At 36.5% G+C, this 58,552-nt stretch overlaps 2 protein-coding genes across 2 annotated transcripts; both read left to right on the plus strand.

Annotated features, from left to right (window-relative positions):
• Window positions 1-7,515: 7,515 nt before the first annotated feature.
• Window positions 7,516-22,582, plus strand: LOC116421003 (bactericidal permeability-increasing protein-like). The gene is made up of 5 exons (XM_031949318.1): window positions 7,516-7,549; window positions 16,383-16,473; window positions 20,429-20,551; window positions 21,777-21,932; window positions 22,552-22,582. Exons 2-5 carry the CDS (start codon window positions 16,421-16,423, stop codon window positions 22,580-22,582), a joined length of 363 nt encoding a protein of 120 aa, XP_031805178.1. The 5' UTR covers window positions 7,516-7,549; window positions 16,383-16,420.
• Window positions 22,583-29,202: 6,620 nt separating this feature from the next.
• On the plus strand, window positions 29,203-50,047 carry LOC111718869 (bactericidal permeability-increasing protein-like). The gene is made up of 10 exons (XM_031954073.1): window positions 29,203-29,257; window positions 31,438-31,529; window positions 36,597-36,773; window positions 37,747-37,806; window positions 39,986-40,156; window positions 43,030-43,097; window positions 44,952-44,994; window positions 46,740-46,803; window positions 47,710-47,786; window positions 49,661-50,047. The coding sequence occupies exons 1-10, from the start codon at window positions 29,230-29,232 to the stop codon at window positions 49,697-49,699; spliced, it is 819 nt and encodes a 272-aa protein (XP_031809933.1). The 5' UTR covers window positions 29,203-29,229; the 3' UTR covers window positions 49,700-50,047.
• Window positions 50,048-58,552: the final 8,505 nt, after the last annotated feature.

The raw sequence follows: 58,552 nt of genomic DNA on the forward strand, positions 1-58,552 counted from the left end.
GAGGCTTCACAGTTGTGCCTCTGGCACACTGAGCCAGGACTGAGGAACCTTAGCCCTGTGTTGTGGCTAAAAGCCTCCTGCTGACTTGCCTGGACATAGGCTTCTCTGGGCTGTATTCCCCTTTTACTCAAGTGAGACATCTTTCCTGAAGTAGTTTTGAATTATCATAAGCTGGAAAATTGTTTCATTCCATCTTTTGTGAGCTCTATCACATCAGAATCCATTTAGAGTTCTGATTTAATTTATTTCTGAGGAAAACTGGGGAGAGCTCAGGCAACTTCCTGACTTCTCTCCACCATCTTGGCTTTACCTCTGAGAACTTTGGCAGTTAGTATCTGAGCTGGAATTTATATGCCAATATTTTTTGAATCCAATTCATTACCGCATTTTGAAGCCCTGGACCTATGTGTAATATTATTTTAATCTTATTTTATTTCAATAATATAAAAATAATTACAGTCTATCTATCCACATAGAAAAGATCAAAGGAATTTAAAAAATCTGTTTCCCAGATTTAACCATGAAGTACTATAGGCTTGTCCAATAATAAATATATCTAGGATAGGCAGAACAGATAGACATGGAGCTGGGCCCAGAACTGAAAAGGAGAGTAGGTTGGATTGCTTTCTTGGAAAGTGCAAAGTACTTTCACTTAACTTAGTCGTCTCATTGAAGCATAAACCCATTTCTTCTTTCCCTTTTTTTTGAACTTTTTAAAAAAAATTCTGAGCTTAATAAACATAAAATAAAATGAGCATTTATACATATACAGCAAAATAGAAAATAAGAATTGTATATGTAACTGTGAATATTTAGTACATATGCAAGTTTGTTTTTCCTTTTGAGTATGTAATAAATTAAACATGTGACTTTCAAAGATCTCCCTATTTTGTTTCTTTTGGCCATTCCTTTTGTTTTCTTTTGTGCATTTAAAAATATTCCTATGACTTCTTATTTTTTTTCTAGTGGGAAACAAAAAATTCTATTACTAGCTTCTTTTTTTCCCAAATTTCTCCTTCCCAATGGGGAAAAAAAGAAAATTAAAACCACTGTAACATCTATGTTACAATAGTTAGAACTGCTATGTGGTAGAGAGACCCTGTAGCCTCTAAAGAGCATCTAAAGATAAGTATCTCACAAAAGACAAAAGAAAGATACCTGGTGAGAATGTAACATAAAGTCTTAAAAACACATATCAAATTCCATCCCCCCAACCAAAAACCCTCTGAAGATGAATAAGAAGAAAGATGTCATCAAAGAAGAGGATGACAGAAAAAAGATGGACTTTTTGGTGAGATGGAGACATGGTGAGTAAACAGCCAGGCTGATCCACTGGTAGGTACCTTGTGATGTTAAGAGAAAGCTTGAGAGCCTTCTGGCATAGTGGGGAAAGGACTCCTTTTAGTGAACTTTTGTGGACGTGGGTGAATTTTACAATATAATCAGACATGGAAGGGATATAGTCTCGATTATCTGAGAGAACTCCTGATTAGATGAGATGATAGATTCAGTTGAACATTTGTATTGATTCCTTTTATTTTTTTTAACATGACATTATCTAACAAACATGTTTAAACAACCCTCCTCCCCTATTCCCACGAACATTTCCCAAGGTCAATAAAGCAAATAAAACTAATAGAGTTATACTATACAACAACACTTACAGCTTTTGAAAATGGAGGTCCATAGATGACAGCAACAAGAATCTGGACAGTGTGGACTTAAAAGAATAAAAGGTCATTGCTGAGAAATGCTGGCAGAAGGAGAATCTGAAAGTGACAAAGGAAGGAGTTTAACAATTTCTCTTCCTGGTATTGGATGTAGAAAAGATGTATACAAAGAGAAATAATTTTTGGAAAGGACACTGGCCAAAGTGGTGCCTTCAGAAGAAAACTAGATTTCAGTTCCCACCAAAAAGGAGAAGGAACATGAGAAGAAGCAATCTAGGTAGATAGGTGTCCTGCAGCGAAGAAAGCATGCTCTTCAAGGTGATGCTGGGAAGGGAAAGGGAAGAGAAGGCAGGATCAGTTATTGGTTCAGAATCCACCATCAGGAAGATATTTAACTATCAGGCTACTTTTTGACTCATTCCCTCCCTTGCTATTAAGGAGAGTGGCTCTCTTACTGGCTTTCATGAGAGTTGATCTAGGCCTATTGTCCAGGTATTCCTGTTTCTCAATATGATCTCTTTCCATATTCTAAAACTCTCTATTCTAAAGGGACCTCTATACCTTCTCCAGTCACAAAATCTTACATGTCTTTTATATTTCCCAATGTTTAATGAAACATTTTTTTTTGCTTGCTTACTTTTTTTTTTTAATTTAATACCCTTTAATTTACAGGATATATGCATGGGTAACTTTACAGCATTAACAATTGCCAAACCTCTTGTTCCATTTTTTCACCTCTTATCCCCCACCCACTCCCCCAGATGGCAGGATGACCAGTAGATGTTAAATACATTAAAATATAAATTAGATACACAATAAGTATACATGACCAAAACGTTATTTTGCTGTACAAAAATAATCAGACTCTGAAATATTGTACAATTAGCTTGTGAAGGAAATAAAAAATGCATGTGGGCATAAATATAGGGATTGGGAATTCAATGTAATGGTTTTTAGTCATCTCCCAGAGTTCTTTTTCTGGGCATAGCTAGTTCAGTTCATTACTGCTCCATTAGAAATGATTTGGTTGATCTCGTTGCTGAGGATGGCCTGGTCCATCAGAACTGGTCATCATATAGTATTGTTGTTGAAGTATATAATGATCTCCTGGTCCTCATTTCACTCAGCATCAGTTCATGTAAGTCCCTCCAGGCCTTTCTGAAATCATCCTGTTGGTCATTTCTTACAGAACAGTAATATTCCATAATATTCATATACCACAATTTATTCAGCCATTCTCCAACTGATGGACATCCATTCAGTTTCCAGTTTCTAGCCACTACAAAAAGGGCTGCCACAAACATTCGTGCACATACAGGTCCCTTTCCCTTCTTTATAATCTCTTTGGGATATAAGCCCAGTAGTAACACTGCTGGATCAAAGGGTATGCACAGTTTGATAACTTTTTGAGCATAGTTCCAAACTACTCTCCAAAATGGTTGGATTCGTTCACAACTCCACCAACAATGCATCAATGTCCCAGTTTTCCCGCATCCCCTCCAACAATCATCATTATTTTTTCCTGTCATCTTAGCCAATCTGACAGATGTGTAGTGGTATCTTAGAGTTGCCTTAATTTGCATTTCTCTGATTAATAATGACTTGGAGCATCTTTTCATATGACTAGAAATAGTTTCAATTTCTTCATCTGAGAATTGTCTGTTCATATCCTTTGACCATTTTTCAATTGGAGAATGGCTTGATTTTTTATAAATTAGAGTTAATTCTCTATATATTTTGGAAATGAGGCCTTTATCAGAACCTTTGACTGTAAAAATATTTTCCCAGTTTATTGCTTCCCTTCTAATCTTGTCTGCATTAGTTTTGTTTGTACAAAAACTTTTCAGTTTGGTATAATCGAAATTTTCTATTTTGTGATCAGTAATGATCTCTAGCTCTTCTTTGGTCACAAAGACCTTCCCCTTCCACAGGTCTGAGAGGTAAACTATCCTGTGTTCCTCTAATTTATTAATAATTTCATTCTTTATGCCTAGGTCATGAACCCATTTTGACCTTATCTTGGTGTACGGTGTTAAGTATGGATCAATGCCTAGTTTTAATGAAACATTTTTTGAAAGAAAATGTGATAGAATGGAGGAAAAACTAAAAAACCTTCTGATAGAGAGTCAGGTGTAATGTTGTCCCTGACACTCTCTTGCTGTGTTACTTTAAGCAAGTCATTACTCAATTCTGGATCTCAGTTTTTTCTTCTCTAATATGAATAAATATTGAATAGATCAGATTCCAGATTCCAGATTTGACAGTTCATGATTTCAGGTCCTTTCTAGCTCTAACATTCTGTTATAAGCTCCCTGTCAGTTCTGATATGCTTTGAATCTTAATTTTGAAGACGTCCCAGATTGAAGAAACTATGGCTTTTCTTCAAGTGCTGATATGTGGGAGAAATCATTTGCCTTTGGCTTCTGTCAGGACACCATTATCCTCATGCTTAGGGTGTACTATTGTATTATTTTCTGCTGGCCCAAGTCTTGTTGGGAATAGTGGTGAGATGGTCCTGAGGAAGATAAAAAGAGGAGTGATGATTAGAGGAGAATGGGAGAAAGGATAGCTTGCCCTCTTTTCCTTCATGGAACTATACCTACATCCCTTCTTTGCTGGGCTATTTGTCCCAGGCCTATTTGGGCTTCCCCTACTTTAAAGCATTTTTCTCCTACTAGACCTTAATACTTTTCTGTAATTCTGTAATTTCCACCTCGGCTCCATCCCTTCCCAAGTCCTCTCCCTTTTTCTCCTCCCTTTTTAGTTATCCTCCAGAATGCTTTCTCTAGTGTTTGTTAACCATCCACTAAAAAAAAAATCCAGATTTTCCCTATGCATAGAAGTCAAACTCATTGACCTATAGTTTACAGATTCTACTCTTCTTACTTTTTGATAATCAAAAAAAATTGTGTTATCTCTGCTTTGATTCTCCCATTTTCCATGATCTTTCAGAGATCACTGCCAGTGGTCAGTTCTTTCAGCAATCTAGGTTGTAGTTAATCTGGACCAGGTGATTTGAATTCATTAAGGGTAGCTAAGAACTCTCTTTATTATTTCTTTTTTTTCTTGGGTTTAGGCTCCTTTTAGTCATTTTATTCTTTCCATCCTAATCCAAAGATCTTCCCGGCAGAGAAGGCAAACAAAACAAAAGCTAAGCAATTTTGCTTTCTCTTCACCACTTATTATTAGTTCCATCTGATAACCCTGAGCAGAAAGTTTATCCTTTCTTCAGCCTTCATCTTTTCTGAAATATGGCAAACAAACAAACAACCAAAACAAACTAAACCAAAAATACCCCCAACCCAAATAAAATAAAAACCACTGCCACTTTTTTTGTCCTTTTTGTCCAAAGCATTCCTTTTCTCCCCTAATACTGCTGGTGTACTCTCCCCCATACTACCTCAGTCTCAGGGGAAGAATGGATTTAAATTTAAAGTAATTGTGATAGAGCAGCCACCCCAGAAAGTTCACTTCTCAATATGGCATAGAAGTTGGATGAAGTCTTTACTTGCTGTTATGACCTGGAAACTTGACTGTGAAGTCAATTTACTGCTGGGCTAGGTCCAAGTTGCCACTGATGATAGTGGAAGAATGGATTCACTTGTCTACAAAATCTGAATTGATCTTCCATACCTGAACCCCTGGTATTATTCTTCATGACCTTTTAAAAATCGCTAGTTCTTCAAATACCTTCAATTAAGGCAGAAAAGAACACATACAACAAGAACATAAGCCCTGGTGGAACAGTGTGCTTCGAGTTTTATATGCTACTGGGGTTAGTTCTCTCCCTCCCCTGGAAGCTACTGCAGTTCAAGCTCAAACACCCACAGGCAGGAAAGACAAAGAAAGGCAGCTTCACCACAGCCAGTTAGTGCTTTTTACATGTATACCTAGTTCTGGCTCAGCAGTTAATTCAAAGTAGTTTCTTCCTCACATAGTTAGTGGACCAGCAATATTTATGTAATCCTCTGATGAAAAGAAGGGTTCCATTCCACATCATTAGACATTTCCAAAAGAAGGTTCAACAAACACATATGCTTCTAGGTCTAAGCTCTAATTAGCATGTCTTTTATCACAATTCTACACAATCTTGTCTTCTCGAATCTAAAATGCATGATAGATTATGCCTGACTTTCTTTTCTTCCCCTATCATAAATTCTAATTTGGACTGGTCACTTCTCTTCAGAGTTTCCATCATTTCTATGATCAGTGCTTCCTTGTCAGTATAAATCACCAGTTACAAAATATCAATTCCCTTTGTTGGTTTTTCTGTCTTTTGAAGGATGAAGTTATTATTCAGACAGAGGGAGGGAGAAATAAAGGGAGGAAGAGAGAGAGAAAGAAGGAGAGATAGAAAAAGATACATATATAGAGTGAATACAGAGACAGAGAGAGACACACACAAAGATAGACAGAAAAAGACAGAGACAGAGACAGAGAATTAGAGACAGAGACACAGAGAGAGATAAAGAGAGATGGAGACTGAAAGAGGGAGACAGAGGAGGATTGGAGGGGCACAGGGACAGAGAGCAAACAAGTATCCCTTATAACTATCATATCATGTCCTCTTCCAGCCTTAAGATCTGCTCTTCATGTCCTCTATTTATCCAGGTGGTCTGCAGTATTCTTTGATGAAGAAATTGCCTCTGCTTCTGCTTCCTCTAATCTTTACCCCTACTCTTTCTCCTGGTGTTTGGATTTCCTTCTCTAAATACATAAGACTAATTAATTAGTCTTAATTTCATTAAGACTAATCTACCTATCTCTCTTCCTGACATTCTTTCTTTTGAAGTAAGAAAGTCATAATCCAGATAGAATTGCATATCTCCAAGTCTCTGATGTAAAATTTGCCTCCTTACTTTATGATCTCTAATTCACTGTGCTCACTATCCAAACTTTGTGCATCCATAGAAATATATCTGAGGCCATAAACTTTGGTACTACTACCACTTTTTATTTTTTAAATTTTATATTTTGTGAATTATCAGGTATCTCTACAACTATTCTTTCTACATTGAAACTACTTAAAATTTCTTACTTCCTATGCTGAAGTTTAGTTAGATCAGTGGATATATGTAGACAGTTTTCTCCTTCCTTCTTCCTTTTCAGATATTGTCTGTGTGATCTTATGCAAACTACCACTCCTCTGTATTTATTAAATGAGGGGGAATGACTGAGATCCCTTGCACCTTGAATATTTCACATGCCTATTAGATAGGCTTTCTCCCTTTACTTCCCTATTTTGTGCCTCTCAGATTAATCCTTCTCTTACTCCTTCACTAGCTCCTCTTCCTCTTTCTTCAGTGTTTCTTGTATTCTTCCTTCCAATTGATAGTCTGGAGATAGTTTGGGCTGTTGCAAGAGGTTAAGCATGAGTGTGAAAAAGTCCGAATTAATATGGTAGTAGTAGAAATGGAGAAGAACAACAAAATGTTACAAATGGTGAACTGGAAAGATATGGTAGAGGGAGAAGAATTACAGCTAATAATGGGGTTGGTTGCAGGCTCACTTTTCTTTAGGCTTTTAAAGTTTACCAAGCACTTTCCTTAAAGCACCTGGGAGCCAGGGGTTATATTCACAGAGGAAGAGATTTAGAATCTGAGAGGTTAAGTGCCTCACCCACAGTTACATAATCAGTGATGATCAAAAGCCAGGGCTTGACAACCCTGGCCCTTGGACTCCAAGTCATATGGTTTTTCCATGACACTAAGCTTAATCTGAGTGACAAAGAGAGTAAGGAAGAAAATGAAATTCAATCAGTTGGAAAGACATTGATATTGAGGTGGAAGGAAGGAAATAAGCATGCCTACTATGTGCCAGGCACTGTTAAGCACTTCAGCAAATATTATTTCATTTGATTCTCACAACAACTCTGAAAGGTATGTACTACTATTATTCGCATTTTTAGCTGAAGAAATTGAAGCTGATAGTGATTAAATGACTTTCCCAGAGTCATGTAGCTGGTAAATATCTAAGACTGGATTTGAACTTTGTTCTTATTGACTCCAGGCCCCGCTCTATCCATTGGGTCACTTAGCTGCCTCTGGAATTGGGGAAGAAAAAAAAACTTCAAGGACAAAACAATTGAAAATTGAATGAATTGAAATTATAAGGATCAAGAAAAGAGCTACAAGAAGGGACCTCCTTGTCTTGGTTGTGGAGCTGAGGGAATTATGGGTGAAGAACATTGCATAAGATATTTGCTTGGATTGTTGGTTAGTTTTGATGATTTTCCCCTTTTTGTATAAAAAAGTTGGCTCTCTGGAAGAGAAAGAAGAATACTTGGGAAATGTAGGTAATGTAAAAACATCACGATTAATATTTTTAGCTGTGACAGCTTAAGAAGATTGTTACTGAGGTATGCAAAAGCTGCAATCTGTATCAGGAGGAGATATATCTCTATTAAAAAAATTAAGGCATGAATCCTGAAGTACTGAAAATATCATGAATGAAACAGAAACCACTGAAATCTCTGGTGTGATATAAGGAGAACCTTAAGGAGCAATTCAATAAAAAAAAAGCCTGAATTTTTGAAGTCTTAATACAAATGAAATTACCAGTACTTTTCAGCTCACCTTATCATGATGTATGTGACACATAGACCTCATTTTGTATGATTCTAGAAGTTGAATCAAGTTAATGTTCTTCTTAAATTATATGAAAAATAGGGCCAGTTTGTTCATGCTTTTGATGATTCTTCATGCTTTGGTGTCTTCATATAATGATTTTACTTGATTACAATGATTTTTTCATTGACAGTTTAAAATCTCAACAATTTCATATATTTATAGATTCACAGAATTTAAGAGCTGGAAGGAAATTGGTCAAATCCTATCAGATGAATGGTGCAATGAAAAGGGTAGTAGATTGGGAGTCTTGAGGACCTGGGTTCAAATAACAGCTTTGTCACTTATATGATATGTGAAAATGACATTAGACAAGTAAGTTTCTTTAACTCTTGGTACCTCCTTTTCTCCATTTGTAAAATGAATGTGCTGGACTAGATCAGTGGAATCAAACTCAGAAAACAAGGGCTACTAATCTTTATGTAGAGATCCACACATGGCTACATATTGATTTAATTTTCCCTTCCTTCCTTCCTTCCTTCCTTCCTTCCTTCCTTCCTTCCTTCCTTCCTTCCTTCCTTCCTTCCTTCCTTCCTTCCTTCCTTCCTTCCTTCCTTCCTTCTTTCCTTCCTTCCTTCCTTCCTTCCCTTCGGAAATTGGATTGAAGTGACTTGCCTAGGGTCACACGACTAGGAAGTGCTAAATATCTGAAGCTGGATTTTAATTCAGGTGATTATAATTTCAAGTTTGGTGTACTAGCCATCTAGCTGCCCCAACTTAAGTTTTAAATGTAACATTGTCTATGTTATACTGTATTTTTATTGATTTTGTTGATTTATTTTTATTGACTTAAATATTTCCTAATTACATTTTAATTTTGTTAGGCACTCTAGCATGCCAGGGCCTGAATTTGGCCAGACTCAGGATATTTCACATCTACCAATTAGTTGATCTCAAAGGTCTTTTTCAACTTTGAATCCATGATGTGTTGTTCTCTTGATTTTATAGAGAGAAGTCTAGAGAGATTATTTTCTATAATTTTCTCTTAGTATAATTCTTGCACAGACTCATGCCTTATTTTTAGCTCTTTTCTCTTCTCTTTCTAATTTGAAAATATGTGCACAAAACATTTTATTTGAAACATAATATTTACATGCATGTAGCATTCCACAACCTCATATCTCTCTAAGCCTTTTAAAAAATTTACTAAAATATGTTTTTTTACCCTCACATTCCTCACCCTATTGGAAAAAAAAAGAGAGAGAAAAGCAAACTCCTTGTAACAAACACAATTGAGCAAAAAAGTTTCTCTCATTGACTGAATTTAAAAATACATGTACCTGTATGTATATATATATGTATGTATATATAAATATATGTATGCACATATGTATATACACACATGTCTTATTCTGGATCCTAAATCCATTACTTCTCTTTCATAGAGGAGATAGCATATTAAACTGAACAGTTCATAAGTGAACTCCCAAAGAAAAACTATCCAGACCAGATGGGTTTATAAGAGAATTCCATCAAACATTGAAGTAATTATTAAATAGCATATAGTCTTGATATAGAAACCAGGTAGAGTCAAAAAAGAAAAAAAGAAAATTGTAGACTAATTTATGAATTCATCGAGTGGCCTTGAGTAAGTAATTTCCTTTCTTTCTTCCTAATTTTTTTGTCACTTGTAAATAAAAATATGATTTTAATCAATCAATCAACAAGCATTTATTCTATTTGCTAGGCATTCTGTAGACAAAAGTAGAATTATTTTGGCCCTCAGAAAGTAATGTTCCATATTGTTTTATAAGAAATGATCAGCAGGATGATTTCAAAGAGGCCTGGAGAGACTTACGTGAACTGATGCTAAGTAAAATGAGCAGAACCAGGAAATCATTGTACATAGCAATAAGAAGATTATATGAAAATCAATTCTGATAGATATGGCTCTTCCCAACAATGAGATAATTCAGACCAGTTCCAATGATCTTGTGATGAAGAGAACCATGAAGAGGACTGGGGGAACTGAGGGTGGATCTTACAACATAGCATTTTCACTCTTTTTCTTGTTGTTTATTTACATTTTGTTTTCTTTTTCATCTGATTTTTCTTGTGCAGCACTATAATTATATAAATATGTATATATATAACGGATGGATATATAATGGATGATACAAATAAAAAGCATGATACATAGGGTAAGAAAATTAACAGGAAGAACTGAGAAATTCTCTATCTCTTTGAGAAAGTAGCACTTGTGCCCCAAAGCCTTGGAAGAAGTCTTGAGTTTTTGAGAGGTTTATCATTTCAGTCATAAGAGTCAGTTTGGGCTAAGGCAGAGTGGAAAGATGTAATGTCAGGTAGAGAGACAGTAAAATAGGTCAATTTGGTTGAAACAGAGTGTGAGACAATAATATAAAATCAGCCTAAAAAGATAGACTGAAACCAAATTATGAAGGGCCATCAATTTTAAACTGAGGAAGTTGTAGTTTATCCTAAAGGCAAAATAGCATCCTTGAAGTTTCTTTGATGGGGGACCTGTATGTTAGGAATATCACTTTGTCAGCTGAATAACAAATATATGGAGAGGAGGAAAAACTAAATGCAAAATGATTGATTAGGAGACTATCACAACAGTCTAGGAGGGAGGTGATTTCTAAATTTTCAGCTTTGGCATTTAATGTTCTGTATTATAAGATTCCTTTCAATTTGGAGATTTTATGTTCCATTATGGGGGTTAAGCACAGGACCAGGGATGCTCTGTGCAAAAGATGGAGGTGGGGATCAGGTAATACTAGGTTTTGTGAGGAGAGAAGAATAAATTCATTTCTCTAATCACTTATTTAGTTCATAATACTGGTGTTGAGGAGGGCAGAAATAGGACCTTGACATTGCTCCCAGACCTCTTAGATTAAACTATTAGAAGGTGATCTCAAACTATCAGTCTACTATTCAGACTCTAAGAAATCGAAATCTGGCTGGTAACTTCCCCAAATTTTGTGTTAATGATTAAACCTTTCTCTTAAATGAGAGACTTGGAGCAATTTTCAAGTCTTGTCCTCCTTTTTTTTCATTGTTTAGAATTCTTTTATCCTTCCCCCATTGCCCATTATTGCTCAGCTATAAAGGCACTGCTCACTTTCAAATGACAGTCCTGGAAAGTTGTCAGAGCCAGTATACAGTAGTACAGAACGCCCCAAGAGCACAAAGACATCCCAAGAGCAGAATGCCTCAGAAGATGTGGGTCAGGCTGATACTGATGGCAGCAATGGGAGTGGCTCTGGAGGGGAATGAGAATCCAGGCATAGTGATCAGGATCACCCAGAAAGGCCTAAACCATGGTAAGGGACAAGTAACAGATTCTCTCTCCTTTTCTCTATGTCTCTGTCTGCCTCTCTGTCTCTCTGTCTCTCTCTCTTCCCTACTCTATTTCTCTTTGTCTCTGTTTCTGCCTCTCTTCTATCTGTTTCTCTATTTGTCTCTTTGTCTCTCTCTTTCCTTTCCCCTTCAATCTCTCTCTTTCCCCTTTCCTCCCTCTCTTCTTCCCTCCTTCCCTCCCTTCTCTTTTTTTCCCTTCCTTCTCTGTCTCTCTGTCTCAGTCTCTATCTGTCTCTTTTTCTGGGCCTCAAAGTCCCAGAAGTAGAGGGAGGTTGGCCCTGGGCAAAAGTATGAATTATTTCAGTGTTTTGGGAAAAACCGTGTGCTGAGAATCAAAACATGCGGCTTCTAATCATGTTTCTTACTATGAGAATTAGAATATTTAGAGCCAGAAAATGTCTGGGAGATGCCCTTTCATTTGCCGGTGAAGAAACTGTGTTTCAGAAAGATTAAATGATTCCTCACAAGTTACATACATAATAAGTATCATATCTAAAGTCTGAATTGGAGGTCTCTTTCTCAAAATCCATCTGTGTACAACATAAATATAAACATAATTTCAAGTGACACTATAAATTGAGGCAATCTAAGAAAAGCTTAGTCCCTGGTCCTCCTTCCTCTTGTCTGATCACTCCTCAGACTTCTTTACTGGATTACCATTCAAATCTCCACTTAGTGTCCCGCAAGACCTTGTCCTGAGCCCTCTTTTCTGTCTCCATTCTCTCCTCCATTCTCATGCCTTCATTAGATCCCACAGATTCAGAACAGTGTGGATGTCCCATTCTTTCTAGTTAACTCCAGTGTCTCTTCTGACCTCTAGTTCTTCATTACCATCTACTTCTTTGACATTTCCAGGGAAATATCCCTTAGCTCACACTCATCTCCTCCACAACAGAACTTATTTTCTTTTGCCACAAAATTCTATCCTTATTTCTGTTGAGAACAAGACTATCCCATCCTCAGCACCTCCTAATCCTTTACTCTGACGATGTAATCAGTTGACAAGTCAAGTCAATTCTACTTCAAGATCTCTTGAATCCATTCTCTTTTATACTCTCTAATTCAGCCTTTTTTCGTTTCTAGCATTATAATAGCTTCCTAATTAGTTTCTCCCCTCTCCCATTTATCCACTAAAATCCCATAAATCCACCCAAATTATATTCCCAAAGCACAAGCCTGACCATATCACACCACTATTATTAATAATAACTAGTGTTTATATTGTATCCTTGGTATATGGCAGACACTGTGCTAAGCAAGCACTTTACGAATATTATTTCATTTAATCCTGACAACAATTTTTCAAAGTAGGTCTTATCATTGTTGTTTCCATTTTATAATTAAGGAAACTAAGATTAAATGACTTGCTAAAGATCACATAGATTTGAACTGAAGTCCTCCTGATTCCTGTCCTGGTGCTTTATCTGCTTATCACCTTGCTGTCAATAAGTTAATCTACTAAATAAGCTCTAGTAGCTACCTATTACCACTAGGATAAAATAAAATGAAAATTCTGTTGGCATTTAAAGCTAGTCACAACATGGGACTGAGGGCTTTTCCAGAGTTATTATTCATTACTTCATTTACTCTATGGTCCACTTGACTGGCCTTCTTACTATTATTTACAGAAGACCTTTACCTATCTCTCTAACTTTGCAATGCATAAAATTAACTCCCTCCCTCCTTATCTTTATATCTGAGAAGCCTTAATTTCCTTCAAAACTTGATTCAAGTTCCACCTCCTACAGGAGATGTTTTCTTAACATCTTTTTCTCTCTTCTTCAGCTGCAAGTATCTCCCAATCTGGAATGGTTTTGCATTTATTTGGCAAAGACTTTAATGTGTACATATTTTATTGAATATAAGCTTCCTAAGGGCAGGGAATGTCTCATTTTTGTTCTTTATCCCCATTACCTAATGTAGTTCCTGGCCTCAACTTAAATCTTGGAGGTTTTTTTCCTGAGCCTCAATTTCTTCCTTTGTACAATGAAGAAGCTATGCAGGATGATCTTAAAGAGCTTTCTCCTGCTCTGACACTCTAATTGAAAACCTTTTCTAGCTCTAACAGTTGGTGAATGAATTAACCTACATGCTGTCTAGGAATGACAAAGGATAATGCAGGATTGTTTTTAGGGACAAAATTTTGTATTCAGTTGATTGAATTCCTACCCCAACTTTAGGTAAGGGAAAGAGTCATCATTACCCTATAGAAACCCTTGCCTTCAATCACTGAGTCAGAGATAGATTTTATCAGTGGTCCCCAGTCTTTATTGAGTGCTCTCTGTTAAGAACTATGGAAGCAGATCTCTATAACTCCTCATTAGCCCTATTTCTCCTCCCGCACAGAGTTCCATGTATAGTAACTTTTTAATAGATATTTGTTGAATGCATTTAATAGATCATTGCCTATGAGATACAAGCAGAACCCTATCATAGGGAATGCAAAGAAGTAAAATGTTTGGATTCCTGATCTCAGAGAATTTGACCTTAAAATCTAGTTCAGAAAATGATATGGAAGTAGACACAAAGTTAAATATTGATCCAAAGATTAAATAACAGATGCAATAGTAAAGAAATGTCAAAAGGGGAAGAAGTATATTGTAGTAGAGAAATATGTTAGGGAAACTGGGTTCAAGTTCAGGCTTTGCCACCAATAATTAGAATGTGAAGTCTATGATTTCATTGGTAAAGATAACTCCCTCTCTCTCGCTTTTTCCAGCAAGGCTGACAGAATTTTATTTTATTATTTATTTTATTAATTGTTTTGTTTTTCCAGGTTATACATGTATATTAAATTTTAAAATACACATTTCTGAATGAATCATGTTGACAGAGAAAAATCAGAACAAAAGGGAAAAACCATGAGAGAGGGAAAAAAAAACAGAAAAAAGAAGTGAAGATAGTATGTGTTGATTTATATTCAATCTCCATAGTTCTTTCTGAATGCAGGTGGCATAGTAAAGGAAATTCTCAGCTGAGGATACTTTTACTGATCCAGTTGGATTTTGTAACTCAGAGAGTTACTTCTTTATAACTCAGAGAGATGCTTATGACAGGTCAAGTGACTTTCCATTATAGACCTGTTAGCTTATTTTTTGGGGCTTCAATTTTCTCACTGATAAAATGAAAGATCTGGATAAGATGACCTGTAAATTCCTTCTTAACTTTGATATTCTGGGTAAGCACATGAGTGATGAAAAGGGCAGATAATATATACAGCAGAAATCTAAATAAGAGAAGTGCTCCTAGTGGGCAAGGAAAAACTGTGGGGGCTGCACAGAGGAGAGGAGCTTTAAGCTGAGTTTGCCACCTTAGAAATTTTCTTCTTCCAGAGTAATCACATCATAGAGGCAGTGTAAGAAGTTAGAGGACTTCCCACAAGATGAAATTTCACTGATGAATAGCTCTGCTTCCTTATTAGCTTTCCCCCAAGAACCATAGACTAAGAAATTCATAGAATGTCACAACTAGAAAAGACTCATAATATGGAACCTCAGAGCTGAAAAGAGTTTTAGAGAGAGATACTTGAAACCACATGGTACAGCAAAGGAAATGAAGATCTTTAGAAGGACAATGATTTGCTCAAATCCATTCAGAGTTAACTTCCATGATTGATAGGAACTGATATCAAAAGACTACTCAGTTATACATTACATCTAAATGCTTTCTCTCCTCATTCCTGCCTCAGGAATTCGTTATCCCTTACAAAATTTCCATATAAAGGAAACCATCTTTACCAATCAGGAAGCACACCAACTCAATTCTGATTCTGTTGATCTTTCTTCATACTTAGAAGCACTTTCTCTAGATAGAGAATTTAGTCTTCTCAATTGGTCTCTAATGAGTAATTAGTCCATTAAAAAAAGCCACATTGCCTTTTATTTCTTCTGTGCTACCTCACAATCTGTGCTCAAGAAGTGAGAGTAAAGAAAGGGAGAAACTTCCTTCTTGCAGAGTACTAACAGGGTTTCTGCCTTCCCTAATGGTCTTCTAGGATCACCACCTAGCCGTCACTTTTTGCCCATCCCTCAGATCATCCCTTATTAAGTGAATGAATTTATTAAACTTTATGAATTCATGCCTATGTCCTAATGGATGATAACATGGTAATGTGCCATCCCTTCGAGGTATCATATTTGCATTTGAATGTAGCCTCCACAGTTTAAATCCAGATAATCATACATGAAGAGCTAGAAAGGACTTTGGGGACAGTGGCTCAATGGAGAGGGTGCTGATCCTGGAGTCAAGAACACGAGTTCTTCGGCAATATCCTCTATTTGTCTTAATTCACTGGAGAAGGAAATGGCAAACCATTGCAGATCCTTTGCCAAGAAAATCCCATGGACAGTATGGTCCATAAGATGACGAAGAATTGCACTTGATTGAATGGCCAAACAGTAACTAAAAGGACTTCAGAGGGTATCTAGTCACCCTCAATTTACAGCTGAAAATGAGTACAGTTGAAAGTGGTTAAATTGATGTGCCTAAGATCAGACAGGTGCTGAGTGTCAAAGGCTAGATTTAAACCCAACTACTACCTGTTCTTTTTACTATACCAGTAGACATTTGGGGCAGGAGCCCTTTGAATCATATTGTATACGATATTTAGATTCTTTCTCTTATAGTTGAAAGCTGGCTGTGAGGATAAATTTTTTCTTTTTTTCTTTTTTTTTTTCTCTCTGAAAAACTTTTTTTTAACTAATAACTTCTTATTGACAGAACCCAGGGTAATTTTTTACAACATTATCCCTTGCTGTTCCTTCAGTTTCAAAGGAAGGATCATATTTGCTACAGAAGGAGCTGATGAAGATCAATTTGCCAATGCACCTGGGGATAGGGAAGTATGAATTCGTCAGGTAAGGTCAATCTCAATCCCTGGAATCTTGGATCTGTAGAATTCTTGACTCACAAAATTCTATAATCTTTAAATCATGGAATTCTAGTGTAAAACCCCCTATAAAAGTACTCTTTACAATTGCTCTTGAACTCATGTTGTACCCCCAGAGGACAATTGCTACCTCTGGTTCTAAGGGAAACTCTGAGAGATTGTGCTCCTAAAACTAGAGTGCATGAAATCTGAACCATGTGCTATTAGCCGGTATACTCATTTAGATCTTTATTTATTTATTTGGCTGAGGCAATCAGGGTTAAGTGACTTGCCCAGGGTCACACAGCTGGGAAGTGTTAAGTGTCTGAGATCACATTTGAACTCAGGTCCTCCTGACTTCAGGGTTGGTGTTCTATCCACTGCACCACCTAGCTGCCCCACTCATTTAGCTCTTAACAAAAACATTTGTCAAATGGCAAAGCAAGAATGGTGGTTACAAAACTCTCTCCACATAAATGTGGGATGTACTCTCCCATGGATTCAAATTCATGCTACAATGGTAATGATATACACATGTCATATACATGTGCATTAAATATACTATAAGCCCTAGAAGTTTTTTTTTTCTCTTTATAGAATCCTTACTCTGGGTTCCCAGGAACTACTCATCTCATAGCTTGACTCCCTTTTCTAAAAAATTGAATTTTGTTTCATTATCAGTTCTGAATTCTCTCTCTCTCCCACCTCTCCTTTCATAACCTACTGCAAAATCAAGCAAAACAAAACCTATCACAACTATGTATAGCAAAGAAATATAGATTCCCACATTAACCAGTTTCAAAAAAGATTAAAAAAATAAGAAGCTTCAATCTGTAATCCAAATCCATCAACTTGCTCTATGGAAATGAATAGCATCTTTCATGATGAGCCTTTTGAGTTTGCAGTTGGTTATTGTGTTAAACAGAGTACCCCAAGTCTTTTGAAGTTGTCTTTGCAATATTGTTATTGTATAAATTGTTTTGCTCACTTTACTTTGTACCAATTCATCAAATCTTCCCCAATTTTGAGTTTCTTTAAAACCATTCCTTTCATCATTTCTTATAGCTCAATAATATTCTTTTATTCTAGAATAACTAGCATTCTTCTTATTCTATTATTCTAATATTCTCCTTACTGCCTACAATTTATTTATCCATTCTCCAGTTAATGCATATCCCTTCAAATTCTTTGCCATCATTAAAAGAACTGCCTAGTTTGACTCTCAGTTGTCAGGAACAGACAGCTTCTTGAAGCTACTTTCTCCTTCAGGTGACTGTCTCATGGTATCCATACCTTTCTGGAGTTTATGTCTCTGAAGTCATAGGTTTCTGTGTATCTGTTCACTCTGCTTACTCTGCCACTTCCCCTTCAAATCTACAACATGGTTAATGTTGATTATGTTTGCCATACATTCAGGGGTTTCCTTCATAGGGAGCACCTAGGTTGCAATCCCTCTAACTCTCAGACTCAAAACTGTTGAAGTTCATGTGGGGTTTAACCATTTAAAATCCCCAGAGGTATAACTAATTTGCTTTTTTAGGAAGTTACTTTGTTAGCCTCTTAACCCAGAGAAGAGTTTTTATTTTATAAAGAAATCAGGACATAAATGCATATTGTACAATTAAATGCCACAATTAAACACCCCCTTTATACCTTATAGTTAAATTCTTTGCTTTTTGTGACTACATTAGCTGAGGCTTTCTTATATTAGAGCCATAGAATCTAATATCCTATTCTATTCTTAGAGTCATAGAATATTAATGGAGCATCTAGAGAGCCGTCTTCACTTGTAATCCTTTCTCCATAAATTACCCCAAATTCAAGACACCTACTCAAAATCTTAGGTCATAAACCCAAAAGCATATTTGCTTTTACATCAGAGAGGGGACACAATTAGTTCAAAGCAAACTAGTAAAATATATGATATTTAAATGGCAGGAAAAATGGCAAGAGAGCACTTCTCCCTTAATCCCGGAGCATAATTACCCACAGATATACACATTTTCAGTGGGAGGAGTGGATCTGCTTTGAGAGGTGTGGAGAAGCCCCCACACAGAGAGCCTGTGTGGCCAGGGAACACATGTAGAGGGACCCACACATGCTGCGTGTGTGGCGCGGCAGCTCACGGCTCTGATGTTGCAGACCGGCTGCTGTCTTCTTGAGGATGTCATTTTGCTACTTTTGATTGATGTGTCACATAGTATCTGCCAAGTATCGTTCCCTGCTGCTCTCATATAGTCACTGTTGAGTGATGCTCTTTGTTGCTGCTGGGCTTGTGGTTACAGAATCTCTCTCTCCTGCCACCTTCTGGCTTCCCCTGGAATGATTGACAGAGCTACTACTTCATAAGAGAAGGGACTGATCTCTTTTAACTTTGCTGCTGCTGTTCATTTGTACCTGAGTCTATGTCACCTCATTTGAAGGTTTTTTTTTTTGGCAGAGATACTTCTCCAGTTCATTTAATAGACAAGGAACCGTGGCAACAAGTGTCTTGCTCAGGGTCACACAGCTAGTAAGTGGCTGAAGCCAGATTTTAAGAGAAAGATGAGTATTCTAGCATTCTATTTATCTGCTAGCAAGAGATAGAAAAAGGAATAGGGAAGATTATTTGGGGGAAAGGGGAGAGTGGCAAGCTATAGAAAGCAAGTTATTATAAAGACTGGAGATATTGCCATTACATTGGACTGCTTTCCAACTATGAGAGCAAAGAGTGGTGAATAAATATGATAATCAATCATCCAAAGCAAAAGTAATATACACCAAAGCACAAGTATATACCAGTTGGGGAAGGTAGACAGATAAAGAATGTCAGAATGGACTTCCACAATGTTATAATGAAATTGGGCTATAATGGATCAATAACAACACAAGTGTGAATAATTTTACAATGAAGTGAAATTGTTCAGGAAGATGATATTAGAGAAATGGCATGTTAAAATGGAAAGAGCACTGAATTGGGAGTCAAAAGACTTAGCTGTGAGATCTTGTTCTCTTCTGATCTGTGTTGTCCCGTTCCCAGCCAAAGCTGGCCTTAGCAACCCATCTATACTTATAGAAACTTAAGTTAGATGAGAGCTATCAGATAAAAGTACAATGTAATTAGGAAATACTTAACAAAAAAAAAATAAAAATACAGTGGAACATAAATAATGTTTAAGTGTGGTTTTCAAAGTCAGTATATTCACAGGGATCCTCAGCACTGAGCTGGCTAGAAGACCTCTACTTGCCCTTCTGGTTTAAATTTATGCTATACTTGTATGACATTCAAGCCATTTATTACAAATATATGGATTATTTCTGCCCAACCTGTGCTAGAGCCTTCTGAACTCATATTGGTTTGATCAGGCACAACTAGACATACTGTACCTCTACTCTAATATAGTGATATCATTTCGATCCTCTTCTAGAATAAAGACAACAACCAACCCACCAATCAAACCATTAAAGATTATGAGATCATCCAGTCTGAAGCTTATTAAATTGGGTTGCAACCTCGTGTGGAGTTAAATAATTGAATGTGGGGGCCATGAAATTATGATTTATTATCAGTAAATGTTTGATTTGTATACCTGTTTTGTTTACCTATATACCTATGATCACAAAAAATTTTTCAGGTGAAAAGGGGTTGTTAATGGGAAAATTTTAAGAAACCCTGGTTTAATCCAGTCCCTTCACTCTCTGAAGCCCAGACAACTAAAGGATCTTTGTTGAAGTGACAGAGAAAGTGAGGGTAGAGCTAGAATCCAAGCCTAAGGCCTCTGTCTCTAGAACCAGTGTCTTCCCATTGTTCTATGCAGCCTCCCTTTTGCCCTATGCAATGTCAAATCAACTTAACAGGTATTTGTGAAGTGCTTACTTCAGACACTGTAGATCACTTTTCTGAGACCTTCTATAGAGCCCTTTAAGGGCTCATAGAGCCTCTTCTCCCTTACTTTTTCTTGCAGAATGGCGATCACTAAGTTACTGTTGCCCCGATCCCAAATTTTTGCGATGCCTGAAGGCCCTAAATTGTTCCTCTCTGATGTTTTGATCCACATCAATGGAAAGTGGAGTGATGATAAGAACAAGTAAGTTGTTTCTTTGGGATCATTCGAGTGTCTCCCTTGACTGTAGTTGTAATTAAGTTTCTGAAGGGTTTCAAATTCTATTCTTTCCTTTGTCTCAGTAATAAAACTTGTATTAATAACTTTTCAAAGTTAATTTCCTATCTATTTTTGCATGTGACCCTCACAATAACCCTGTATGCAAGGGTCTTTATCAGGTTTCAGTATGACTGAGGCAATGCCCATTGACTAATCCTAACTACTAAGGATCACAGGTAGTCTTCTCCTCCAGCCCTCTCCATCCATCTTCCCACAAAAACAAAACAAAGCAAACAGACTATGATATCAAGGATCACATAGTCTAAGGGGGAGATTATATGCAAATAACTATTATAAAGAAACTATCTACAAAAGAAACCAGAGATAAGCAATAGATGGAAAGTACTAGCATAAGAAAAATTGAGAAAGGTTTCTTGTAGAAAACAGGATTTTAGCTAGGACTTGAAAGAAATCAGGGAAGCCAGGAAGCAGAGATGAGAGGAGAAAAAATTCCAGACCTGGAGACTGCCAGTAAAAATGAAGGGAGTTCAGTGGTGGAGTATCGTGTGGGAAGAACTGTAAGATTGCCAGTGTTACTGAATCTCAGAGTACTTAGAACAAAGTATGATAGAGAGTGTAAGATCTAAGAAGAACTAGAAAGGGAGGAGGAAGTCATCCAGGACTTGCTCAAGTTCACTCAATAAATATCATCATTGGAACTCATAGCTTTGTTAAGGACCATCTTAATTTTGCTATTACTGGCTTAAATTTTATTGAATAATGACTGGGGAGAGAAGCTCAGAAATTTGATCCATAGGTTCAAAATTTCAACTGAAATTATTAGTGAGTGCAATTTCCTCCAAGGAGTGTGGGGATTGTGGCCATTCCAAAGAGTAGGGCAGGACTCAGGATCATTTTGTTATATAACTTTGTACAAATCACTTTGCTTTATTGAAGGATAGGTAAAGTGCTATGAAAAAAGTCCTGGATTCACAGTCAGAACTGAATTCAAGGCCTTGCCTTTTTAATGATGACCAACTTTCAGCAGGTTTCAGGTTCCTAAAAAAAATTAATGGGTGAACTAAAAGACCTCTATGATTCCTTCTTGTTTTAAATGTATCAATCCATGAACCTTAACCACAGACACACATGAAATTAGAGAAAGAAAAAGTTTGATGGTATTATTAACTCAGGATACTTTTTTCACCAGTAAAGAACATATTCCTTTTGACCTGAGGCTGGATGGTATGACCGTCACAGTCACCTTTTATCTGGGAAAGAATGATAAAAGCCATATTACTATTTCTGTGGCAAGTTGCAACATCCACATCGATCATGTTAATATATTCAGCTCAATCAACCAAAGGTATGTTTGTATACTTCTTTTTGGCTCATTCTTATGAACATTTTCCTAGGACCCTGTCTCCTATATTTATAAGTTTGAGATCATCTTTGATTCTGCTCTTCCCTTTTCCTCTTATATTCTTCACTCACCTTTCCTCTTTTTCCATAGCCATGATCCTCATTTAGAATCCTCATTTGATTGTTGTAATTTCTTCTCAACAAATCTTTCTGTTTTCACTCTCTTCCCCTTGAATTTATTCTTCATACTGTTGCCAGATTAATCTTTCTTCTAGTCACATAGCCCTTCTGCTAAGAAATCTTCAGTGGTTTTCTATTGTCTTTAAGTGCCTTTGTCTAACATTAAAAGGCCTCCAAAATTTGGCACCATCCCCCATCTTTACAGATTTACTTCATATCATTACACTTTACCCTACCCCATAGGCTTTGCAAACTAACTCAAAAAAGGTTACTCTCAAGCTGTCCTATGCCCCCAACAAAAATCTACTATTCTCTCAAGCTTTTCACTTGAGGGAGGAAGAAGACCTTGAATACCCTCTGACTCCTGCCTATTCAAGTACAATTGACATTCCACATCTTTCATGGGGCCTTCCTTGACACAAGCCTCTCTTTCTATTCCTCAGTCAACGACTTTCCCTTTCAGACCTTGTGTAACACATCATTTGCACTCTGGATTAATCATGTTATATATATCTGATATGTATATTATATTGATCTGTCTTTATTATCTTTCCCTTATACTTTAGACCAAGAATTTTTTTAAATTGCTGAGCCAATTGGGGCTAAGTGACTTGCCCAGGGTTTCACAGTTAGGAAATATTGTTAAGTGTCTGAGACCAAATTTGAATTCAGATCCTCCTGACTTCGGGGCTGATGCTCTATCCACTGTACCACTAGCTGCCTCTAGACCAAACATTTTTAACCTTTTTTTGTGTCATACACTCTATTGACAGTCTAGTAAAGCCTATGAACATCTTCTCAGAATTTTTTTAAATGTTTAAAATTAAATACAGAGGCTTGCAAAGGAAGGAAACCAATTATATTGAAATTCAGTTATCAAAACATTTTCCCATCCAAGTTCATAGATCTGCTGAATATCTATCTATGCACTCCCTAGGAGTAAGGGTAAGAAACTTGCCCTTCCTTGGTTCAAATTCCATGTCTTATTGTTACTACTTGTGTGACCCTGAGCAAATCACATTACCTCTAAGTCTCCTTTTCTTCATCTGTGAAATGGGGGAGTAGAATCTGGACTAGGTAGTCTCTAAGGTCTGTTCTGTTCCTAGATTATGATGCTATGATCCCATGAAACTTTGTGGGCCCTAGTCTCCTCATATCTAAAGTTAGAGGCCTCCAAATGCTTTATAAGCTTTTTATATTTTATAATCCTTTATAAGCTAGAAGAAGCTAAGGACCAAGACTTCTCTAACCAGAGGTTCCAGACTTGAGATATAAGGGCAGCAAGTACTCAGCAAAACTCTCCAATATACCCTAGAGCAATTAAAATATAATTGCAGTTAATGTTAACTTGTTATTTTTTAAAGTAAATATGCTATCTAAAGGGTTCTGGTTCTATTGTAATTTAACCCCTACTGCAGTTCAAATAATTATCTTCCACAGATTCCATTTTTGCAACTTCTGCATGCAATAAGAACAATTCTCTTTGTTTATTCCAAATGGCTTGTGGTACTCTAAATTTCTCTAACACTTACAATCTATCACAAATATAAGCACCTTCTCTAGATTGTCTGGATTAATATTTATCTCTTCCTGTGTGAATTGGGATTGTGAGCCCAAGGAACTATGTTTTATATATCTCTCTGTTTCCTATTATGGAGTAGCTAGATGGCAAAGTGCATAATATCATTCCTGGCATTTGGAAAACTCATCTTCCTGAGTTCAAATCTGGCCACAGACGTTTAATAGCTGCGTAATTCTGCAGGAGTTACTGTTTGCCTCATCTTTATTCATCTATAAAATGAGCCAAAGAAGGAAATGCCAAATCACTCCCATGTTTTTCTTAAGAAAACTCCAAGTAAGATCACAGAGAGTTGGACATGACTGAAAAATGACTGAACAACAACACATTTCCTCATACATCATTCTTGAATGAGGAGACAACATAGACTCAGGCCTCATTTGAACCAATAGGGAGACAGTACATGCAATCAGGAGAAAGCAAAGTTGGGGCCAACCAATCTAGTCCTGAGGAGCTAATATACAATGGGCTCCAGACTTCAAAGGAAAAGATCTGAACCAGTCCTGACTTGCAGTCAGGAAGAACTGGGTTTAAATTCTGCCTCAGACACTTATTAACTCTGTGAACCGGAATGAGTCATATAGTCTCTTTCTGATCAGTTTCTTCTTTTGTAAAAATGAAGATAGTAATAGCACTTACCTCCTAATGGTTTTCAAGGGATAATAATAATAGTGATAATTTATATAGGTACATCGTGCTAAATGCTTTACAAATTTTAAACGTTGATATAAATGTCAGTTATTATAAGGGAAGAGAAAGTGGAAGAGAAGGAAAAGAAAGAGGAAGAGGAAGAAACAAAGGAGGCAGAGGAGGAAGAAAAAGGGGAGAAAGGGAGGAGGGAGAAGAAGAGAAGAGAAAAAGGAGGAGAAGGGTAAGAATTGAGGGATGGCTAGGAAGGAAGAGCGGCCTTTCAGAAAAGCTAGGACAAGAGGAGAGTAGCAGCATATACTATCCTTGATAAACATTTATGGGGTGACTGAACCACAAATGTGAACAAATTGTGCATATTTCTATAGTGGACATTGGTCTGGTTCAAACTAAAATGTGTTCTCTCAAACATTTTAAGAATACTGCTTCTTTTGAGCTTCTCGACATTCCTACTGTCATAGAGTGAGCATTGCAGGCCTAATTATCCCCATTCTGCAGGGAATGCAGAAAGAAACAGACCCAGAAGGTTAAACACTTTGTTCAGGTGACACAGATAGTTGGGCAGCTAGATGGTGCAGGACTGCTGGTAAGTCTAAGCCTGGAGTCAGGAAGACTCCTTTTCCTGAATTTAATTCTGGCCTCAGATACTTATTAGTTGGGTGACCCTAGGCAAGTCACTTAATCCTATTTGCCTCAATTTTCTCATCTGTAAAATGAGGAGGATGAAATGGCAAACCACTCTAGCATCTTTACCAAGAAAACCCTAAATGGAGTCACAAAGGGTCAGTCAGATGGGGGAAAATGATGAAACTACAACATATAGCTATTAGATGTGAGGACCTCAGGTTATAATAGCACTTTCTCTATTAGACCATACTTCCTCTAAAGAGCGTTAGATGAAGGCTGAATGGCCACTTGCCCAAGATACTATAGGGTAGATTTCTACTTAAGTAGAGATGAAACAAAATACCCTTCAAGGGCCCATCTAACTTTGAGATTCTATTCTTTCTCCTAGTTTGCTGAGAAATCTATATAAGCAAAATTTCCAGACAATATTACAAACTGACATCAACAAAAAGGTATGGCCTAAGGAGATCTTCTCTATATCTTGAATCCTTTTCTATATATAGAATAAATAGAGGGCTATAGCCCTCCTTTAGTTTTCATGCCCAACTGGTCCTTCTCTTTCCCTATCATTCTCTATTGACTTCATTTCCAGAGGGTTTCAGAGCTTGGAGGTTGAGCCAGGGAACTCAAAAGGGCCCACATAACAAAAGTTAACAGACTATGATTTATATAAAAATTGACCAGGTGGACCCTCTGGATGAATGGGTAACATATTCCACCACAGCATTTTGCTTTCACTTAGTGAAGAAAAACCAGGGGATTTGGCAGAGAGGCAGACATAGAGACATGGAGATAGAGACAGATATAGAGAGAGCTCTGTTATCCAACTGACCAGTTCCAGTTGTGTCCCCAGTGGGGTAACTACTTACAGAGGCTATTGTTTGTCCTCCATTTTCAAAGAGGACCATGACATCAGGGAGATGATGACATGATATGCAAGTGAATTGGACTTAAATGAAAGAGGACTGGGCAAAGCCACCAGCTTCACTTTGCCCTTCAGAATCATCTAGATGCAATGGCAAAATATAATAAAGTCTTTCTCTGTAAACTGAGATTCCTAGGGTCTTCAAGGTCCCCTTGTGTTTTGACATTTGATATTTGTAATTCTTTATAATAACACTACATTATTCAATTCCTTTATTGATCCTTTTTAATAAATAAAAGGTAGAATCAGATATTCCTGAAGATCCTTTCTAAGCTCTAAAGTTCTCCTATATATGACTTAATGGATTTTTTTCTATTAATTTATGCCAGTCACGTTCAGATCAAGGGCAAGATTCACATCCAAGATCCTTTCTGGATCAACCCCATCTTTGAAGGAATGCTCCCTGGCTCTTAATAGTCTCGGCCCTGAAGAGACATAATATTTTCTCCTAGATTGTCAGGGATTTCTATTTTTTTGCTTTCTAACTGGTTTCTGCATATTTCACATAAGTCTTGTCTCCCCAAATACATTTTAGTTCATCTGTGGGACTGTAACTTTTATATAATTAAAATCATAGAATGACAAGCTAGGAAGGGATTTTAGAACATAGAATGCTGGAGTTGAGAGAAACCTTAAAATATAGATTACAGAGCAGTTATATATCTCTAAAAACTGGAAGACCCCTGAGAAGATATAATGGCAGAGCTAGAGGATCCTTGAGAGGCCATCGAATCCAGCAAGTACAATGGAAAGTTGGATTGGGAGTCAGAGGGTCTAGTTCTGGTTCTGTAGCTTACTACTTCTGTGACCTAGCTTTCCTGGGAATCTGTTTCCCAGCCTCAAAAATGAGGTTTATTGGAATGAACAACCTCTGAGGTCCCTTTCAGAGATAGGATTCATCTTATTTTAAAAGGAGGAAACTGAAGTCTAGAGAGGGAGTTATTGGGAGTTGTGTACTTTCTATACCCCATAACATCTAGACAAGATATCTGGATATGATGTTCTTTCAAGCCTTGTGGAATAAAGGAATGAGTGAAAAGATAAAGGATCTGTGATAGAAGGCAGGGGTTAAGTGACCCCATCCCTATAACCAAGGAGTGACATAGTTATAGGTAAATTATTCCTACTAGGGGGGAAAATCCTAAAAAAAAATCCTAAAAAAAAAAATAATAAAACCCTACAAAAACCAAAAACGAAAATTAAAAAAAAAAAATCCTAGACAAAGAACAATTATTATAAATCCGGAATTCTTGTGTTTTGGTGCCACCTAGTGATATTTTGGAGTCATTAATGTTGAGGGCCGGGGACCAAGGAAATCAATAGACCAGGGGTGGGTCAACCCTTTCTATCCCACTACTGAAGTTCACTCGTTCAGATTTTTTATTTCCAGAAAGCAGATCAGTGCAGAGAAACGAAGTGGTGGTTTTTCTTCCCTAGATCTAGGTTATTATGTCCAGCTTCGGGCATCCCCACTTTTATAAGATATTGGTAAACTGAGTGGTCATGTAGCAAGAGCTCTGGCGTTAGAGACAGAAGACCTCTGAACCTTACAAGCTGTGTGACCTTCAGCACGTCCCCAAACTTCTCTGTCTTGGTTTCCTCAATCTGTAAAATGAGCAAGTTGCACTGTGTGACATCTGTTTAAATTCGATGATTTTTTGTTTATTCAGAGGAGAGCAGCCAGGGCAGGGAGAACATTTGAGTCTTTGTCCTACAAAGGCCAGTTAATAGAGAATGATTTTGTATAGATTGGATAATAAAAAGTCTGGTGAGGGATATAAGCAGAAGTATACTGGTAAATATTTAACACCTGGCTCCATGCAGGGAAATGTGTGAGTATATGTCTACATATCTATCCCTTCGTATAAAGTATATCTGTATATTAAGCATATGTCTATATACACATATATACTTTAAAGTGTGTGTATATATATACTTAAACTATATATACATATACATGTATATTTTACACACACATGAATACACTTAAGTTTAACTCCATCACTTTCTTTTTAAGTCTAGACTATCATTAAAACAATGACTAAAGCCTTGTTTTGTGACCAGTTTGCTGAACAGTTAAAATTTTTTTCAATATATTTTATTTTTCAAATACATGCTAAGATAGTTGTCAACATTCATTTTTGTAAAACACTGTATGCCATAATTTTCTCCCTCACTTCCTTACTTTCCCTCTTCTCCAAGACAGCAAGCAAACTGATACAGGTTAAATATGTGCAGTTCCTTTAAATATATTTCCCTATTTGTCATGTTGTGCAAAAAAAAAAAAAAAATTAGACCAAAAGAACAAAAAAACCCATGAGAAACAAACAAACAAAACTGGAAACATTATGCTTTGATCCATATTGCTGAACACTTAACAGTCTTTTCAAAGGTGATTTGAACTAGTTCCAGTACAGCCCTAGAAGATTGGATACAGTAGGCATGGGAGATGATACTATCTTCAAATATCTGCATAGAGTAAAGTAGATGAGATAATAGATTTGTTCTGCTTACTATAAAGGGCAGAACCAGGAAAGATGGATAGAAGATGAAGATGAGCAGACTTTTTTTATCCCAATATTAGGAAAAGTTTTCCCAGTTATCATTGTCCCAAATGGGTTATGTTTTCAAGGAAGAAAGTTGGTTTCCCACTGTTGGAGACCTTTGAGAAAAAACTTGGATGACTATTTGTGAGAAGTGTTGCAAGGGGATTACTTTTCAGGAACAGGTGATCTTAAGTGCCTTTTGAATAGTGCGATTCTAAGATTGTCTAACAGTAAAAGGAATGGAAAACAGCAACTCTCCAATTTAGGTCAAAAGCCCTTTTTGACTTTTTATCCTATTTGAAACTCTGGTGAAAAAGGAATCCTAGGGATTATATGTTAGAACAGGAGAGGATATAAATTAGAAGACACTAGATTCAATCTTCATTTTTCTGATGGGAAAGTCAAGGATTGGAGGTCCTTGATAATAATTACTTTTTCTATCTCTGGAAATCTAAGTGCTTGCCACTGCCATAGACTTACAGTTATTGGTGTTAGAGGGGAACTTGCAGGTATCTAGTACAATTCATTTTAGAGATGAAGAAATAGAGGCTCAGGGAAATAAAGGGAATTTCCCACAATTCCATAGGTAGGTGGCAGAGCTGGTACTTAAATGCATGTTTTCTGACTCCAAATCTATTCTTTGTTCTACCAAGTCATAGCTGCCTCCCAGGAAGTTAGAAGGGTAAGGAGCCAGACCCTGTAGAAGACCAAGTGAAGGAAAGAAGTGGACTAAACATCTATATTTTTGGACTTTCCTCAGATTTGTAAAGTGATACGTGATGCTACAACCTCTTACATGGAACCCTACCTCCAGACCATGCCAGGTATGCAGTAGTTTCATCATGGTACCCCAAAAGTTAGAGACCAGGATGGTGGGAAGAAGGTGGGAGGGTAATGACATATCCCGTTCATTCTCCCAATAGTTCTGCAACAGCCCATTTTGAAGCAGAGTTGGAAGATAGTTTTTATCTAGTAAGTCATGAAGAGTAAATTGGATTTTTATATATTTAATATATATCCAAAATATAGCAAAGAAAGTCCCTGAGCCTATGGAAGACATTTAATTGTGTGTCCCTGGCCAAATCATTTAATCTTAATTATCTCATTATAAAATTGGAATAATAATACCAAGAGTTCTCATGTTAGAAGATTGTTGAGAAATTAAATAATATTTGTAAAGTTCTTTGGTAACCTTAAAGTACAATTTGACAATCAGCCATCATTGTTATTGTTGATGATGTTGTTCATATTGATGTTGACGATTAACATTTTGCTCTCTGGTCCCAGAATTCTCCAACTTTTGTCAAGTATTTGAAATATTCTTCAAATATTTAATGTATGAAATTGTATGGAATGGCTGGCATCTGGCCCCAAATAGTAGGAGTAGGATCACTGAGGGAGATTAAAGAATCTTAGGTCTGAGTTGAAGGGGCCACATTAGCTGCCCTTTATTTTCTGGGTGAAGAAAACAGACCAAGAAAGTTTGCATGGCTTGTTCAACACATAAGAGCAAAGGTAGAATTCAAGCCCAGGTTCTCTGACTCTGAATCCAGCATTCTCTACTGAAGACAAATATTAATTCTGCTTCAAAGAGAAGTTTACTAAAAATTAAAGCCACATTTCTATTCTAAATCAATTAGGCACTAAACATTTATTAAACTCTTGCTATATTCTAGGCATTGAACTAAACACTGGGAATTCAAAAGGAGGCTAAAGACAGTCCCTATCCTTAAGGAGATCACAATATAATGTGAAAGACAATAAGCAAAAAACATATGTATACATTAAAGTTAAATAGGAAACCCGTAACAGAGGAAATCCTTAAAAACTGGAATTGAGAAGTTAGGAAAGGTTTCCTGTAAAAAGTGGGATTCTAAAGAAACCCAGTAGGTTTCATATGTCTTATACTTCATTTTGTAAAGCATTTTGTAAATGTACTCTTCAATTACCTCTAAACACCTGATTCAATGAAAAACATAATTTTTATAATTCATCAATGCAAATTTAAGTTGGTTGGAGTAACCTAACAAAGTACCGTTATTTTCTGGCACTAAGAAAGTGACCTTTCAATAAAACTATTGTATGGCAAAAAAAAAAAAGAAAGAAAGAAAAGAAAAGTGGTTCTCTCCTGATTAAGTCTGATACCACTTCTTCTTTGGGTCTTATTAGTATTGCTGCAGGAGACCAGATTAAGTGCTTGCCTCATGGCAAAGCAGACAGCAGGCTCTCTGAACCACATCAAGGGGCATTAGTCCTTATAAGTAAGCCGTAGAAAATTTCTCATTATTTTCTATTCAGTTCAACAAATGTTTATTAGGCAATAGGGATACAATCAGCCCATTAACAATCATTGCTGAGCTTTTACTATACGTCAGACATTGTGCTAAGCTTTGGGGATACAAAGAAAGAAGGCTAGTTCTTGACCTCATGATGCTTCCTTTCTCATAGGGGAGATAACAATTAAAAATAAGAACATGCAAGGTAAATTTGGATAACTAGAAGGCAAGCTTCGAAAAGATGACAATAGAACTGGGATGGGAGTGGAGGAATCAGAAAAAACATAACTGGAAGGTGGGCTTGAGCTGAACATTAAAGAATACAAAGATGAAATCAGTCCTTGTCCCTGCTCTCATGGAGTTTAGAGTCTATAACTTTCCACTTTGACCTTGGTGTAATGGATAGATCCAAGGACTTTAGATCTAGGAATGAAGATTGAGGTTTAGTTCATTGCCATATAGTCTCTGTGTTACTATGGACAAGTGATCTGGGGCATCTCTTAGCTTCATCTAAAAATCATCATTTCTGAGGTCCTTTCTCAGAGGAGATTCTATCCTTTCATGGTCCCCAATAAATCTTTCCCAAAGGCTTCAGGTTCCATCCTGGAAATGGGAGTATTAACTTTGGCATTACTCATTTTATCAGGTGCATTTTAAGGCTGCTGCTTTTTAATGGTAAAGTGTTATTATGTAAAGTGTGATTTCCCCCCCTACCTCCTTTCTCATAGTGAAAGTAAACGTGGATGAAATAGCTGGAATCGATTATACTCCAATGAAGCCTCCACAAATTTCAAATCATAACCTGGATATTCCTCTGAGGGTGAGTGACAGTAAAAGCAGGGTGGGTTTCCTGCTCAACAGACTCCAGGGGGGTGGTGAGGATCTGAGGACCTCAAACTGGCTGCTCCTTCCTCTCAAAGTTGAAATTCCCTTGTTTCAGAAACAGATTTTTACTAGGTAACTTTGGATTCAAATTCATGGACTCGGTAGCTCTGGAATGTTGTAGTCCACTGCACCTTTACCTGTAAAGAGTCTCATCTGCTAATAAACAGAACCCCAAATATTTTCTGGGAATTAAATCACAGTCTATGTTGCTAGAGTACTTTTGGATCTTCCCCTATAAGCCACCAAAGAGACACTTTTCCACTGACTCAAGTGATCAGGGAAGTCTGTTGCAAAAAATAAAAAAAGGAAATAAAAATGAGAAGTACAAGAGCTGGAATCTCTTTTGGGTAACCTTAAAAAGTCATAATCTCTAAAATGCCTCAATTTCTATTTAGAACATAAAAAGGTCTGTCCAGGGAATGGAGCTACTCCCAAAATATAATTTCTGGGATTTAAACTCCATTTCTGATTGGTCTTCAAAAGCACTGGGTCCTAATACACAGATTTGAATTTTCTCTTAAACCCCTCCATTTCCTCCAGGTCAAGTAGTAAATTGTCTATGGACAAAATTTAACAACAAGTATATGGAGGATTATTTTTTTTTTCCTTTTTAAATGAAGCATGTGGTTAAGTCCTTTTGTAATATGAAGAATGACCTATAACTTGTCTCAAAAATCCAAGACTTTCTACAGTAAATAAACTTACAATGTGCTAAAAAGAGGAGATAATTTTCCCAGTAGTCACAGGACGTGGATCTGAATCATAGCTCCATTTTTAACTAATTGTGTGACCTTAATCTCTGTGGGCTTTAACTTCCCCCTTTGTAAAATGAGAAAGTTGGACTTGATGTTCTCTTAAAAGTTCCTTGTAACTCAAAATTCTGTGGTCTTATCGTTGGATCATTCAATAAACATTGATTAAATTCCTACTAGGTGCTAGGCTCTGGATTAAGTTTTGGAAATACAAGGAAAAAGCAAAAACAGTTCCTGCCTTCCAGGAGTTTATATTCTAAGGGAAGAGAGAAAAATGAATAAATACACATTCAAGATAGGAAGGTAACCTTAGTTAGTTAGTGGAGAATGGAGAAGGGGAGGTGGGTGTATATGGGGAAGCAGTTTAAGGAAAGGAAGAGGATTAACAAATCCTCCTGGAGGAAATGGAGCTGGAGTTTATCTAGATGTGGTGTGGTGAAAAAAGCAATCCTCTTGGAGCTCTAAGAAACCTGACACTTATTAGGGCAAAGACAAAATTTCTTAGTATCTCTGAGTCTCTCTGTACCCAAGATACCTTCCTCACAGGCTTGTTCTAAGGCATATGTGTGTGTGTGTGTGTGTGTGTGTGTGTGTGTGTGTGTGTATACATACCTTAAACAACTATGTGTCAGACATTTTTCTAATTATAATTATTTTCCAGCACTTCCATTTTTAGTTCTATTACTTTGGACAAGAACTTGATCAAATCCACTCTTTAGACCTTGTGTTCTCAACTTACAAAGCTATATAAATATATATTTGTTATATACTTATATAAGTTAACATAATAACAATATAATAAAATACAGAACAATAAAATTATATAATCATGTTTATAATATATAGCTCCAGCTATATAAAATGAAATCTTAATCTCTACTTTGCTTAATAACCATAACCAATAACTTAAAAAGAAGAACTCATGCAGAGTGCACTGGTAAATGTTTTACAACTAGTTCTTCCCCAAAATGTGTTTATGAGAGACTTTTAGATGATCTTTAGGTAGTTTGTGTTATTAATATTTCCTCCATTGCTTTCTTACATCTAAACAATGAACAAAACAATACATTAAGTCTGGATTCATAATTTTTATTGATTTCTGAGGTTTAAATGTATACCCTGAAAAATTGAACCATCAACTTGGGAAAGGGTAAGAATTAGCTTCAGCCTATCCCTGAGTCCATGCTTCCTTGCCAGAGATCTTTTAAGATCTTTCAAAATTTTTAAAATAATAGCTTTTTATTTTCAAAATATTCACAAAAATAGCTTTCAACACCTCCCCTTGCAAAATGTTTGAAAATTTTCTCTCTCCCTTCCTATTATTCTTCTCCTCTAGACAGCAAGTAATCCAATATAGGTTAAACATATGCAATTCTTCCAAGCATATTTCCACATTAATCATGTTGCACAAGAAAAAATCAGATCAAAAAGGAAAACAAATGAGAAATAAAAAAACAAACAAGAAAACAACAGCAAGAAAAAAAAGGGAAAATACTGTATTGTGATCCACATTCAGTCTTCACAGTCCTCTCTCTGGATGTAGATGGTTCTCTTTACCACAAATCTATTGGAATTGGCCTGAATGATTTCAGTTGCTCCTTGTATAATCTTGTTTTTGTGTACATAGTGTTCTTTTGGTTCTACTCACTTCATTTAGGATCAGTTCACATAAGTCTCTCCAGGCTTCTCTAAAATCATCCTGCTGATCGTTTTTTATAGAACAATAATATTCCATAACATTCATATACCATAATTTATTCAATCATTTTCCAACTGATGGACATCCACTCAATTTCCAGTTCCTTGACACTACAAAAGAACTTGTCAGAATTCTTGTGAAGATTAAACAAAATTCAGGATAAGAAGGATCTTTGAAAAATATAAAGTAAGGCATTGTAATGTTCCTTTGTTTCATTTCTGAAAAGCAGGTATGATTCAGATGTTCAGAGGACGTAGAAAAAAAAGATGTAAAATATTTAGTTGTTGGAGATTATGAAGAAACAGATTAGACCAAGTTTGCTTAATCTTTTCTTTGCCTTTCCCTGCCTTCCTTTTTCAGGATGGATTGGGAGAGTTTTCTATGGTGCATACATGCATTTTCTGTGGTATACCTATGTTATACAGCAAATTCTGGGCAGTCTGCCTTCAAAGTAGTTGCTGTTACAGAAAGTACAATTCCTTTTAGTATATGAAGTATACTTTTAGTATATGAAGGCAAAGTCACCTTACTTGGTGATTCATAGTATTACTGAATGTGAGAGCTGGAAGAATCCGAGAAAGAATATTGAATCTGAGAAGGTCTGAGCCAGGAGGCATCATTTAGTTCTATCTCCCCTCAGTTGAGGAAACTGAAGCCCAGAAAGAGGAATAGTCAAGATCATACAGTTTGTAAATCAACAATTATCTTATCCACCTTACAATGTTCCCCACATGGTTTTTCAGGTTGGTCTAAAAAAATTATATATGAAATCTGGGGGAGTTTTGTGGAAGCTAAAACTGACACATGAAGGTGAGCAGATTACACAGAAAATGTTCAGAAACTCAGAAATCCATGACATATATGTATAATATTATATGTTTTGATTCCATAATAATTCAGCGTTCTCTAGTATGAAGGAAGGGCCCAAAATTTTTACTCAGATTTTTCAGATTGCTGGGTCACTGTGCCCCTAACATCCTTCCCTCTTTCCCATGTGGAAGGAATAATTGTAATGCTTTGTTTAGTCTTTTTAAAAACCATAATGAATTCCAAGAAAAAATAGAGAATTAGAAATTTCTTTTGTTTTGGGATTGTTTGCACTCCTCTGCCATTTTCCCTACTCCTAACCCTTTAGCATGGTAGTTAATTATTTTCTTTGCACTTTTCTAATAAATTGTAAAAACGTATTGTAAAATTAACAAGTATATAAATACAAACAACTAAACTTGTTTAGGATTATTCATAATCAAACTAAATTAATTGAATTAAATTAATCAAATAAAAATTTATTTCAATTAATGTGATGACCACGTATTTTAAAATCAGCCGGAGTCAGGAATTGAGGTTAAGGGAAAATCTTCAATCTTTATTCTCAGTAGAGGTGAAGAAGGATCGGAGGTGAAGGGGGATCGGAGGTGAAGGGAGGATCATGATCACAATGTTTGCAGCTGCAATGGGAAACCAGCCAGACCAGAAGCTAGCCAGCTGTCTCTCCCCTCCTCTCTTCCTGTCCCTCTGCCCCCACACACCAAAATCATCATTTCCTATACAACACATCAGGACTTGCACAAAGAGTGGACAGGGGCCATTCTTTCTCCAAGCATGCATATTAATAGAGTATGGTCTAATTACTATTTAGCCTCACGTGCTTGGGACCTCAGTCCATCAACTCGAGCTTCAGCCCATTACAAATTAATTTAATGAATTAAATTATTAAACTAAATTAATATCATAACACCTTTTTAATCACACTCTTTAAGAAATTATTAAACTAAATTAATATCATAACACCTTTCTAATCACTCTTTAAGTCTTCACAAGGATTCTTTGGTTATTGATTCTCATCTAGGTTTCTTCACATTTGTATTTTAAATTTCATTTTGAGAGTTTCCACTCTTTTTTTTTTTTAAAACTTTGCATTAATTCGTAAATGCTTCTATAGTCTCCCCTAGTTTAAAATCTATGATTCTAGAGGTCCTTCTAGATTTCTTTGTACTCCTTGGGTCAGTTAACCTGATATTGTAGTAATCTATTAAATTATCAGTCACAATTTATTTCACCTTCCATTGTAAGACATTCAGATTGTTAAAAGTATTTTTTTATTTTTTAAAATTACATATAATGTGGCTATGATATTTTGAAGAGATATCTTTTAAAATAAACAGGGAATAGTTTAAATAATGGAATTATTGGAATGAAAGTTTAAGATCAAAGGGCTATGTTTGTTTTTCTACATTTTACTATGTAACACCAGACTGGTCTTCAAAGATTTTGCATATTAGCACTTCTACCAGAAATATATAGCTTTTGCTATATACCTTTACTTTTAATTCTTTTTGCCAATTTGATTGGTGTAAGATAGTGATTGAAAGTTGATTCAGTTCTCTTTATTTAATAGTAGGTTGAACACTTTTTCACCATGATTAATAATCATATGTATTTTCTTTTGTGGGGTTGGGTGGGAGGGGAGAATTGATTGTTTTCAAGAGATGATTACTTTCTATGGGAAATCATTGTCCTTAATTATATTCTCTTTTGCTTTTACTCCCAGGGCAACTTTTTCAGTTTGACTAAGCACAAGTCACATCCCTCTCACCCTCCGATTATGAATTTCCATGGCAGCCAACTACAAATGATCTTTTTTGCAGTCTCACATACCCTTTTTGACTCAGCCAAACATGTTTACCAAGATGCTGGAATCAAATTCCTCCATGTGACTAATTCCAAGGTAAGGCAAGGCAAGTAGAATTAATCACAGCATCCCTGAGCTAGACAGAAGCTCATAGGTCATTTAGTGCAGCCGCTACCTAAACAAGAATCCCTCCTTTCACAGCACTGATAAATGACATAATTGCTGACATTTTTAATGAAGGGCAATCTCTAGCCCTGAAGTTATTACTTCTATTTGATTTTTGAACAGCCCTTATTGTTAGGAAGTTTTTCCTTATTCGGATCCAAAACTTGTTTCTCTGAAACTTGTTGGAGGGAGATGATTGGAATGAGTAAAGCCAAGATTCCTCTCCCCTGCCCCCAATCAAGTTAAACCAAATCAGGTTTCTATAAAATACCTTCTATGTGTGGGACACTTCTAGGGGTACAAAGAAAGGCAAAAAGTCCCTGCTTTCCAGGAACTGACACTTTAATAATGAAGATAACTAGCAAGTAACTATGCAAAAGCATGACATCGGAAGGATAAATTGGAAATAAGCAACAGAGGGGAAGATGCTAGAATTAAGGATGAGCAAGAAATGGCTTTTCTTAGAAGATGGGTCTTTTTTAGCCAAGATTTGAAAAAAGCCAAGGGAAGTTAGGAGGAAGAAATGAAGCGGGAGAAAATTTTAGGCATTGGAGGCAGCCAGCGAAAATGCCCAGAGTCAGGTAAAGGTGTGTGTGTTGAGGTTACTCAGCATAGTGACAGTGATGAAAGCTTGAGAATCAGCAATCTGCAGAAAGACAAGCTCATAGTCCTATCATTTAAAGCTCTAGTGTCTTGAGCATACCTTGAGCATACCTGTCTCAGAGGTAGGTGGTGTATGTGGCTGGAATCATGGACTTTGTGCAGTTTTTCATCTATGGGAAGATGTTGCTGCTCGAAGGGCATGTGTGGCTGAGCTATCTCTACTACCCTAAACAGAATTTTTGGTTCTCCAACAAAACTGGATTGCAAGTCTCAGGATTCTTTGTTTTTTCTCTTACTATAGCTTCTAAAGGATTCCAAATTCCCATTGACCACCAGATACTATGGAACTCTGATCCCTGGGGTAAGTTGTTCATCTTTTTGTAATAGTCTTTGAACAAGTCTGGGAAGGAGGGAGTTTTCTGCCAAACTGCTAAGACCAATTTGACATCAGGGAGGCAGGTGCTAAGCTTGCAGTGATTACAAAGGGGTAGCAGGAGACAGTAGCTATGAATTGATGCACCTATCCCCCCAACCATCTATAACTGAGAAAGCAGTTCAAAGTACATGCTAGGCCAGCAGAGCCATCTTTATCCATGAAGTGTGATTAACAGGGCCCACAGGTCATGCTGACAGCTTCATATCAGATGAATGTGAAGTGTTGTTAAAAAGCCACAGAGATGTCAGTGGAAACAATCCATGTGCCTTCTCATAGTTTCCTTTTATTCCTTATTTTACTGACTTTGGAAAAGGATGCTTACTATGTGCCAAGCACTGTGTTAAGCACTTAAAAATAATATTATCTTATTTGATCTCCAAAACAGTTCTAAGAAATAGGTGTTTTGAATTTAAATTTAAGTTTAAATTAAATTAGGTGCTTAAAACTCTAAGAGGGAGGTGCTATTATTATTTTCACTTTACAGATGAAGAAACTGAGGCTGTCAGAAATAAAAGTGATTTATACAAGGTTGCAGTTAGTGAGTGCTTGAGATAAAAATTTGAACTCAAGTCTTGCTGACTATAGGCCTAGAGCTTTTTCTACTGCCTCTAGGTCATCTACCATGTCTGGAAACATGCTCTACCTATAGAAATCCCTCCCTTTCTTTAAGACCCAGGCTTCTTCATGATAACATAGTTAGAAGCAACTTCTCCCTACTTGAACCTTCGCTCCTGCAGCTCTATGTGAATAAATGATGAATGAAAGAGCATTTCTTAAATTCTATTTATAGGCAAAACAGAGAATATTAATACCTCTAGAAAAGTAAGCTAGTCCCTTGCTTTCAAGGAGATCATATTCTAATGGGAAAGATAATATATATATAGACAGTTTTAGCTGCAGTGCAGATAGAAAAGTCCTGTGGTCTTTATTCAGGTGTATAATAGAATCAACTTATCTTGTTCGCAAGATTTTCTTGTTCACATAAATTTTCATTGTGAGCATTTACACTTTGGAAATGACAAATACTACAAAATAAGGCTTGATTTATTATTTTGTTGATTATATAGAGTCAAGAAAGTGATGAAAAATGTTAGTAATGCAAATTAAATATAAATTTTTTTCTGGAGAGCGGATTGTTAAACATTTACTACTATACCCACATCTTTAGGGATCAGCAGCAAAGCTAAGGATGCTTGTCTTGTAACATCATTTCTATTGACAAAAAAAACCACATCTGAAGCAGAGATATTTGATAGTGCTAGGGACTTTGCTGAGAGTTATCTTTTCTAGTTCTTCAGAAGCTGTGACTCTTGAGAGATGGGGAGTGGGGGCTGTAATAGCTACAGAGGACAGACTATCTCTACAAGGTTGTTCCTCTGAAAGAAGATAGAGTTCCATGGAAGTTGAAAGCAGAGTTGGTGATCTAACTATGGCAGGGAGCTGTTATTTCTGGTACTCTGGGATGTGGAATCCTAAACTACTTGGGTTCTGAGAACTTGGTTATTGGGTTGGTTAGTTTCCCTGAACTGCTTTTTATTTTCTTCCCACTTTTAGGTATATTTTATTTATCATAAGGGATGATCTCTGGAAAACAGCATAAGGATGTATTGAAAAAATAAATGTCCTATAAATACAAATTATCAATAGAATATAGCATATTTTCTGCCTTGAAGGGGAGGCATTCTACTTAGGGAAACAGCATACATACAGACAAGTATACAAAACCTATTTGAAACAAATACAAAACAATTATGGAAGGGTATTGAGAAATGGGAGAACATTCTAGTTCTCCCTCTAGAGACAGAACCCAACACATAGGGGAAAGAAATAAAGCTAGCTTAGCATAAATCTTGAATGAATAAAAGGGAATAGTGGGAAGTGATGCAGGAAATATAGTTTAGAGACAGATTGTGAATGGTTTGAAATTAGTTTTGAATGATTAGAATTGAACAGAATAGGGATAGTGTTTTGAATAGGTGCCCAGTTGTAGTTATTTAGGATCCTGCCAGCTAAGAGGATTTATATGAAAAGCTATCCCATCTCTTCCCAGAATTTATGAGAACCAAGGGTTTCATCTGCAACTTCTCTTTCTTTGTCCCTGCAGTTGTCCAAGAAGTTTCCCAACATGGAAATGAAAATAGATGTCGGCCTCCCCCCGCTACCAACTGTTGTCTACAACTCTAGACATAAAATGAGCCTCACATCTGTGCTTTCAGTCCATGTCTATGCGATTTCCCCCAGGTCTTCTCATAGCCTACTCTTTACACTAAGCCTGGTCAGTTTGCACTCTTCTGAGAGAGCTCTTGGGTGGTGGTGTAGCTCAACTAGATGGCTCTGGTCTGTCCACATGTACAACACCACAAAAACAAACAAAAATCAACAATCTAGGAGACAGGATGTAGAGCTGGGGACTTTGATTCTAAAATTTAGCTCCAATACTAATGTGTATTCTGAAAACTGCATTGGAGTTAGAGGTTGAAGATCTGGCTTTAAATCCCACCTACTATGCTCTTGGGCAACTCCCTTTCCTTCCTCTGCCTTTGTTCCTTGCTCTATAAAATTAAGAGGTTGAAGTTGAAGACCTCTTAAGCTTATTTCTAGCTTTAATCTTATGTTCTTGACTTCCTTTATGAACTTGCAAAATACACATCACTTGTCTAGGCCTGTTTCTTCATCTGAATTTGAAGATGAAAAATCATAAATTTAGATCAAGAACATGGACTTAGAGCAGAAGAAACCTTAAGAGTTCTCAAGTCTATTTTGCCCTTCTCTCCTCATTTTGCAGATGAGACAACTGATAAGCGGTTAAGTGACTTGCCTAGGATCACACAATTAGTAAAGTGTATGAGGTAGGATTTCATCCCAATTTCCCTAATTCCCTAATCCTAAATCTCTTGTCAGATTTACTAAACCAGGAACTCTTTACTTGAGTTCTATGATTTTTTTTAAAATTTGAGTTTATTTAAATATAATCAATTTCCTTTATAATCCTATATATCTTATATAAACAATATAAACATTATTCTGAAAACAGGTCCATGGGATTCACTTGCCTGATAAAAGGGTCCAAGACACTATTTTAAATCATATTGCCTCTTGTCAGAGAAGCAGAGTTCAAATCTTTGTGTCTGCTGCTACTTATCAGTAAGGCTTCTAAGCAAGTCACCTATCTCTTTGGGTCTCAGTTTACTTTTCTACAAAATGATAGTGTTTGGATTAGATGACCTAAAGGATCCTTTCCAATTCCAAATTCTTTAGCTAATGGTCAAAATAATGAGGTAAATATCATTTGATTCACTGGATTGATGTGTGAGTCAAATTAGATAATGTATATGAAAGTTTTTGACAATGAAAAATACTGTTCCTAAGAGAAAGGTAATACCAGTCCTGATGTGACCTACTGGTCTTTCTTGGGATAGGCATTGAGATGTATAAATAAGAGCATTCTCATGCCCCATTGACATTATGCTTCATCATTTACAATGAGATTTACAGTCAGTGTCTTGTATTCTCCCAACAGCCATGGAGAGAGAGATTGGGGAAAAGTGATTGCCTTCATTTTAAAGCTAAAGGAATTTCACCCAAAATAGTGATGTGACTTGGCCCCAATTACACTGTAAATGAGTGACAAGGACAGGATTGGAATGTAGGTCTTGGGATCAATAAGTCAAACAATAAATCAATAACCTACTATATGGCAGGAACTATGCCAAGCACTGTGGATACAAAAACAGGCAGAAAACATTTCCAGTCTTCAAGGAGTTTATCATCTAATGATTCCAAGCTCTTCTGGAAATTCCATAAAAGTGATCCCCAGGTCGGAAGAGTTGAGGGGCTGGGGAGTAAAAAGTTAGGAAGCAAAATTCAGAATTCTTACCTAAAGTTGCTGGAAGAAAAGAGAATAACTGTTTTTTCCCTTCAAGTTAGGAGGAATGAAAACTTATGATTTTATTAATATAGGAAGCACTCATTGAGCTAACTCCTTGTACCCATGTAGATCTGTATCTGCTCTGCATTTATAGTTTTAGACAATTGTTTGGGGACACTGAGAGGTTAAATTAGTAGAACGGGATTACACAGGCTAGGTGTTAAAAGGTTGACCAAGCTTGAACTCATTTCTCCTGACTCTGAGACAAGCTGTCTCCTGAACCCTATTTCCAAAATGAGCTCTGGTATATCCTAGAAACAACTATGCCACAAGAGAGGGAACAGAATCCACTCTTCAGAATCTTTGGTAATGAAATGGAAGGAATCAATCAATTAACATTTTTAAAGCACTAAGTGCCTGCCCTCCTTCTGCTGAGGTTTAGTCCCTATCCTGCAAAGAGCTTCTATTCTAAATAAGGAAGGACTGGCACACCTCTTGTGGAGGCTGGAACTCTGGAGAAGTATACTTGAAACAGGTATACATAAATCCAGCATGGGAGGTATTACACAAGCACATAGTAATATACACAGGCTAGTAGTGATGTAACAAACAATATGAATCAACATGAGAAATTATATCTATCCATAAGTCCTAGGAGGAGGGTATATAAATAACAATCAAACATACAACTCCTTCAGCAGCCAAGAGATAGCCCAAAACCAATCTATTGTCCACTGCTTCTGGAGAAGTATACTTGAAATAAGGTGTTAACTCAGTGGAATTGATGAGATAAAAGTTCTCTAGGGTTACCTGTGGCCCCTCTACAACTTCTAGTTAAGTTTGCTAATTAAACACATAGCCCCCGTCCCCATATCCTTTTTTGTTTTCTATAGCACTAGAATGACTCAAAGGCAAGTTAGGAAGGAAAGATCTATAACTGTTTAATCAGTTCTTTAATTGCTCCAATAAGATAATCTCTAGTGCTCCTTTTAAAAAAAGTAGAATTAGGGGCAGCTAGGTGATGCAGTGGATCACCATCCCTGAAGTCAGGAGGACCTAAATTCAAATATGGTTTCAGACACTTAATGCTTTCTAACTTGTGTGATCCTGGGCAAGTCACTTAACCCCAATTGTCACAACAACAACAAAAATTTGTTGACTATTCCAAGAAAGTGCTTTTCATGGGTCCAAGAAAGTGACTTTTCAAAGTCTTTTATAGCTCAAAAGTTTCCTAATAACAGGAGCTAATATAACAGTATCATTTGCTGTTTTTATTTTAGGATACAAGTGTTACCCTCCACCTTAGTGTAAAGAATGGTACCATTTCGGGGCACTTATCATTAGAAAGGTAAGATAATGCCAGGAGAGGTTTCTGAGTCTAGGTTCTTCCTTCTCCTTACTCTTTGAACTTGGGTAATTCATTGCCCCTTGAGGAGTCCCAGTTCTCTTATTTAAATATATATATATATATATTTTTAACTTGTTTTTCTTTTTAAATTTTGAGTTTTGAATTCTCTCCCTCCTTTCCCCACCCACTGAGAAGATAAGCAAAATGATTGCAATTATATATGTGAAGTCAAGCAAAAACATATTTCTATATTAACTATATTTTTTAAAAAAGTAAGAAAAATTAAGAGAGAAAATTATATTTTGGTTTGTTCTCAGGATTCGTCAGTTCTCTTTCTGGAGACAGTATTTATTTTTGTTATGAGTACTTTGGAATTGTCTTGGCTCATTGTATTGATCAGAGTAGCCAAGTGTTTCACAGTTAATCCTCATTACAACATTGCTATTACTGTGTACAATGATCATCTAATTCTCCCTTTACTTTGTATCAGTTTTGGTCTTTCTTATTAATTTTTTCTTTTTCTGAAGCCATTTTCCTTGTCATTTCTTTTTAGCACAATAGTATGCTATTACAATCACATGCCTTTTAAGCATAATTTCAAATTGTTTTTCAGAATGGTTGGACTAGTTCACAACTTCACCAACAATTCATCAGTATACTTAATTTTCCCTCATCCCCTTTAGTATTTGTCATTTTTGTTTTCATATGAACATAGATAGCATTGATTTCTTCTTCTGAACACTGACTATGGTCCTTTGACCATTTGCCAAATTTTTTGTAAATTTTTATAAATTAGATTCAGTTCTATACTCAGTATATATTGACTCTTCCCAATTGGAATGTAAATTATATGAAGCAAGAACCAATTCTTTCTTATCTTTGTATCTCCAGGGTTTTAAAACCAAAACGTTATGTCTGCCACATAGTAGATGCTTACTATATTTTTGATGAATAGAACTAAATATGGTGAAGCCTTCATTCAGAACCTATTACTACTCTTTTTCTCCCCAATATCATTTTGGCAAGTGTAATTTTTGCTATGTTTCGTGAACTTGATATCCTTTGAAGTTTTTTTTTTTTTTTTTTTTTAGCATAGTAGAGTTTGGGGTAAATATAGCTATGAATCTGCTAAACCTAGAATATGCTGCAGTAAGGTACCACTTTTTTTTGTGAGAATGAGTTACATTTTGAAAGACTGATATAATTGGAAGCTATTTTTTTAATTATTATTTTCTCAGGTATAAGTGGCCCCTGAGGTAGAGAAGGAGGAAGGAACAGGGAGACTCTTGATGACTCACCTATGAATTTAAGAAAAATTCTGAGTTTCCAGGATAGAGCAAGGAACTGACTGGGCAACTAGTTATATTTTCCTCCTTACTAGGAAGCCTAGCAAATGATGGAGTTGGAAACTTAATATTAATGATGAGTTGGAATCTTTACCAAAAAGAATAATATTGAATATTCCTATATTGCATTCAGGTTCACAAAAGACCCTTGCAATTGGGCTGTGAGTCAATGGTATAGATATTAGTTCCATTTGACAATTAAGAAAACAATCTCAGAAATGGGATGTGACTTGGTTCTTAAGTGTCAGAACTATGATTCCAGACTGTGTTTTGATTACAAATGCTATGGTTGGTTGATCCTAATCTATTGTGCCTTTTTTCTATAGGAGGTTTTATGATAATTAAGTATTTATAATTTCTCTCTTCTACCCCTATTTTTTTCCCCATTCCATATCTCTTTTAACACTTTCCTCTAATTCCCAAAGCTTGATCCTCAGGATAGAATACTTGAAGAGGCTAGAATTCAAGTATCTCCTTTTCTCTTCTCTCTTTTCTTCCTTCTCTATAGCATCAAAATTAAATTGAAGCACTCAAATGTCGGCAATTTCCAGGTGAGTCTGAAGTAGAACCAACAGCTTTTTGGATGTAAAACTATGAGGGGAAAGTACCTTGAAACTTGATAAGTGTTGTAGAAATGTGAGCCACTTTGGCTATTTCATGATCTCTAAGAGAAATACTCTGAGAACCACATCTAGGTTTATAAAAAAGTTAGGATGGGAACCAATAGGTGCATGAAGAGTTTTCTCAGGAATATGTGAAATTAGATTAGAAAAAAGAAAATCTCGTCTTTATTTTCAATAACCTCTAATGGAAATTTAACATTTCATTCACCTAGGAGTGAATGAAAAAATTTCATCAAAATGAAATTTGTTTTTCTCCAGACTGCCAGAGCGGTCCATGACACCAAAAAGTGTTAGAACCCCTAGATTAAATAATCTTTGATCTAAATCCTATGATTTTGTGATATCATAGAAAAATAATTGAATGACTGAATTTTTCATTTTTTTAAAAACTGGAGTAAAAGTGATTTAGGGAAACTGAGTGACAGAGTGGAAACAATTCTGAGCCTGGAGTCAGGAAGACCTGAATTCAAATGAAGCCTCAAGCATTTACTAGCTGTATAACCTTAGGTAAATCACTTAATCCTATTTGCCTCAGTTTCCTCATCTGTAAAATGATCTGGAGAAGGAAATGGCATTCAACTCCAGTATCTACTAAGAAATGCCCAAATGGGATCATAAAGAATCAGAAATGACTGAAATGGCTAAACAAAAATAGCAACAACAAGGGATTTAGAGATGGAAGGAAAGAGGTCCCCTTCATTTTATAGAAGAGAAACCTAGGAACGAGAGGGGTTAAGAAATTGGCTCAAGGTCACACAGAATAAGTCACAAAGGCAGGATTTGAATCTTGCTCCTCTAACTCCAAAACCAGTATGGTATGGTGCCGTAGCATTGCTTTGAACATAGAAGAAATATTATTTTTTTCATACTTGTTTTACATATAATTTGGATATTTTTAATTATGTCTCTATATGTGGCTACATATATAATAAGTAGTTTAAGGCTAATTCTTTATTCATTCATTTATTTATTTGTTTTTTTGTATGCTTATTTATTTTGCTGAGGCAAGTGAGGTTAAGTGACTTGCCCAGGGTCACATAGCCAGGAAGTGTTAAGTGTCTGAGGCCAGATTTGAACTCAGGCCTCCTGACTTCAGGGCTGGTGCTCTGTCCACTGCTCCATCTAGTTGCCTCTAAGGCTAAATCTTTATGTCATTAGCATTTTGATGCTCATGAGACTTAGGTGATCAGATCTCTTGGATTTGGCCTTTGGCCATAGGCTACAGCTTCAACTAGGCCTGGCTTCGTGTGTCAGAACTGCCCAATGTAAGCCAAACCAGCTCCCATTACACATTCCATGGTTTCTCAGCATGGGCCTATGCTGGCCCTGCCCACAAGAAGCTTACACTCCATTGCCATGAATCCACAGCCACAAAGAGAGGCTGAGTGAGTGTGTACAGCCCATCTCCACCCAATGGAAAACAGCTTTTGAAGGACTGATGATGGATCAGTAGAATCCCCCTATAGCAGCTGGACATCTCCATGTTGAGTTAGGGAAGTCCCTCTATCCTTGGTTGGATGGTCTTGCAAGGATGGGGGGAGGACAATCTGCAATCTCATTTGGGATAGGACTAAAGCTCTTGGGGAAAGGGGATGGGGGATGGAAGACACCAGAATTGACTGACTTGGGATTTGGGGTATTTACCATCTCTTCTTCCTCCTTTTTGTTCCCAGGAGTCTGTGCTGCACCAAGTTTTTGTTCATTACATGAATGAAGTTTGGATTCCTACAGTTAATAGTAAGAAGCTTTGGAGAATTGGGGGACCCTAGGTCCAAATGATCCTCTACTTATCTCTTCCCCCTTTCTCCCTGCCTCTGCCCATTTTCTAGCTACTGATTCCTCTTTCTACAGTTCCTTAATGTTTATCAAGCACTTTCCTGACAACAGTCCTGTGAGATAGGTAACAGATATCCCCATTTTGTAGATCAATTAATACATTATTAAGTATTATCTACATAGTAGTGTTATACACAGTGCACTAGCAGCTGGGGTCGGGTGCTGGGGTGGGAGAGGGCAGGGATCCCAAAAGACTTTATATGGGAGGTGAGGTAAGTCTAGAAATTTTGAGAGACAGAGAAAACTAACATTCTTCAAGGTCACCAGTCTGGCAGATACAAAAAGTGCTTGGAATTCAGTACAATTCTGATATACCACAATGGGAAGCTTGCAGCACTGGGTTTTCTTTGTTTTCACTCCTGTGAAATTGCCAAAAGTTGTCCATCTGTGCTATGTGCCATAAGAGGGGCTAGTAAAGTCTGTCTACTCACAGTGCTAGGTACCAAAATTGGGTTTTATTCCTGTTCATTCCTCGTAAAGATTTAACTGATGATCACTTTGAGGTATTACACATAACCTAGCTTGAAAGTCCAAGTCAAGTGCTCCTTCTGTTACGAGCTCTTACTGATTCCCCTTCTCCAATCTTTACTCCTTAGTATTCTCTGACCTTTAAGGCAGACAAAAAGATTTCCAAACTCAAAGGTACATGCATGGTTCCATTCCTTCCTCCCTCTCCCTTCCTGGCTCCCTAGGAGACAGTATTTCCTTTCAGGAACTGCCAAGCTGGTATAAAAGAATAAGCATGTCATCTGCTTTCTTCCTGCATCCTCACTTTCTTCTTACATTATACTCTGTTTTCCTTTCCAGGGAGGCTGGAAAAAGGTTATCCTCTCCCCATCCCAGTTAATCTCCACTTCTTCAACTATATTGTATATCCTCATAAGGTCAGTGAATGCCCTTTATAGACTCAGAGCCAGGAGGGATATTAGAACAACATATTAGAACATAGGTTCCATCAATGAAAGAGACCTTAGATGTCATCTCATTCCACCTCTACTATTAATGGAATAGTTAAGGGAAAATGACTCAACTAAGTTCACACAATTAATAACAAATAGATGAGTTACGATTTAAATTGAAACCTAAGGTCAGTGCTCTTTCTGCTACTCCATTCTGAGTGTCCCCCACTTACCTATACACGGTAACAATGGAACTCTTTTTCTATTTAAAGGCAGCCAAAAAACTAATTATAAAATACATAAATTGAGAGTCCATAAATATATTTGGTAAGTATTACTCAGCTCTGAGATGAGGGAGAGTTAAAGTGGGGGGGAAGCCAAACCTGATATATAGATCTGTGTCCACATAGAACTATTGATCTTGTTGGGGAGAGAGAATGAACATCAAATAAAAAGAATAATTTTAAAAATTTAATTCATTTTATTGTTAAAGCCCTTTGGCCCTCTTACCTGCCCCCAAACAACAAGTACAATAGGTTGGAAGGAGGAAGAAATATATCTGGGTAGTGTTGGGCAGAAGATATTTTATAGTTTGAAACCAAACTATGGACAATACGAAATAGTGGAAAGAACACTGGGTTCAAATGTCTGGTCCATTACTACCTGGTTGGTATTGGTCAGTACCACTTGCTGGCCTCAGATCCTTCTATAAAATGAAGAGGTTCATATAAATTGTATATAGTGAGCTGAAAGGGAAGTTGGAACCCATCTGGTCTAGTTCATTCATTTTACAAATGAGAAAACTGAGGCCCAAAGAGGTTAAACCACTTGCAAAGTCACCACATCATCTTAGACTAGAGCTATAGAATCTCTTTTGGTATTTTACCACATGGCTCTAAGACTCATATTCAGTACTTTTTTCAAATGTGACATGAAAGCATTGGCCATCAGGGAAAGACGTGATGAAGCAAGAGAATAGGAGTCCAAGAAGATTCTAAGGTTTTAGGTCTGGGAGAAGAATGTCAGAACTCTAAGAGCTGGCAGGGGCCAGCTGGCTAAGGTAGAAAGAAGGGAAGGTTGATTTTCATAGAACTGTGGGACTGGAACTGGAGGACAACTTAGATAACATTAAGATGATAGCCTCTCCCTCCTCCTCCTTATCTATTTCCAACCAAAGAGGAAACTAAAGCTTCAAGAAGTTAAATTTTAGCCATCTAGAATTTGAGATGACAAGTAGAATGTCCAAATAGATATTCTGGAAATTGCAACACTATTCCAACTTGTCAAGATAAGAACGGTGATGTGTGTGTGTATGCAATATGGCAATACCTGAATAAATAACCATGGGAAAGATGAATTCTGAGTAAAAGATATTTGTGCTTGCCCTCCTTCTCTTTTCCCAAAATTCCTCCAGACTTGACCTGAGAATTCACAACCTCAGAGCTGTATAACTGCAGTTTTAGAAAATTTCAAGGGAAAGAAAAGGGAAAGAGGGAAAGTTTTACTACTTTGATTGAAGCATAAATTCCTGTAATGGCTGTCATAAGCAAAGATGATAAATGAAGGAGACCCCAAACAACTGGTCATTCCCCCATGTCACTAGAAACAACTGTTGCCTGCTGGACTCACAGCAAATCCACTATTACAAGACTGGCCCAGCTCTCTGACCAATCTTGGCTCCTTCAGAGCAGTCAGGCTTCCCAAACTGTAATCAGAGCTTATGTTTCCTGTACTCATTGAGATTCTACTGTATTCTCTTCCCTCCCAATATATGGGCTGATGGAATTTCTTCTATTAAACACACAACAGCAAGAAAAAGAAAGCTCTTTCCAGTAAACTGAATTTCCATCTTTCTCTAGAATTTCCTGGTATTTGGATCAGATTTTAACTATTTCTGAGGGCATTTGGCTGACTGCCACGGTTATCTGCATCCCATACACCATCTCCATCCTACGACATGCATCAGGATTGACAGTGGGGGGACTGTCTATCATTACCACTAGTCTGGAACTTTGTCCATCAAGAAACTCTGTATTTGTAATTGATGAAGAGAAAGGACATTGGAAATTTGATACTGTTCAGTGGGAAGGTCTTTGTTTTGTTAAAAAGCAACTAAAATTTTCCATTGGAGTGGGAAGTTGTGGGGTTGGAGGGAATTCTACTGAGGTTTTCTTAATACAATGTTTTTCATTATAACCTTAATAAATATACTCTCTTCCAATAAACACAGAACCTTCTTAATGCATTTTTCATTATAACCTTAATAAAAATATCCTCTTCCAATAAACACAAAATCTATGTTAACGTGGTCTGGTAATATGTAAATCCTGAGCTCTATCTGACAAGTCCTTGGTGAAGTATGAAGTTGTATATTATCTCTGTGTGTGTGTGTGTGTGTGTGTGTGCGATGGGGGACACTGAAGGAATTGTAACAGAATGGACTGGAAAAGCATTTATTAGGCACTTACTATGTTTTATGAGTGGGGCATCTAGGTAACACAATGGATAAAGTGCCAATCATGGAGACAGGAAGATATATTTTTGTGAATTCAAATTTAATCTCAGAAATTTACTATCTGAGTGACCCTGGTCAAGTCATTTAATCCTGTTTGCCTCAGTTTTCTTATCTGCAAAATGAACTAGAAAAGGAAATGGTAAATCAGTTCAGCCAGCTCTCACATGGAGTCACAAAGAGTAGCTCATGACTGAAAACAACTGTTTTAGGAACAATTTTAAGAGCTGACAATATGATTAGAAGCAAGATAGTGTCTGCCCTTTGGGAGTTGCGTTTTCATTGGGGAAGATAACACAAATAGGAGAGTGGAGAACAGGGAATAATGTTTGATAGTGTTGATTTGATTATAGTTCTTACTGCAGTAAGAAATAGAATAGAGTGGGAGGGATGCATGTATGTGGGCATATGAAGCTAGCTAGGCTGCAGTATAGTGATATTGAGTCTGTGGCATATGGTTACTAATAAGAAATGTAGAGTCCTAGGGCAGGAACTTGAGAGTGCCCTGCTGGAAGCAGAGGCTGGAGTAAAGGAAGATGGCAGCTTGAAGATGGCTGAATTGTAATGAGCACCATGGTCTCCTTTCATGAGCTGTCATCCATGGTCCTCTATAGTTCCTCCACAGAGTATCAGCCAAATGAGTTGGTTCCTCTAGATCTGTTTGCATTTTGGAGTATTAGGGCATACTCAGGCTATGTGCCTAACCCTCTCATTTTACAGAAAAGAAACAGACAAAAGAGGTTAAGTAATATTATGCAGGTTCCAGGTCTTCAAATTCAGTTATCTTGGTCCCTCAATTATCTTTCCCTTTGGAGAGATTGACATTGTCCACTTCCTTATTCTTGATGTCATTCTATCTGTCAATCAACCAACATTTATAAATACTATAATGTGCCAAATGCTGGGGATATAAATATGAAAATGAATTAATTCTTGCACTCAAGGAACTTATATTCTATTTGAAGAGGCAATACACACAAATAAATATATGCAAAGCAAATATAAGGTGCTGGGGGAAACAAGAAAAATCCCCTTTGGTGCTAGTGATTCTAAGAGGCAAAGATAAGGAGGAAGATCATAATAGGCATGGAGGACATCCAAAGATTTTGGGATATGAAATTATATTTTATGTGTAAAGAATAGTCATTTTGGCTGTATGGGGAAAATGTACAGTTTCTCAATATATCCCTTGTCACATTCTGCATACAGGTATTTGGAAATGTGTTGTGCCTTCCATGCTTCTCCCTACTGCACATAAAACATTAAAGAACCTCACAAGGGAGTCATAGAAAGATGATTTGCAAGCATTTGGAAACCTGTCACATTAAAGAAGGATTAGATTTGTTACATTTCGTTCCAGAAAGTAGATGTGGTAGCTGATGTCTGAACATGTAGAAGGGTTGAAATTGGTTCAATACAAGTAGAGAAAACAAATAAGCCAATACACATATTTTCCCACAGTTATAGCTCTCTAAATGGAAGAGAAAGTTGAAGTAGTGGCCTTTTAGTGGAGGTCATCCACTTGTCAGAGATATTATTATTATAAAGAGGTTTCTTGTTGGGGATAAAGTTTGGACTAGGTCACCTTAGAGGTGACTACCAATTCTCAGATTCAACATCATAAAGATAATACATTAAAACACAGGACTTAGAGATGACAGAATCTAAGATTCTAGATGTAGAGTTGGAAGGGGCATCAGGGACTATCTAGTTCAATGACCTTTATTGGACAAATAGAGAAACTGAGATCATATGTGTGACTTATCTGAGGTCACATAAGGAACAAGTAAAAGAGATACGTTTTGATTTCAAAAACACCATGCTTTTCCTACAATCTTATGTTATCTACATGTCCTGTATTGAATGAAGACTATAGGAACTTGAAGGATGAAGAGATCACTCAGCGTTCAAATAATGAAGGAAAACTGTTAGAAAGTGATTAGAACTCAGCTCTAAATCTTAATCCATTATAGTTGCATGCCCAATTCAATGATCTCTTTCTCTATTTTATTCAAGTAAGCATCTAAAGACATAAAATTTCCCCTAAGAACTGCTTTAGCTGCATCCCATAAATTTTGATATGTTGTCTCATTGTCATTTTCATGGATGAAATTATTGATTGTTTCTATTATCTGTTGTTTCACCCACTCATTCTTTAGGATTAGATTATTTAGTTTTCAATTAATTTTTAGTCTGCTTTTCCCTGGCCCTTTATCACATGTAATTTTTATTACATTATGATCTGAAAAAAGATTCATGTGCTATTTTCCCTTTCTGCCTTTGATCTTGAGGTTTTTATGCCTTAATTCGTGGCCAATTTTTATGTAAGTTCTATGTGCTGCTGAGAAAAAAGAATATTTTTGTCTCCATTCAATTTTTTTCCAAAGGTCTATCATACCTAACTTTTCTAAAATTATATTTACCTCCTTAACTTCTTTCTTGTTTATTTTGTGGTTAGATTTATTTAGTTTTGATAGAGTAAGGTTGAGATCCCTCATTAAAATAGTTTTGCTTTAATCAATTATATAACAAGTATTAAAGAGATGAATAAGGCCACTTCAGTCTATTCCTGGACCTTGGGACCCCTTGATCCTTGCTAGCTATTTTTATGGCTATAATTAGTTACAGAGGGAAGGGAATGAGGAAAAATGTGTGGATGCTTTTTTGGGAATACAACCTATTTTTATGCTTTTGAGAACACATCAACTCTCCATCACATCTTGGCTCCAAATCCAATTTTACTCTTGTGAAATCTGACTCTGAAGCCAGCCTGGGCCAACGTGCTTCTTCCTAAATGACTGAACTCTCATGCTCTGTGGAAGTTGCCTGTCATGTATCCCAAACTTTCCTTTCCTTTCCTTTTCACTGTTCCATAAGGCCAGACCACAGAAACAGAAACTACACCATTGCCTTCTTTCCATGCAAAGATAATTTTGACTAATTGATTTTTAAAAGAATAATGAAACTTGTAGATTTTGTAGTTTGAACTCTGCCTCTGCCTCACACTTTGAGAGGAAATCAGTGAGGCATGAAGGAGGAAAATGATGTGTCTAGAGTCATATAACTAGTTAATAGTAGATAGATCCACAATCTTTTCTTTCTTTTTCTTCCCTTTATCTTTATCTTTCTCACATTTGTCTTACTTTCTTTATGAGGCAGAATGATATATAGTGGAAAAAACCAAATAAATAATGGATTTGAAATCTGAAGACCTGAAATCAAATGAAAACTTTGCTTATTCTTATCCTTTTTGATACTAGTGGAGAAATCATACAAGTCAATTCTCTGTGAAATGAGGTTGGATTAGATATCTTAGGTCCCTTTCAACCCCAGATTCTTTGATCCTTTCTTGCCTATTTTACCGGCTCTCTATTTGACTGTAATGGGAATTGCCCAATTAGGCTTGTGACTCAGAGAGTTGAATGGTTATTGAGTCCTGAGTTGGAAGCAAAATCAATGCAGACACTGTTCTGTGTGAAAACAATAATAAACTCACATTTCTTAGCTGTAAGGTTTGTAAATGCTTACCTCAAAACCATGCTATGGTATAGGTAGTGCCAATATTACCATGTCCATATTGTAGGCTAAAAAGATATTAAGAAAAAGGTAATATGTTTTGCATGATTGAAAAAACATAACTTATATCAGGGAAGGGGAAGACAACAGGAGAGAGAGAGAGAGAGAGAGAGAGAGAGAGAGAGAGAGAGAATTTGGATCTCAAAATAAAAAAAAATGAATGTTAAAAATTATCTTTACTTGCAATGGGGAAAAATAAAATTTTTCCCTTCTCTTCTCTAGGCTTCAACCCATCTTAATATGGCATGGTCTCAAGGTCTTGCATCATCTGGATGTGTTTCTTTGAGTGCCTTCCAACACATGAATGTCCTTTCTAAAATGTACCAGAACTGAAAATAGTATTCTAAAAGTGGTCTGAGCAGGGCAAATCTTAGCAGGTGATTATTATTATTATTAATATTTATTTAATATTAATACTTAATGTTAATAATTAAATAGTTATCGACCTCTTTTGTTTTTATATTATCTACATTTCCCATTGAATCCCCTGCTCTTAGAGATCCATTTTTATAATAAAAAAGGGAAAAAGAAAAAAAGACTTTGCTAAAACTAATCAATGTATTCAAAGAGTCTGATGTTATACAGGTGTTCCACACCAATAGTCCCTCAAGTACCTTCTAAGCTATCTTAACTGGGGCCATGCTTGGTCATTATAATGTCACAGCATTTAATTTCTATAATTTTGTGGTAGTTGTTCTTTCTATTTCTATTATTTTATTTTGCATGTCATCTCAGTTCCACTTTAATTCATGTATCTTTCTGTAATTTTCTATGGTTATCATTTTCAGAATTTCTCATGGCACAGTAATAATCTAGTAAGTATATGTAGCTCAATTTGTTTAGCCATTCCTCAGTTAGTAGGCACTTACTTTGTTTCCAGTTCTTTGCTTTCTCAAAAAGGGACAGAAATAAGTATTATGGAGTAGAGAGTGACTTTTTTTTTGTAGTTGACCTCTGTGGAACATATTACAGACAGCTGAAATTCTGGGTTAAAGGGACATTAATCCCTCTTCCCATTACTCCAAATTGCTTTTCAAAAGGTTATTAACTCCTATATTCTAGATATTACCACTTTCTTGGTGCTGTGCAGGATTTCATTAATCTTTTTAACATAACTCACACCTATGATTCATATTGATCTTATAGTCCACTAAACTCCAGGCCTAATAGTCTACTTCTCTGTCTTAAGAATGTCCTTAACATCCAACTTCCCTTTCAGCACTGACATTCTGTATCCTAAGTGCTCTTCCAACTCTGCTATTTTTTAATTTTGTGTTTAAATATGAAGTTGTAGCTAAAAATTCACCTAAAGCAAAATATGTTGAGGAGAACATTACCAGGTATTCTAGGTGTGGCCATGGGGGCTTGGATTGTTTTGAGAAATCTCTCTCCACCACTGGAAAACCACTCAAAGTATAGCAAAAAGGAAGGGACTAAATGGGGAGTCAGTAAACTTGCAAGGACTTCTTTCCTAGATTCATCCTTTGAGTCCAGCACAGTGCAAAAGATAATGTCTGTCAGATTGTTTCCTCATCTATAAAATGGAGATAATAACATCTATCTCACAAAGACCATAAGGACCAAAAAAGATAAAAAATATAAAATGTTTTGTGAAACTTAAAAGTGCTATAAAGCTAATTCTTACTGTTACCATTTTGAAAAGACTGCCTTGTACAGTGAAAAACAGACTTGAATTTGAATAATGGCTCTCATGTTCACTAGCCAAATGACAAGCTTTTTGAACCTTAGCTTCCTCATTTTTAAAATAGGGATAATAATATTTTTAATTAACAAAAATAATCATAATAATATAAAATGATATTTTTATCATTTTTGTCAGTCATATTATGTATCTAGCATGTGTCAGACATTGTGTTAAACATTAGAGATACAAAGAAAGGCAAAAAAGAGACTTTTAGAGGACTGATAGTTTAATGAGGGAGTTATATAATAGGTACAAATAAGATCTATAGACATGATAAATTGGGGGTTATTTCAGAGGGAAAGCATTAAAATTAAAGAAAACCCAGAAATGCTTTTTGATGATGATAGTTTTTTAGCTGAGACTTGAAGGAATCCAGAGAATATATGAGGGGTATATGATAAGAAAGAGTAGTCCAAGCATAGGAGTTAACCAATGAAAATGTTCCAAGTTGGGAAATGAGATGTGTTGTTAAGAGAAACAAGGAAGGCTGCTTTCCTGTGTGAGTGGATATTAGAATATGTGAAAGTAATTAAGGTCTAAGAAGACTGCAAAAGCCAAACAGGATTTTATATTTGATCCTGGAGCTAATAGGGAAGTCCAATAGGATTCACTTCACGCAGGAGGGAGCAGCCCCAGAGGGAGACAGCACTGAGGGAGTGAATCTAAGAGGAGACCCAGCCCTGGCAATCAGGAGTGGAACTACAGAGAAGAAAAGACTCCTAAGACTTGAACTAAGGGAACTTCCCAGTAAAATACAGTTCCCAGGGGAAAAGCATGAGGATGCCATTAATGGAGAAAAAATACTGGGAGCCTAGTGATAGAGAGTTGTGAATTATTTTGAGATTTACATGTGTTCGTCCAATATGGACCTTTCTGCTATGATACTCTAAGAATTTGTCTTCTCTTTTCCATTGATCCTATGTATATTTGTGGGATAGCATGCCTTGGTTTATGGGGAGATGGGTGGGAGATGTTCAGTTCATAATTATTCTTAAGATGTTAGTTCAGTGAATTCCTTTTCACTGGGCTCTGTTCACTGGCAGACTATCAAATGATAAATGTTAAAAGCTCATGAGCTAGAGTATGGACCCACAGAGTACCTTGAATTCCAGGCAGTTACCTCCCTGAAGACCCAGCCTTTGAGTGAAAGTTGGAAAGAGGGAAATAGTACCAGGAGGAGGAGGAGGTTACAGATAAAAAGAAAAACTTCAGAACATTGAGGTCTGTCCTGAAGAGGAATGAGGGTCCTTGGAAATTAGTAGATGTTCCCCCCATTAAAGATTCTCAAGTTAAGATGCATGACCACCTGTTGTAATGTTATGGAGGGCTCTCTTGTTCTCTGTACATAGGATGGAGTTTATCTGGATTTTAGTAAAGCATTTACAAGAAATGTTTATCTTATTCCTGTGGACAAAATCAGGGGATTTGGGCTGGACAATAATATAGTTGAGTAGATTTGGAACTCAATGATTAACTACACCTCAAATCCTCCCTTAATGTTATGATCCTGGCCAAGTCACTTCTCCCTGCCTCAGTTTCTTCATCTGTAAAATTGAAATTATAACATTATTTACCTCCCAGGACTGTTGAGGGCCTAATGAGATGACATGTACAGTGCTTCACCAATATTAAAGTACTATATAAATGCTATTATTTACATTGTTATTATTATTATTACAAATGATATGATCATACACTTGGAGACCTCTTGAGAGTCAACTAAAATTAATTGAAATAATAATGTAAGCAAAGTTGTAGGGTATAAACTAAATCTATACGAATCCTTAGCATTCCTATATAAAACCAACAAAACCCAACAGTAAGACCTAGAAAGAGAAATTCCATTCCAAATAACTGTAGAAGCTATAAAATATTTGAGATTGTATCTATGAATATTGATCAAGAACTATATGAATCTAATTTTAAAAACACTTTGCAATAATGAATAAATGAATATTTGGTGAAACATCACTGCTTAAGCCAATATAATGAAAATTATATTATCTAAATTAATTTACTTATTAATGCAATACCAAACTGCCAAAAAAGGTATTTTATACAGCTAGAAAAAGTAGTTAAAAAAAAAGTCCACATGGAGAAAAAAAAGTTAGGAATCTTGAGAGTAAAGATGTTAGCACTTGCTAATATTATTGAGGCAATTAGATGACAAAATTCACAAAGTGCTGTACTTTGAGTCAAAAACACCTAAGTTTAAAATATTCCTCAGACAATTGCTACCTGGATAACCCTGGACAAATCAGTTCTTTCATTCCTAGTTTCCTTAACTGTAAGATGAAGATAAGAATATTATATTACTTGCAGAGTTATGAGGATCAAAGGAGAAGACCCATGTAAAGCACTTGGTAAAAATGAAAGGTTTAATAGCTGTGTGAATGTTAGTTATTTTTAGTATTATTATTAATTTATGATTGTTATTGCTATCCAGGTAGACAGTGGAAAAAAGGACCCAGAATCCATGCCAAATGGAGAAAAAGCTGAAGAAACTGGGGTTTGTTAACCTGGCTCAGAGGACTCTTAGTTAAGTTCCAGGATTTTGAAGGGCCTTTGTGTGGAATAATTGTTAAGCCTGGCCACAGTTCAGGACTGGGAACAATGGAAATATGAGTGAAGAAGTGAGAGAGGAGAGTTTCAAAGGGGGCTTCAAACCCTCATGGCTGTGTGATTCTGGGCAAGTCATTTTACCTATCCCACTCAGTTCCCTCAATTGTAAAATGGGGATAATAATAGCATTTCACTCCCAGGAGTGTTGTGAGGAAGCAAAGAGATAATACTTGTACACATAAAGGCTAATGATAGTGTTTGTATCAAATTTTAAGGTTAGCAAACACTGTATTTGTTATCTCATTGGATCCTCACAACAGCCCTGAGAATTAAATGTTTTTACTTCCATTTTATAAGAGATGGGAAAGAAGGGGAGAAAGATTCATGGAGACAAAA

This window comes from Sarcophilus harrisii, chromosome 2 (genome assembly GCF_902635505.1).
Source record: "Sarcophilus harrisii chromosome 2, mSarHar1.11, whole genome shotgun sequence".
Classification (NCBI taxonomy): Eukaryota; Metazoa; Chordata; class Mammalia; order Dasyuromorphia; family Dasyuridae; genus Sarcophilus; species Sarcophilus harrisii.

Bases quoted from the DNA above. Each gene is read 5' to 3' on its own strand.
- LOC116421003 (XM_031949318.1), top strand. From the start codon at position 16,421: ATGAAGATCAATTTGCCAATGCACCTGGGGATAGGGAAGTATGAATTC. The intron at 20,552-21,776 runs GTAAGTTGTTTC...TTTTTTCACCAG, and splicing joins TGGAGTGATGATAAGAACAA to TAAAGAACATATTCCTTTTG. The intron at 21,933-22,551 runs GTATGTTTGTAT...TCTATTCCTCAG, and splicing joins TTCAGCTCAATCAACCAAAG to TCAACGACTTTCCCTTTCAG.
- LOC111718869 (XM_031954073.1), top strand. From the start codon at position 29,230: ATGGAACCCTACCTCCAGACCATGCCAG. The intron at 36,774-37,746 runs GTAAGGCAAGGC...CTCTTACTATAG, and splicing joins TCCATGTGACTAATTCCAAG to CTTCTAAAGGATTCCAAATT. The intron at 43,098-44,951 runs GTAAGATAATGC...CCTTCTCTATAG, and splicing joins GGGCACTTATCATTAGAAAG to CATCAAAATTAAATTGAAGC.